The sequence below is a fragment of the Sinohyriopsis cumingii genome, chromosome 1 (genome assembly GCF_028554795.1).
Source record: "Sinohyriopsis cumingii isolate HCF-2022 chromosome 1, ASM2855479v2, whole genome shotgun sequence".
Taxonomy (NCBI): Eukaryota; Metazoa; Mollusca; class Bivalvia; order Unionida; family Unionidae; genus Sinohyriopsis; species Sinohyriopsis cumingii.
Window position 1 is genome coordinate 67,604,798 of NC_142961.1, and position 72,089 is coordinate 67,676,886.

Consider the following 72,089-nt stretch of genomic DNA (forward strand, 5'->3'; position numbering starts at 1 on the left):
ATTATCCCGCTGGGTCACCTCACCATTAACGTGACTGCACAGCTTTGAATACTTCCTTATATCTATCCTAGTTCTCATCTTCGATAAATGTGTCGTGTGCCTCATATATTGAGTATGAGAATATACGACTGACCCATTTATTTGTAGAAAACGCTATCAAGATTTCACATACAGAATGTATTCATATTTATATATGTATGAATTTGTAATTACTGCGTGAAGTTGTATATGTATGAAAATTGTGATTGATCTATGTAATTGTTAGTCATGTCCTTGTCATTCTCATGTCTGTACCAATTCTCTACATTTATGTTATTATTCTCCTCAAGAAGGAAATATAGATGGCTGTTTCCTAAATCTACCCAATCTCTCACTTTCAGAATATTCTGACAGAGTTGTACCATATTTTTATTTTCGACGTGATCAGCGGAGTAAATCAGTCAGATGTCGAAATTATACAGTCATTTCAAATTGTGATTTAATCGTCAAGTGTCCTTCTGCCCATTTAACTTTAGTAGCAAATACAATTTTGAAACAACAAAATGTCTCTAAAGCGTTACAACACTTCTTCATCCGATTTTCTAACATTTTAAAAAATTAATGGGATCTCATTCGTGTTAAAACTGTGTTATAAGATACAGGATGACCTAAAACTGTGATATAAGATACAGGATGACCTAAAACTGATATAAGATATAGGATGACCTAAAACTGTGATATAAGATACAGGATGACCTAAAACTGTGTTATAAGATACAGGATGACCTAAAACTGTGATATAAGAAACAGGATGCCCTAAAACTGTGATATAAGATACAGGATGCCCTAAAACTGTGATATAAGATACAGGATGCCCTAAAACTGTGATATAAGATACCGTATGACCTAAAACTGTGATATAAGATACAGGGTGACCTAAAACTGTGATATAAGATACAGGATGACCTAAAAGTAGCGAACTATTTTACCAATCAAAAACAGAATTTTGAAATGTATCGTAAATTGTGGATTTCCCTACCAATCTAAAACATGGTTTTAAAATGTATGGTAAATTATGGATTTCCCCAGGGACTAACTTCTGTACAGTCCACCTAGTGGCAAGCAATGTCTACAAAAAATACTCTGTGACATACGTATTCTTGAAACATAACGACACTTCTCCAGCTTAATATAACAGAGCAAATATCAGCATGGTGACCAAGTGAAGATTTGCAAGTGATAACCGTTTGAAGAATAAAACTTTCAATCATACGCCTTCACTAAATCATAATACTTTCCTTCAGTTACAAATATAACAATTATGACATCTTGATAAAACATGTTTTCGATCTGAGCAATGTGCTGTATATTGAGGACAGATATTTCAGTAATGTACAACATTCATGAGCATAACACGGAGGACAACAATGTGGGTAATGCACAACATTTATCATTATATAAAAGAGGACGTGAATGTTACCAAAGTACAACATTTAGCAACATATAACCGAGGACAGAGATGTAGACAATGTATAGCGTTTATCATTACATAACGAAGACAGATGTGGGCAATATACACATTTGTCAACATATAACTGAGGACAGAAATGTGACAATGTGCAAAACCTTTCAGCATATAAAGAGGACAGGTGTGTGAGCAACATACAACATTTACCAGCATATAGCCGAGGACAGATGTGGGAGCAATGAGCAACATATCTCAGCACATTTATCAGGACAGAAATGTCAACAATGTGCAACATTTATCGGCATACAGCCGACGACAGACGTGTGAGCATTATACACCATTTATCAGCATATTGCCGAGGACTGAAATGTCAGCAATGTGCAACATTTATCAGCATACAGCCGAAGACAGACGTGTGAGCAATATACACCATTTATCAGCATACAGCCGAAGACAGACGTGTGAGCAACATACAACATTTATCAGCATATTGCCGAGGACTGAAATGTCAGCAATGTACAATATTTATCAGCATACAGCCGAGGACAGACGTGTGAGCAATATACACCATTTATTGGCATACAGCCGAAGACAGACGTGTGGGCAACATACAACATTTATCAGCATATTGCCGAGGACTGAAATGTCAGCAATGTGCAATATTTATCAGGACATAGCCAAGGACAGATTTGTGAGCAATATACAACATTTATCAGGATATAGCCGAGGATATGTGCGTGCGCAATATAAAACAGTTATCAGCATATAGCCAAGGACAGATCTGTGAACAATATACAACATTTACCAGCATATAGTAGAGGACAAGAATATCACCAATGTGCAACGTTTTCAGCATATAGCTGAGGACACAAATGTCAGCAATGTGCAACGTTTTCAGCATATAGCTGAGGACACAAATGTCAGCAATGTGCAACGTTTTCAGCATATGGCTGATGACACAAATGTCAGCGATGTGCAACGTTTTCAGCATATAGCTGAGGACACAAATGTCAGCAATGTGCAACATTTATCAGCATATAGTCGAGGACAAGAATGCCACCAATGTGCAACGTTTTCAGCATATAGCTGAGGACACAAATGTCAGCAATGTGCAACGTTTTCAGCATATAGCTAAGGACACAAATGTCAGCAATGTGCAACATTTATCAGCATATAGTCGAGGACAAGAATGCCACCAATGTGCAACGTTTTCAGCATATAGCGGAGGACACAAATGTCAGCAATGTGCAACGTTTTCAGCATATAGCTGAGGACACAAATGTCAGCAATGTGCAATGTTTTCAGCATATAGCTGAGGACACAAATGTCAGCAATGTGCAACGTTTTCAGCATATAGCTGAGGACACAAATGTCAGCGATGTGCAACGTTTTCAGCATATAGCCGAGGACAGATGTGGGAGCAATATACAACATTTATCAGCATATAACTGACGTCAAGTATTCTGTAGAAGCTGTGTATGTTGGAAGAATTGTACTTAAATTTTCAAGACATAGGAGGTAATGCAACGTCTGTGATGAAAAATATCTTTTGTACAATGATCAGTAAATTAACAAGTCTTTCACTTCTGCTGTGTTAATCACATTTTCAAAGAAACTATCGCATCACAGAAGAGCTTTACACCACTTAAAATAAAATATCTCGTCGTAAAGTAAACGTTTGTTTTTAGAGTTTGTATACCATTGATTTATCATCAGACAGGACACACAGTTTGTATACCATTGGTTTATCATCGGACGGGACACAGAGTTTGTATACCACTGGGTTATCATCAGACAGGACACGACTCTTTCGCAGAGTTTGTATACCATTGGTTTATCATCAGACAGGACACACATAGTTTGTATACCATTGGTTTATCATCAGACAGGACACACAGAGTTTGTACACCATTGGTTTATCAGCAGACGGGACACAGAGTTTGTATACCACTGGGTTATCATCAGACAGAATACGACTTTTTCGCAGAGTTTGTATACCATCGGTTTATTAGCAAAAGAAAACTGAAAACTGAAGAAGCGAGAATAAAATGAAATAATATATACTCTATTTTTCATTTTTCAACAATTAGCTTCTGCAGCAATCATGTCTGACAAAGACTTTAAAAAATTAAAATCTTTCAGAAATGTTTGGTTCTTTAGGATTTAATTTCCGTTTGTTTGTACAGTCACAACACAGTTTGTTATGAAGCCCATACACAGTAGACGTTTTGAAAGCACATACAAGTTTAAAAATTGAGCATCCCATTTCATAAGACATTTCTATCAAATAGTGCATTGTCTGTACAAAATGCAGCATGTACTTGAAATTGGTAAAGTTGATTGCTTCAATGTTCATGCCTTTTGTAAATAGGACCGCATTGAAAAACAGTATATATGGCAAGAAAAACAAAACTTAGGTATAGCTGTAGAAGGATAAAAGGATTTACATTGAGTACATCTGTGGATCCCATAAAAGTGGGAAAAAGTCTGGATTAATCGTTTAGAAGTCGCAATAAAGTTTGAATTTAATACAAAATGTACCGTGTAGTAATAACGCGTAATTTTAGCATTATGAAGAAAGCGATTACTATCTATCTATCTATCTATTATCTGTTTGTCTGTCTGTCTATCTATCTATTGAAATAAATTGTTTTACCATTACATCCCCTACAAGTAAGTCCTTCTTGTAATTTAACTACTCAATCAGCTTCAAATTCAATTTAGAAATTTAAGGAATCGAATAATCAGTCATGCCCCTTGTATTGAGCATAGCCTGACAAGCTGGCACTATTGTGCTTTTAGAAATTGTCCCTATTAGTTCACTTTGAATCTTTATTAAGGAGTCATGACACAGGGCAGCTTTGTCATACCCTGGCATCTGTCACTAGGCTAGCAACGTCTGGTGATTTTGAACGTACATTACCCAAAGCAAGTACACGCAATAGCGATTTCGAGCGTATAATTGCCCTAGATAAATAAAGATCTCGGCCTTTTGGATAGATGATACTTACGTCGAAGCAAAAGTGTTCTCAATTTTTCTCCCGGTTGGTTTCGTTTTATTCGCTGAAAGTACTGATGACAGCCGATATGTCCTTTTTAAGGGCAAACTCATAGTCTACTGTACGGCAAGTAATTTGTACTGAAATAAAAGGTCCCGCCGCGGAGTTGACGGTTGGGAAGTGTATCTGTAACGGGAAGTTTTGTTGAGTGTTATTCAAATCAGAAATGTATTTAAATCCTATTAATTTCCACGGCTTATTGAAGAGAGAAACAGTCGGTTTTGTGAAGCATGGAATTCGGATTGTAATATTTAAACAAAACCTGGTTTCAAAAGCAGCAGCACATGTTAAGTGTGCAGTAACTTCTGAATGTCTTATAGACTTTCGAAAATATCCAGTGAATGATAGTTTGTTCCAAATTATTAAAACACTATGTTCCAAATTATTAAAACACTAAAAAACAAAACAAATGCATGTTAAGTTTACTGTGACCGTGTAAAGATATAAAAATCCACCCAACAAGAAATATTAAGTTTACTCCGACTTCCTAAAGATACACAAAACTATAAAAAAAAATAAAAAAATCCAGTGCATGTTAAATTTACTGTGACTGTGACCACCTAAAGACATACAAATCCACCCAAAAAAAGGATGTTGAGTTTACTCTAGCTACTAATATAGGTAGAAAACCACCAAGAGATATTACGTTTACTTTATCTGCGTAAAAAACGTACAAAACAAGACAGGGAATGGTACTCTAACTCCGTCTTTCTAAAGACACACAAGATCACACATGGGATGTTAATTTTATTGGAGCTGCTTAAATATGAACAAAACCACCACACCACAAATGTTAAGTTCACTCAAACTTTCTAAGACACACACAACCAGTCTTGATGATCTCACATCTATCATGATGTCTTATGAGATAAACAGAAATAAAAAATAAAAGATGAGAGGTAGAAAAGGATTTTCCGATACGGAAGTAAAAGATGTTCCCCATGTTGTATTCAATAACAGTGTGTGATACTAACAAACATATAATATTCTATAATCAGAATCAGTTATTATTCCAGCAGACGAGGAATTAAAATGTCCATAGAAAGAAAGTTCAAACAACTGATGTAAGTATTCATGTTCTTCTGTACTATCACCTGTATAACACACACACACACACACACACACACACACACACACACACACACACGAAGGTGATGTAAAACTGCATTTTTAAAATTTATATTTTAGACTTTCTTCCCATACACGATATTGTCTTTACATTGGACGTGTTTTCTACGTTTATTTAATAATTGACGTGTCTTCAATTAATGCATCACTGTCAACCAGTTGGTAGACGCTGGTCCGTATTGAAGTTCAAAATCTCGCTTAAAGTTCACAGTGTGTGTGTGTGTGTGTGTGTGTGTGTGAAACGCTTTTTAGAGAAAGTATGGGAAGAGAGCTGAATACCTGAGATAATTTGCTATTACGGCACTTTGAAATGAACTTTCTCTTTTGAAACAATGGCGTTTGTTCGCTTGTTCGTCTCTTATATTTTATAAGTGGTCAGAACTTTTGATGGAAGACTTTATTATAATGAAACAAATTCCAACACGTTTTATAACTGTTCAGCCATACAATTTCGTACTTGTATGTAATTTTTCATTTATTTCAGTTTCTCTTGGTATGCTGATTCACTCTTTCACGATCTTGATACGTACATAGTATTCTAAATTTTTTAATTATTAATCGATGTAATATACACACTCATTAGTATTAATTAATTAATTAATTAATTAAGTAAGTAAGTAATTAGTATTAATTAATACACACTCATTAGTATTTTGATTGAAATAAAACATAAACTAACCAAGTTATATTAATACCAAATGACAAAGACATGATGCGGTTTTAAATTCATCTGTGGCAGTAATGAAGATTATAGAAATTGCTCACTGACAGATTTGTCTGCATTTATCTGCAACTCTAACAACTTAGCTGATGCGTATTAATGCAAAATATAGTGATTAAAAACATCACCACCCAATTTACAATGTTACACATTATAATTGCAAGCATTGTGATTGTTGATGGAGAAATATTTCAAAAATATAAATGAAGGAATAATCAAACATTTTTAATTTATATGTTTTCAAAACAGGTACACATGGAAAAACAAACATGCTCCTTTTGCTTACTGGACAGAAAAAAAGAGAAATTCATTTGGAAGCGCCCGCTTACGTTTTGCTGACAGCACTATGCAATTATAACGAGAACCCAGGGTAAAACGCACTTTTCATCAACTTGCTTGAAATTTTTTAAAAGCATTTTTCACAAAGCATACAGTTCTGTTAAACTAAGAATTATTAAATCGTGTTTGATTATTTTAGTATGGCATGTATTCAGTAATATTCGGTCGTGTGACTCAGCTCCATATTTGTAACTTTATCGTCCAAGATTCTTATTTCATATCATTCACCTATAGACGTTCCTTTAAAAAATCATTTCATTAAAGCGTGTTTTAAGATGCGAGTCTTGTTAATTCACCTTGCATTTATTGTTAGACTTTTCCATCTATGAATTCATTGCTCACTATCTCCGACTTGTCTGTCTCCGAAACGTCCCCTGTCCAAATTATCCATTCTCCGAAATGCCCGTCTCCGAATTGTCCCTTTTCCGAAATGCCAGTCTCCGAATTGTCTTTTTTTCCGAAATGCACGTCTCCGAATTGACCCTTTTCCGAAGTGTCATTCTCCGAATTGACCCTTTTCCGAAATGCCCGTCTCCAAATTGTCCCTTTTCCGAAATGTCAGTCTTCGAATTGTCCTTTTCCGAAATGACAGTATCCGAATTGTCTTTTTTCCGAAATGCCCGTCTTCGAATTGTTCCTTTTCCGAAGTGTCAGTCTCCGAATTGTCCCTTTTCCGAAATGCCCGTCTCCGAATTGTCCCTTTTCCGAAATGTCAGTCTCCGAATTGTCCCTTTTCCGAAATGTCAGTCTCCGAATCGTCATAGATCATTTATGGAGTATACACCCAAGCATTACTTTAGATGTGCACATCTGAAAGGGCCGCTTTCTCTGCTTATTCTTCACTTCTGGATATCATAGGCAGATTGGGTAAAAATGACGTAATAGCTAAAATTTGTTAGGTATATTTTATAATTCATTGCACGTTTAGAAGACGTATTATATCATCTGGCAAAGTTCTTATATTAATAACTGCTAAATTTAGTGTATTTTGGACTTGTTCAGACTCATTTTTCGAGTACGAGGAAGCAGCCATTTTATGATCTGTCTGATTCAGATACTGCATAGTTTCCATAACTACCACATGCAAAGATATTTCAGTCACAGTACGTGAAAGTAGCATAGATGTATGCCGGATTCTCTCCACTGTACATGTTTCCAACGCAAACTACTTCACAGTCTACCAGTCCCTCTCTCGCAAGTACGTAATAGCTGTAAAGCGCAACCATAAATAAATAAATAAATAAATAAATAATAATAATAATAATAATTATTATTATTATTATTATTATTATTATTATTATTATTATTATTATTATTATCAGATTTAATTTTGGTTGTATAATTGAGACATTTAAGTTGCCAGCTTCTAAACAGTCTTTTTGAATGATTATCGTGTATTTCTTCTACAAAATAGTGTTAAGTCAAAAACAATTATAGCCCCTGCCTCTTTGATGAAAAATGAGCTAAACATGCATGTTTAATTTTCTCAGCACAGAAACCAGTGCTATGTTAACAGACAGGAACATGAGAATTGCTATAATAATTTCTGAGATATCATTAATAAATGTTATAGTTTGAACAGGGATGTAACATATCACGTTCACAGAAGTCAAAGGTAAGAGGATAAAAAGTTTGCTAAATTCTTCTAGCACTAGTAAATAGAAAGCTATTCTGCTTTGTCATCATATTTTCTTTAATTTTATGATAAGTGAATGAAAAGAAACAGTTTTGGTATATGTTTATTTCAATTAATGCAACAGTTTTAACTTAAACTTGATATCATTTCTGTGTTCCAATATTTTTAATTTTCCCAGAATTAAAGCACTTTCACACGCAATACTGCTTCAAGGCAATTTGTATAAGTCAGATCAAAATAAGCATAATTAGCTTATTTCATACATAACATCAATGTTAGCGTACCATGTTATTGAGAAAATTATGCATCATTGTACACCGCTCCGGTGGCCTAGTGGTTAGAGCGTCCGCGTCCGATGCGGGAGATCGTAGGTTCGATCCACGGCCGAGTCATAACAAAGACTTTTAAAAATGGTACTAAAAGCTGCCTCGCTTGGCGCTCAGCATTAAAAGGTTAGTGTTAGGACTGGTCGGCCTGGTGTCAGGATAATGTGACCGGGTTTGACATCATGCTACATGTCTGCGGCATGATGCCCCAGTGCTAGACATCACTATAAACTGCCACACTGCAGACATCGTAGCGATATGACTGAAAAACTGTTACGGCTACGTTAAAAATCCAAATCACACACACGCACACACACACATCATTGCTCAAAAAGAGAAAAGATACTGCACAAATGTTCATATTTTGCAAAGGGTTAGATCTTTGTAGGAAAAGAATTTCACATTTTTCCTAACTGGATTTCCTGGTTATTTAAACATACTCCTTTTATATCTTAGGTATTACTAAAATAACTTTAATTTTTTTTTTTGGGTGTATGATTTATGGTTGTTGGTGGTTGTTATTTGGGTTATAGGGTATACAGCTTGGCCTTATCTCAGATGTACACCTCTAAAAAAAAATTCTGCTAATTCCGCTTGGTCATTTTCACTTCCTGTTTTTCAGATGTAAATTGGAACAAAATTAATTGGTAATATATTTCATTTATCTTGTCTTTGACCTTTGTCCGTAATTGTAGGTAAGAGTTTGGGCCTTACGGACTAATGTCGTTATTTTTAAATATGTTTATTTGGATTTGGAATTGGATTTAAATATGATTATTTGTCTGCCTCAACCCTTTTGGACCGGTTTTGTATTTTCTCGAATTTACTTGCATGCTTGTGATCTTATTGTGTTTTAGGTTTGTGCATAAGGTTATTCATTTCTATTTTAATATCAGTCAGTGGGAATCACTTTTACCTGTGTCCAGATATAATTTGATAAGAATCATTACTTAAATCATTCATTGGAAGTGCTTACATGCTAACTGACTGTATTAATACTATTTTGGGATTATTGTGAATCCATTCTAAGACATTCTGCATAATTGTGATTCATCAAGTTCGTATTTTCCTGGGTTTCAGTAAAATGTGGATTTAAAGTTTATTTACGTATACGTGCAGCTACCCCTGGAACCATGAAACTTTTTAAAGGGTTACATTGTGATGGAACTACATCCTCACCACAAAGCAGGTAATTGTGACCCGACCTTTGTTTAAATTTAGTGTTCTGACTGTCCATCCTGGTGTCCTTAATCTAGACGATTGTATATATTTCTATCAACACCATACCCGTATGAAAACAGTCACTGTAACCTAGATTGCACGTTTTACTGGATTTGCTCTTAACGCATGAACACATAGGTTTTTGCATTCTTTTCACATATTGGTCAATACAGAATCAGGAAACGTAATCAGTGAAATAAGTCTAGATAAGCTCTTCCCCATTATTGCAGATGTAGGACAGTGAAGTTTAGGCAACTGATCGTGGACCACGTGATCTTCAATCTGGGATTAGGTTCATCAGAATATACGTGCTGGTTTGATGTTCTTCACAGCTTCCGAAACATATGTGGATATTTTAATTTGATCATCTTGGATTTTCTTTCATAAGACTATATTAGTACAAACGCACAAGTTGGCTTTGCTTGTATCATCTTTTCTTGAATACATGGGTGGTCCTTGAACAAAGTCTTTGAAACTGATACAACAAGGTGTAAAACTTCATATATTTCCTCCCATCAAAAAATACAACCGATTCGCTCTTACCCTCATACGAGTCCAATAGCCATTGTTGCCATTGTTGTTGCTGTTGTTGTAGCCGGTTGATTTGATCTTTGAGATGCGAGCCTAATTTTCTTTGCTTTAGAAGAAGACAATTCGTACAAGCCTATCATATCTGTGAGTTCAAACAGTATTTGTAACAAGGCTTCAGAGACCAGTTTTTTACATTTCTCTCGTGTTGACCACTGATAGGGATGGTGCACATTTCTCGTGTTTTTTTCTCTTGTTATTGTAGCTGTAAAAAAAATCTTTTCCACCACAACAATTCCCAGAATGGTGAACAAGAAAGAACTGTTTTGTTGTGAAAAGATATTAATTATCAAATGTTGGTTTACGGTTCTGAATTCTCAAGAAAATACAAAAGACATATACTTATAATATGAGTTTTGATGATGCAAATTCGGGAATATCATAATTATACATGACTGACGTTTTTATTTATACTGGGTCTTATAATAGATAAATGATATTATATATCTTAACAGCTGGTGTTTGATGAAGATGATGAGCAAAGGTTTAATCTGAGTATGATTCTTCTTCTTCTTCTTCTTCTCCTCCTCCTCCTCTTCTTTTTTCTTATCCTTCTTCTTCTTATTATTATTATTATCTGTCCAGGTAGGTGGATTTAAATTTAAAAAAATTAATATTATCTATCAAGTTTAAGTTTCCGGATAAATCTTTGTCCAGAAATAGTCTTCGATAAAAGGTGTGGTTGCACTTTGGCGGGGAACGGGATGGATTTGCGTGTGTGTGTGTGTGCGAATCAAAGCATTGCTTATCAAAATTACTCTTTTAATATAGTTTTTATTTTTGATTTGAAAGATGTTTGTACTGCAAATATGTATGATTTTAACCCCATGTTCTTACAATGCACTATCTTTTACGTATGCTGTATCCTCACAATCAACTCTGGAAGTTTTGCCAATGGAAGTAAATAAATATTTGCCTTGTCTGTCAGAAGAGTGCTGTTTATCATGTAATACCCTTCTCCATGACATTGGACATTTGGCACCAGTTCGGATGTAGGAGCTGCCGGAAGGAAGTCGTAGTTAGCACCCAGCCGCCTTAGGGGCTCCACTCTGGATTTTCTGTCTGGGTTTACTCCCGAAGCCTTTCCTTCTCCCGAAGATATCCACAAGGCAGCGAAGCCATCATCCAATGGCTGGGACCTGTTGGGTTTGGCATCAGAGTTTCCTTCTCCTGTATGAACTGCCTGACAGGGCTAACGAGCTCCATCTGCCCGGGTTTGGAGTCAGAGTTTTCCTTCTCTTAGACTGGTTTCCTGCCGAGACTAACGAGCCCTGTCATGCTCAGCATTTTTTTGAACCCCACCAGCAAGGACGAGAGGGGGATCGTGACGTCTGGGCAGCCCAGGATCTCCATACTCCACGACCAGGTTTGAGTCCTATAGAGGCCACTCCAGCCTTGCTTCTGAGTGAGGAAACAACACGGAAGCTGGCAGTCTACGGTGAGAGGGATTATCGCGTGCCACTAACCGACTATCGTCCGCCTCAAGCCGGGCAGCCCCAATCAGCAAGGTGTTGGCCCGCCAACGTCTGTCTGCTCTAGTGAGTGGCTGTTGCTCAATGTGCTCCTCAGCAAGACAAGCAGACGAAAATTCTGCACCAGACAAAAAAAAAATTCAGCCATTCGATTTGCAAGTTGGAAAGTACGCACCATGTGCACAGGCATTTCTGACTACCTCTGAGAGGTGGACGACACCAGGAAGACGGCCATCATTGACAGAGAGCTCACTAGACTAAATATTAGCATAGCTGCCCTCCAGGAAACCAGGCTCGCCTCCAGCGGCTCCCTCAGAGAGGAAAACTACACCTTCTTGTGGTAGGGTCGAGAACCTGAAGAGCCCCGCCAGCACGAATTGGTCTTTGCCATCAGAAACACCCTCCTGGCCTCAGTTGAGCCTCCCTCATGGGGCACTGAGCGTCTCTTCTGCATTCGCCTTGCCACTGCTGCAGGTCCTGTCAACATCCTCAGTGTCTACGCCCCCACCCTCACGCCTTCAGAAGACAAAGGATCAGTTCTATGGGTGGCTGGACGAACATATTAAAGGATGCCCTAAAGATGAGCCACTATTCCTCTTTGGCGACTTTAATGCCAGTGTAGGCGTGAACCACGAGTCGTGGCCTACCTGCCTCAGACATCATGGCAATGAAAACGGTCAGATACTGCTGAAGCTGGGCACCCACATGACATGTGCGTTACAAACACCTTCAAGTGTAAGCCACAACACAAAGTGTCATGGAAACACACCAGGTCTCATCGCTGACACCATCTCGTCTTGGTCATAACCAGGCGCTCTGCCCTGAACAGCGTCCTCTCCACCAGAAGTTACCAAAGTGCAGACTGCGACTCCGGCCACGCCCTTGTGATCAGCAGAGTGCGCCAACAGCCACACACACTACACCGCTCAAAACCAAAAGGTCTCCCTCGCGTCAGCACTGCGCAGATATCGGTCCCCTCCAAGGTGGATGAGTATGTATCAGCCATGGAACAGGCTCTCCAAGAGCTGCCAGAGCACGATGCCACAGCCAAGTGGAATGCCATGAAGGGTGCCATGTACAGCACAGCCACGTCCACGTTTGGCAAGAAGGAACGGCCCAGTCAGGACTGGTTCAACGCACACCTTTCAAGGATGGAACCAATAATCGAGGACAAACTAAAAGCCTTCACAGATTACAAAAAAATGACTCAATGAACAAAACTTGCTGCCCTCAGAAGTGCTTGAAGCATCACCGAACAAATCGCTAGACAGTGCGCGAACGAGTATTGTCAGCAAACTGTGTAAAGGAATCCAGCACAGTGCCGCGTCTGGAAACATCCAAGGTATGTAGAGTGGTATCAAGAAGGCTCTATGCCCTACGGTGAAAGGGGTTGCCCCCTGAAATCTCTGACGGGAGAGAAGATTACAGACCGTGAACAACAGTTGGCCAAATGGGTAGAGCACTATTCAGAGCTATACTTCCGAGAATCATCAGTCACCGTTACGGCCCTTAGCAGCATACAGAAACTGCCCACCATGGTGGAGCTCGACAAAGTGGCCACCTTAAAGGAGCTCAGCAAAGCCATCGACTCCTTCCCAAGCGACAAAGCACAAGGTAGCGACAACATCCTGCCTGGAGCTATTAAACGTGGAAAACCGACATTGCTTCAGCCGCTCAGTGAGCTACTCTGCGTCTGCTGGGAGGAATTAGCAGTCCTCCAAGACATGCGCGACGCCACCATTGTGACCCTTTAAACAATCAGGGGCGACCGCAGTGACTGTAACAATTACAGAGGAATCTCGCTCCTGAGCATCGTTGGCTAAGTGTACGCCCTCATCATCCTCAACAGGCTTCAGCTGCTGGCGGACCGTGTGTACCCGGAATCTCAGTGCGGCTTCAGAGCAGGTGGGTCGACAACAGACATGATCTTCTCCCTCCAGCAACTCCAAGAAAAGAGCAGAGAGCAAGGTCAGCCACTCTACATGATGTTCATCGACCTCACCAAGGCCTTAGACCTGGTCAACAGGAAGGGCCTATTCGAACTTCTCAGTAAGATCGGCTGCACCCCCCCCCCCCACCCCGCAGCATGATAATCTCTTTCCGTGCCGATATGAAGGGAACAGTCCTTTACGATAGATCATCCTCAGACTCCTTTCCCATCAACAGCGGTGTGAAGCAGGGCTGCGTGCTGGTGCCATCCCTTTTCGGGATCTTCTACTACCCGCTCCTTTCCTACGCGTTCGACTCGTCCACTGATGGCGTATATCTGCACAGCCGGTCCGACGGGCAGCTGTTCAACCTAGCACGACTGCGGTCGAAGACCAAAGTGAGGTCGGTGCTTATCAGGGAAGATGCTCATTGCGAATGACGCGGCTCTTGTGATCCACACCGAGGATGTCCTCCAGAAACTGGGAGACCGTTTCGCTGATGCCTGCAAAGCAGTTCGGGGTCACCATCAGTCTGAACAAGACAAACGTCAGAGTGCAAGATGCGATCACTTCCCCGTCCATCAAAATCGACGGTGTCACCCTGGAAGCAGTCAACAACTTTACTTACCTGAGATCAACCATCAACAACACTCTCTCGCTCGATGTGGAGCTGGGCAGAAGGCTTGAAAAGGCAAACACCGTCATGGCACGACTAACAAAGAGGGTGTGGGAAAACAACGCGCTAACAGAGCACACAAAGATCTAAGTCTACCAAGCCTGCGTTCTCACCACCCTTCTATATGGAAGTACATACATCCAAATCTGCAAAATGTTGGGTACTGATGTAACTCTCAACCTGATTCTGTGTTTTTGTTTTAATTTAGTTGTAAGGACAGTTTATGTCAATTATGAGAACTGATAGCTGATCACAAAGTTGTGTGTGACAACCAAATCATGTGATGAGTCAAAAAAAGGAGGAACACGTAGTAAAAACTGAATACCTTTTGAATTCAACGCATTAAGGGATGAGTACAGAAGCATGTTTATGTTAGTTACCTGAATAAGGTCTTGATAGCCCCGCAGTTGTGGGATGGACCCAATGATTGGAGCGATTTATGGTTGAATGGTTACGCATGTAGATTTTATCAGGGATTCCCCACATATAACAATTATCTGTTCTTGAGAATACATTATTTAGGTAAAAATACCCTACTGTACAATAGATGTAAAATGCATTTACAAAATTTAATTTGGTTTGATATCCTGAGGCATTTGGTAAACACCAAGAGAAGAATGGAGATTTTTATAAGAGAAATTTACTTTATATAAGACATTTATCTGCGAGTAAGGTCAGGCCTAAACGTATATATAGTAGGTCTTACGAATCACGCGTATAAAATGTATTGGTATCTAGGAGACAATGAGCAATGCATAACGACATAGTAAATATTGTTTTTAATTACCGACAGACAGCATGGTGAAACAACAATTACTTTTATTCTGGAATTCCGATAAACCAAAGCAACATTCTTTAAATAAAATACACTCTCTAGGCCTTGACTATAGTAAACAACTTCAATTTCAGAAATCAATAGAGTTATTTATACAAATGTTCAATTGTTTATATCTACCCAAATGTTAAAAGTCACCAATACTAAATAAATAAGTGTTTTGTACATGCTGCAAATTTGTTCTTGTTACTATTTTTACATTTTCTTCTCGAGAGTCTTGTAAATCTAGTCATTCCTTGAAACTTAGGACATAATCATTCACATACGCCATTATACATTTTATTTGATCTCGCCTTCTCCGTTCAAATTAACTTATAAAATATCCAATATTACTACAATTTCATAAATTGTTACGGCAAAATATGTAACATATTATACCGTATAAATGCAAAAATTTTCCAAAGTGGTTTTTAATTAATTTGACAGTTTTATGCAAAACTGTTAATTCATTTTATTCAGTGACATAAATGGTTCTAAGCGAAGAAAAATTATCATAAAGGAATACAAACCACTCAGAAAGTGATGACTCGACTCAAAATTTAAAAAAAAACTGCCAAAGTTCTGTATGTGAGTGTGATTCAAACTAATATTGTAACAAATATTTGGACCTAAAACTAATACGGAAGGCGATACAAGACACAAATGATGCATCAAAATGATAAATTGATGGGAAAAAGTAAAAAGACATTTAGTCAAAAATACGCATTTCGAACATTAATATAAACTTCTAGTCAAAAATACGCATTTCGAACATTAATATAAACTTAACATGTGATATGTTTGCTGGCGTCTTATTGTAAAGGCCGACAGACCGTTTTAAGGAACACAGGGGCCAACGTCGATGGTCTGAGTGGCGATGATCTGAGTTTTCCGAAAGTGTCAGATTTGGTCGTCGATACATCGGATGATAATATTATGTGCACTTTTGATGTGGTTCATATACATCTATCAGCCTATACATCTATCCAAAGACAGACATTACATCTATTCAAAGTTCTGAAGAAATGACATGGTTGTCAAATAAACAGGTCAAAAAAACCCTTGATCATAACCTCCAAGTTTTGTAAAAGAAAGTCCAGCAAAATTATGATTTCATTTTCAAGGATGAGCAGTCAGTCACAGGGATGTGCCTGCCAGTGTATTACTCAGGATCTTTGCAATACTTTTATCTCAGTTGCATTAAGTACATTTCTTCAGTAAAGGAATTTACGCCCCACTGCTCCCGCTGAACTTTTCCAAAAGCGTCTCTAGTGTCGATAAGCTGGAATTTACATCGATGACCTGTACATAAACGAAAGAAAAAGAAAAAAAGAAGTAAAATATATTGCTTGTACTAAGCCAAATTAGGATACCGTTTTTAATAGTGGGTGCCCTGCTATCAGCATCTTTGGTACATCATTTTTACATTGCATTACTTTACACAAAATAACAATGTACATGTACAAACTAATTTCCTAAAAAGTATACGATATAACGAAAGAAAGAAAGTTGGATCAGTGCAAATAATTTTCTTCGTGTACACAAAAGTCAAGTAGTCATAGCCATCCCGTGGATAATGGTCTACACAATTTTGAACATCTTATTCAACGTGTAGCGATGAAGTTATCTTTTATATGACATTTAGGAAACAAGAGATCCTAGAAATGCGATTCCTCGTCTGAATCCTGATACAGATCTTAAACGACCTTGACATTCCTGATGGTCTGAAGAAGGATCGGTTGCATCAGAATTTAAAAAGACAATTTTTTTTTATTATACAGGCCAAGTATAACAGTTATTTCTTCCATGCTTTAAGAGCTATTACCATTCAGAAATATGAAGAAGAAAAAAACTTCAAAATTTTACAAAGAATTTCAAATGACCTTAACTGGGTCAGAGAAGGATAACGGTGAATGGATATGAAGGACAATGCTTACTGATTCGTCATACAGTCCAAACTGAATAGCTATATATAACAGTATATCCTTGGGAATGGCTCTTGGTTTATATTTCCTCCGCATGATATATCAAATTAGGTGTTGCACATGCAGTTAAAACCAGCCAACCTACGAGGATTTGAGATTTAATTACCAAGCAGAAAAACTTTCGAAATGTCCCTGACTTTGTATGATGGCCAAAGGAACGGGGGTGTAGAGGAAGCAAGTTCTAAACAGGGAACATACAAGACAAAAGATAGACCTTTTATCCACAATAGAACTTTATATGGCGTTGATGATGGCTCCGATTCATCTATCAGTTGCATAGTACTTACACTAGTATAAACTATAGTGTATACAGTCTGTACTACGGGGTATCCATTATTGTGCAACATAGTATTTACAATGGGATACAAAGTAAGAAGCATCGATTCTACATACGTGATGTGGGCTATGGGATACCTAATCATAGTGGGTCATATGGTATGTGATACTGATGCATGGCTATCTAGTACGATGTTATAAGGTATGTGGTGTGGGATGTGGGATTAGGATTTTTAACGTAGCTTTAACAACTTTTCAGTCATATCGCTACGATGTCTGCAGTGTGGCAGTTTATAGTGATGTCTAGCACTGAGGCATCATGACGCAGACACGTAGCATGATGTCCCACTCAGTCACATTATCCTTACACCAGGCTGACCAGTCCTAACACAAACCTCTTAATGCTGAGCACCATTTTTATAAGCCTTTGGTATGACTCTGCGGGGTTCGAACGCACGACCTAGGCGGACGCTCTAACCACTAGGCCACCAGAGGGTGGTATGTGGTATGGACTGTATGGCTTGCATTAACAGTTATAGGGTATATTACGTGGACTTTGAGGTATGCCGAAGGGATTATATCGTATGCAGAGAGTTGTTTCGGTAGCATCAGTTGTAGAACTGCTTGATTTCAGCAAGCGCCGTAATGTTATCTTTACTCACCAAAACTCTTGACAATGTCAGACTCTGGGCAATCGAAAGGCGGCCCTGCAAAAAAACTTCATTACATTACAACACTTGGATACTTTATTATATTACAACACTTGGAAACCTTTCTGCATTATAACACGTGGATACTTTATTACATTACAGCATTGGATACTTTATCACATTATAACACTTGGATACTTTATTACATTGCAGCACTTGGATACTTTTTTACATTGCAACACTTGGATACGTTCTTATGTTACAACACTTGCATAATTGATATTATAGAAAAAAGAGCGCCTATTTTTGGATGTATTCATCATATCACGTCATTCTTGCTATCTTAACATCACATCAAACAAGACTATACAATGTTTACATCCTCTAAATATCTAAAATGCATGATATCGTGTACGTATAATGTGCAAGTATTTATAAAAAAAAAAAAAACACGTAAACCTGTAAGTATTTAAAAACATGATATCATGTAAGTTTTTAAACTACTTGATGTCGTATATATAAGTATTTAAAATATACGTTAGCGTTTAAGTATTTAAAACGCATGACATCGCGTAAGTATTTCAAATACATAGTATCGTGTATTTGAAATACATGTCATAGTGTAAGTATTTCAAATACATAATATCGTGTATTTAAAAGACATTATATCGTGTTAGCATTTTAAATGCATGATGTCGAGTGAGTGATTAGAATGTTTGATATTGTATAAGTATATAAAATACACGATATTGTGTAAGTATTTAAAATGCATGATATCATGTAGGTATGTACAATACATGATACCGAGTAAGTATTTAAAATACATCTTTTCGATAAAATATAACATGATTTTATATCAGTATGCCAATCTATAAATGCACGTGTGTATGTGATTAGAATGTCGTTGTCTGTGTTATGTGTCAACAGTCGATTATACACTTTTTGTTTTCTTAAACTGTAAAGCAGCAACTTTTACTTTATATATATATATATATATATATATATATATATATATATATATATATATATATATATATATATATATATATATATATATATGCATGTATGTATGTGTCAATGTGTGTGTGTGTGTGTGTGTGTGTGAAAGAATGAATAGGTCCATAGGCTGGTTCCTATATAGAATTCAATTTGGGAATTCAACAGTTATCTCCATCCTTTTTTAGTACGGGTGCTTTCGCACCATCCTAAAGGATAGTGTACATGACCAAAAAGAAGATAACTGAAAAAAGGATATTTTTCATCGAGTGTGTTAATAAATTCGATATTTTCACTAGTGTTTCACCCACGCGATGAAATATCTCCGTTATTTGCTCTAAACAGGCAAAATTTCTTTATTCTATGCAAAAAAATTATCGGGCTATCTAAAGTGTAACAAAGATTGAAGTAGCAGATTTCGTACGGTAATGTTTACCGTTCATGTTGTGCGTTTGAGTATAATAGCAGAGAGAAGATGAGTACTGGCACAATTCTCTTTCCTATTCACTGTAAAAAAAATCACATACTTGTAAAAAAGAAGAGAAAAAAAGCCACAATTAAGTTCACAGTGGGATTCAAACGTGGTCCTCCTGCGTGACATGTCGATTTGCTATTAGTGCAACAAGTGATTGACAATACGGTGGGTGAGATTTCTTGGTCATAATGTCATCAATGTCTAATGAATGGAGTTCTTTAAAAAATTTAAAAAAATGATAAATGAATTTTCTAATATATTTTTCTTAGAAGATCTGCAAATTCACGGACTAGTATAAAATAAAGTCACCCATATTCTATACACTGCATGATAATCAGGTTTTCTTTTCCGATCCTGAAAACTTTTCTAGCTGGCTTAAAAATCTGTGTTTCACTTTGCTGCATATTATCTGCACGTACCTCCGTACACGCTGTTATCCACTCTAAATGTGTCAAGTAGATACTGGCATGTTGGCTTCATTACATGACAAATCAACTGCCCATACCTGAAAATATCAAGGTTAAGGTCATTGGTATAACGAATAAAGTTCCTCAAATTTTTTAAAGAACACGAATGAACTGACTCGAGAGCATGTCCTAATAATTTAGTAGCATACTGCCATCCATAATCAGATTACCATGGATAACACAACATAACAAGTTTTCTAATATGATATACAGATAGCTTATCTCCCCTGTTTGTAATAAATATCACTGTGTAAGGTCCTGAAGCTATTATACTCATTTTGAAAGTCAGCTACCTTTGATAATGGCGGCTTACTGACAGTTACAACTATAATAAGTGTGACATCAGATACAATTATGTTAAGTGTGACGTCAGACTGTTACAGCTATGATAATTCTGACGTCAGACGGTAACAGCTATGATAAGTGTGACATCAGACGGATATAACTATGACACGTGTGACATCAGGCAATACAGCAATGAAAAGTGTGACATCAGACAGATAAAGTATGATAATTTTGACACCAGACAGTTAAAACCATGACAAGTGTGACGTCAGATAGTAACAACAAGGGTAAGTGTAACATCAGGCAGTTACAGCAGGTATACATTTGGCTGTTTATTAAAATACTTGTTGATTCTTCTTTTTAATTGATCATTCGTCAAGATGACAGCTTTAGACAGTAGGGGGTTAGACGTGCAAAGTTAGTCTGTGAGGATTATTACACTAATTAAGTTTCTCGTATATTTCTTTTATAATTATGCGAAAAGTCTATCTCACATGTCCTTGGCACTAACTTGGACACAAGGTATAAAAAGACCAACATATGTTATGTTGCATGTTCCCCCCAAAAGTTGCATTTGAATTCAATGACTGAAACTTGTAGTGCAAGGGATCTTTCCGTAACAGATCGAGTGACAACTGTTTGTTTTGTCATACTACGCAGAAGCCAAAAGGCTTGTCTCAATAACATTATATTTTCTGTTCAGACTTTAATGCTGCTTTATATTTAACACGAGTATCTTTCTTCAGTGGTTGGTTGTTGTTGTTGTTGTAGGGTTTAACGCCATTTTTCTGCACACGATAGGCTATACATGGCGGCCAGTATTAATAGTGGAGGAAGAACCCGAGAAAACCCCAGAAAGAACCACCGATCCACGAGAAGCTACTGGCAAGCTTTTCCACATACACACATTGGCTGAATCCGAGACTCGAACCCACGCAGACAGAGGTGAGATGGCAGTGATCCGTAACGGAGAGCGCTTTAGACCACTCGACCTCAGTGGTTGGTAAATCGCGAGGAAAATTCAGAAAACAAATATTAAAGACACTTTTAGGGACTGCAATAAGATGCAATAGAATCCGACTGGACCAAACAGGGTGGCACCGTATATACTCGCTTATAAGACCAGTCAAATTACAAATAACAAAGATCAGGATCTGCTGGAGCATAATGTTCGTCCGGATCAAGTTCTACGCTGTTCGTTCTACTGGTTACTCATAACAAACTGCACAGACCTAGATCTGCCAAAGCATTATGCAACGGCAGATCTAGGTCTCCGCCTGCGCTTTATGCGACGACAGATCTGGGTCTGTGTAGTTTGCAGTTAGAATCGTCTTATAAGCGAGTATACTTAGTACCTTGCATCATACATAATTCTTCAACAAAATGGACATTATTGTCTTAATACTAATTTAATCTACCGTGAATTCGTATATTTTCGTGTTTGTTGTTGTTGTTGTTGCGAAAACTGAAATGTTCTCTGTCACTTAAATTCGTGGATTGGAGATTAGGTCCTATTGTTTCCACAAAAGGATTATATTTCGTTGAGCCTTTTTATGTGTTGTTTGTAACAACGAAATCTACCAAAATATGTACCATATCAACGATAGGGGATTCAGAACCCTAAGCCTATCCCACCAACAATAAGGTATTCATAATATTTCCCTCAGAAAGAGTCACGTAATTTAAGTAAATTAAATTCTGTTACATAAATTATGGAAATTATTTTGAATCCATCTAGAAAATCATGGATCAGCAGCTATGTGTTTGTTGCAACTGCTACTACAACAAATACTACTATTATTTTTTCTTCCCATCAAGTCGGATCACAACAATTTCATCTCAGCTGCGTTTTTCTATCTTCAAAGATGATCAAGATTCATTAGACGAATACTTTGCTTCTACATGACATCAAAATCCATTAGCCAAATATCTGTTTCTATATATGACTTTATTTAAACTATCTTTGAATAAAATAAAGAAACGTATTTCGATCTCATAAAATCTTCTTGCATACTTTACTGTTGATCACCCTCCGCGAACAAAAGATTACTCCTTTTAAAAGAATGTTTCAATCTTGTACTATTTTTTTTTTCTTCTATCTAAACAGTTGTATTGTTTTATCGGCACATCTATCATGTACAGCCATTGCAATGTCTGTTAGAAAATAGGCATACGATCTTCCTTCACCTCCTTCACTCTGTACTTATATGCCATGGAATAATTATTTCATCCCTTGTGTTGAATTCTGTTTATAAACTTTTCAAATGATCTCAGTGTTTCGCTAGAATTTCATTCTCCATTGTGTATTTCATAAGATCCAAATTTGTATATAACAGGAATTTCGTACGCATGCGAGAATCAGCAATTTGTATAAAGATAAGTAACTCTATCTTATCGACTTCATTGTCGTCTTGGAGTTTTGCCCCCTGTTCAACTAATAACGTTATAAGCAGACGTCAATCACAACATCGACAGGCTTTTGAAATGATATCACTGTAGTAAGAAATGTTAGAATACTGGAGAAAGAAAATGAAAAAACAACTATCTTACCTTAACTTTGGAAATGATGTCACACTGATTTTTCTGACATTCGATTCGCAATTATTTGTTCTTGATTACTTCGGAACTATCATACTTAACAGTTGTGCTACCATGATGGACGGACTATTATTATTCGCTAAGCCAAGTATAATTGGTAAACATATATGATATTGCACCCCACCCTCCTAGAAACTACGTTGCCAATATATCTGTATAGGTTCTTCTTTTCATTTTTGTTCTCCAGTATTCTGACATTTCTCACTACATTGATGTAAGTTCAAAGACATGTGCAACATCCCAGGTAGTTTAGCAAGCGCTTTTTATTCAGCCGGTGTAGCAAAAGTGAGAGAACAGGGATATATTTTTCTGACAGCGTTTTCATCAGTTTGGGTACTACTAACCATTGGCAAAATTCAATCGCAGTGACCTAAATTTTTCATGCTCTAGCGATTACGTTAGGTTTTTAAATTTAGTCTAGTTTATCAGACATCATTGTGTATTCAGTCACCAAAGTTGATGGGCGTATTTATCTTAGAGGGTGCTACTCACAACTGGCAAAAGGCAGTCACAGCCAACTTTCTTGGTTTAGTTACCATAGAAATCTTGAGGATTTATGCCACGGCAGAGCAGAAGAAACATAACATTCCGCTACTTCCTTTTAGGGAGAGGTCCTGAGGTGTAATAAATGCATCTATGTATGTCATTCATCACTACTCGGTCATTCTCATGATCTTAGAATACCCTCCCGTGTGTTTGTTGTGTTAATATGTGCGGTTCGTATGTATTTTGTTCGCCGGAAGACCACTTCAGAGTGTCTTTAACTAGGCAGACACAGTCGCCAAAATATATAATTTTTTTGTCAGGTCCACTGAAATAAAGCAAATAATTCATATTTCCAAAGCAGTACTCTAAGATGATTTCCTCGACTTCAGCTTAATTTCCGTCACAGAAATTACTTAGAAATCGTGATTGATATTAATCTATTGGGCAAAGAAAACAGATTTTTTATATAAAAAAATTTCTAACATTTTTCTTCTCAGCCCCAAGGAATCTAAAAATTGCAAAGACTGAAAGATACACTTCGTCTCGTAGATCACATGTTGAAAATAAAAAATAAATTAAACTCTGTGGCATTTGGGTTTAGTGTCACTTAAGTAGCACATTTGGCGGCTAACAAGTCGCCATTAGATCTGCAAAAAAATAAATTAATAAATAAATACAGAAAAATTAATAGTTCAAAAAAAGTCTTTTAAACTTTTATATTTTACGTTTCCTTCACATGACGCTTCAGTCTGGATACAAGTTAAAGTTAACAGCTGTTTGATTTCTTTCTTAACACATTAACCCCTAGAGGTTTTTGTCGTTTTCGTCTGAAATTCGAGTGGGAAACAAATTTTGAAAGCTATTTCTGAATACATCTTGAAACACCAACTTCCAGATGATCTTCCAATAACATACTGCCTAGTTGTGTTAGAAACATCGCTTTTCATTGGCTATTTGGCTCGCGCATGAGCAGAAAGGTAAAAGTTGGAGGTGGTTTTTTTTGTTGTTGTTGTTTTTTTGCTTAACGGACCTGTTATTTTCGTATCGAGACCACTCTTTATTCGAAATGCCCATCTTATCCTATACTTTTTGCAAAGGTTCATCTGTCTGTTTGCAGTTAATACCGGTCTGCCTTAGATCTGAGACCAAAAAGTCTAAAATCCGGACACAAAATCAGATTCCGACCACGGGCGAATTTTGGGTAGAAAAAAAAATCGGGTCCAAAAAATGAGGTTTTTCCCTCTGTATTTTGTAGTGCAACAAGAAACTCCAGAATATTTGGTATCGTTGTAGAGCTACATGTCTACCTTTCTGTAATACCACCCACTTTAGTGTATCATACATGACCTTGACATTACAGAGCTCGGCAGTAGGCTACTACCTCCTGCCACGTAAACTCGTCACCAGGGGTTAATGTGTTAATACTTTAAGATAGCCAATTTATATATCATTAGGTGTTATTATTTATCCAGCCACGGATTGTCATAATGGGCGTCACCCAGTATACATCAGGGCGCTTGTTCACGGGTACAAAATAATGGCGGTCTGTATGGAAAATAACGCCGGTCCATCGTTATTATGTTATTATAGGTAAAGCTATCAGACCTTGACCTATATTACTTAAATGCTCACTTTGAGTATATTTCGCAACGGTCTGATTCAATGACGCCAAACCTTCTAAATGTTGAGGAGGCGAATGGTAGAAGTGTCTCTCTCATGTATTAGTAATAAGGTATTAGTAATAGGGTATACCTCATTGATACGAGAGAGAGAGAGAGAGAGAGAGAGAGAGCAAAAAGGACGCAATTGTTTCTATAAATAAAAATCGTCATCCGAAAAAGTAGAAAGAAGTTGGAGATACCTCTGTCTGTCTTTGACTGGTATTGCCACAAATGAACCCCTGTCCCATATGCAGTCAAATTCACCGAGCATTGACCTACAAAAATGAAAATGAGAGTAAAATACCAAAAAGCAAGGACTACAAAATTTTCAGAGTATGCACAGACTGGTCCCCCTGTCGCACTTTTGGATAAAGTTAACCGGTAACTATGTAAGGGGCTGCATCAACAAATTTGAAAGTGAAAAGCTTGCACAAAAATGCTCGGAATCTACCACGTTACTGAAGTCACGGATCAGTAAATTCTACAGATCAACGCGTCCATGTTAATTTTGCCAGTGGGGAGTTGTCAACAGCAGATGACACGATAATGGGCGTCATTAAAACGGCTGAATATTCCAGAAAAATAACATAGGTAAATTTATTTTCTTATAACCTTTTGTCATGAAAACGTCTGTATTTTGCCCCCCTCATTATTATTCAACAAGTAAGATGAGTTCTGTTGTTTTCTTCATTCTTTTCATTGTACGTGAACGTCCTTTAAACTGCTGAATCATTATTCGTAAAATAATGAACTAGTACAAGTCACCTGATATGAAAATGTGCACACAACCATGACTCTATATTCAAGCATAAACGTCATTCTACACTCTAATGTCCGCCCCACAAATTAATTCGCTAGATTCAGGAAGAGAAAAAGAGGCATGCAGAAGCTTGCAATTTAATGGGAAGGATTGGGTGGACAGTATTTTAAGAAGTTATGAATCGGTATTATATAAGCTATACTTTGTGCAAGGGTGAGTCGTTCACGCAAAGGAAAAAAAACAAAAACAACGGGGTAATTTAAATGATAAATTGTGTAAATATGCCGACATCTAGTATCCATGTAGTGTAATTCATATATACCGATATCTAGTATCCATGTAATTCATATATACCACTATCTAGTATCCATGTATTGTAATTCATATATACCGATAGCTAGTATGCATGTAGTGTAATTCATATATACCGTTATCTAGTATTCATGTAATTCATATATAACGATATCTAGTATCCATGTAGTGTAATTTATATATATTGATATCTAGTATGCATGTAGTGTAATTCATATATACCGTTATCTAGTATTCATGTAATTCATATATACCGATATATAGTATCATTGTAGTGTAATTCATATATACTGATATCTAGTATGCCTGTAATTTAATTCATATATACCGATATCTAGTATGCCTGTAATGTAATTCATATATACCTATATTTAGTATCCATGTAGTGTAATTCATATATACTGATATCTAGTATCCATGTAATGTAATACATATATAATGATATCTAGTATCAATGTAGTGTAATTCATATATAACGTTATACAGTATGCATAACGTTGCACCTTTGGCGAGAATGACGCTCTCTAGTAAAAAAAGGAAAAGAAAGGCACACTTGACTAAAAGTATGTCTATTTACTACAGAATCTAAATACTGTTCAATTGTATTCCTTACTTGTTTAATTGGAAAAAGTCGCATCTAAAAATTTCTATCCTTGATCCATCTGTGGCCTAAAATTGAAAATACAACATGGTACGATTCAACTGAATTAATGAATGAAATTAAATAACGTTTTCCTACCTTAATTAGTGAAAGTATTCTCGAGGATTTCATTATATCCAAAGAATTTATGAAAGAAACATCCCTGTTGTGTGCGTGCGTGTGTGCCTGTGTTTGTGTGTGCGTGTGTGTGTGTGTGTGTGTGTACTTAAACGTTGTCAGTAAAGAATCTGCACCCAGGTATAGTTATTGTATAAGGACTATTGTTGTAGGTTTTAATTTTATCCAGTTAGAATGTATCTTTACTTATCTCTACACAGAATGTATCTTTACCTATTTCTAAGTCTTATTTGTTAAATTGTCCTATGCATATCCGATACTCATCGATCCAGTAATACCGTATAACTTCTAATGTTACAAAGACATACCCACACACCCGGGTAGAAACACTGTAAGATCGTACCCATTAGTGTTCAGTGGACAGCACACTTGGCTAAATTTAAGAACGTGTCAATAAAATATAGCATGAGATACGATGATCCAGACACAAGAAGTTTTCTAGCAAATTGCACAGTTTGTTTGGTAAAGATCGAATTGTTCTTTAATCTCATTCCACTTAATGTAAATATCAAGATATCAATGACAGACTGGGGCAAAATAAAATTGTTACATGCTTCTGGGGGAGGGGTTGTTGGTACACACCACTTTGCCTTGCATGCTGGTATCCATGGTTACGAATTTATGTCATATTGATCTACGTTGCATTTACAAATTTATAAAAGTTTGAGCAGACTTTTGTGTGAGATTAATTTCACGGTGTCGTCTGCATCGATGAAATTTTGGCAATGTCTGAATCCATGAGTTTATTAGTCATGTCAATTTACTTCAGTTGGATATATATGTCTGTTCCACAGACGTGAAAGGGACTTGGAGGACACTTGTGATAGCAATAACCTGCCTAATTTGCGATGCAAACGTTAACCTGTCTAACCTGGATCAGGAAATGAGTCTGATGACTAGGACATGAAAGTATGTAGCTTTCACTTTACCCGACAGTAATAATTATTCTTACGAAAATAAAATATCACACCTGCTTAAAAATTACTAAAACATTTCTACCATAAATAGCTTACCTGATTTATTTCTACTGCTCTCACACCTTTTAAATTTTTTGTTGATATCTTTCTCAAACAATAAATTTAAATATGCCGGAGCCTTCAAGTTTGATGTAAATCTAATGCTTGTTAATATCAGCTCACTCTACTAACTTTTTACCAGCCTAGATAGAACTTTTATATCATTAGGCATTTTCCATTGACATGGTCCAAATACTGTAAAAGCAATGTTCCAATTGATGCGGAACCGCTCCGGTGGCCTAGTGTGGTTAGAGCGTCCGCCTCGGATGCGGGAGATCGTGGGATCGATCCCCGGCGAGTCATACCAAAGATTTATAAAAATGGTACTTACAGATGCCTCGCTAGACGCTCAGCATTAAGAGGTTAGTGTTAGGACTGGTCGGCCTGGTGTCAGGATACTGTGACTGGGTGGGACATGATGCTACATGTCTGAGGCATGATGCCCAAGTGCTAGACATCACTATAACTGCCACACTACATACATAATAGCGATATGACTAAAAATTGTTAAAGCTACCTTAAAAATCCAAATCACACACACACGCACGCACGCAATTGATGCGGTGAATACCCATGCAAAAATGTATGACTATCAGAATGCTAATTTTAGAGGTGGTGTAGAGGTGATCTCGAGACAAGGTAAATTGCGCGACGTGTCCGATATTTACAACAAGAGCGATTATCTTAGCAAAATAATCGGAAGATAAAGTTTTGTCTCGTACCTTGTACTTGACACCGTCCTCTATAGGAAGAGGCTCCGTGGTGTAAGGAATCCCCTGCTCCTCAAAGAACTGCCTGCATGCAAGATCGGAGCACTCGTTTCCAATAACCGTGTGACCCTTGTCTAATAACCTACAAATGTAACACGTGTACATGGCAATGACTTGTATGCATCTGGCTGTCTATTGCCTCTAACGCCATATCCGGTCATTATTGAACAGTTAGAAAAGATAAATTTTATTAACGAAGAGAAACTACAGTTCTAATTAAAAGTCAGCCCGTATTTACTTTAGTATCGTTTAAAAATTGTGAACACGACAATGCACAGTTTATGTCAGGGTTCAACATGTCGCTCCGAAACACATAAAGCATTATCCATGAATTTGGGTTAGTTTTACCAAAATCAGTATAACTGCCATGTAAATTTTGCGTCAAATAGTCATGGTTTTCTAAGCTGGACAGTTCAGGAAAAGTAATTTCCTGTAGGCAATTAACATTAAATATCTGAATCATCCAACTGTGAATTATACCATATTTTTCAAAATATATGCCTCACCAACATTATCATCCCATCCCCCTAGCACCGCCAGCGGGTGTGGCTTGTACCTCTTAGACAGTTGTACACATACATATATAACAAATAATGACACACTGCTAGTCGTTGCTGTTAAAATTTAAATATCTGCTTTAGTAGTTTTGTGACTCTAGTTCATTAAAATTTTATCACTGGTGCATTATCGTACAGAAAATAATTAAAAAGTGACATTTATCACTGTGTAAAATGCCATTCTATATTTCTCTATAGGAGACATGCCTACAAGAAACATCAGGCAAATATGATCAACATTATATATATATATATATATATATATATATATATATATATATATATATATATATATATATATATATATATATATATATATATAGAGAGAGAGAGAGAGAGAGAGAGAGAGAGAGAGAGAGAGAGAAAGAAAGAACATTATAAATATATAAATGTACATCAGACAGAACGGAAAATGCTATCCCTGGATTCTATTGGTGGATGCTTAATAATAGTAGGCAGAATTAATATTTAATACAAATAATAATAATAATACTATAATACCTGTATGATAGTATTATTTGTAATATATATATATATATATATATATATATATATATATATATATATATATATATATATATATATATATATATATATATATATATATAAAGAACGATTTAGTCCAAAAATTACCCGCTGCATTACCTCCCTTTTCCAAGACCCTGTTAACAATTGTGCGCGATGTCATGGCAGAAAAAGATGTACATCCATTACAGATGCTGTCTATTGATGGATTGGTCATGCCCGATGGAAACAAAGGTGTGAACGATCAGAAAAAGCCCCAAAAAGTTACTGGCTATCCAGGAAACATCATTAAGTGTTTTTCAAGCTGATCATATTTTTGACGTTGTTTGATGCAGTGGCGGTTCGAGTATTCGAGGGCCAATTATTCTGTAGTGGCGACCCCACCGAGGCGCCCGAGGTCAGTGTTCTTTAGTGGTTCCCATACTTTGACCTATGAGAAAAGTTTTTATAACAGTTGCCAACCTCTAACATCCCATCCGCCTCCATCCTAAAAATAAATCTTGACAAACAATGACCCTGTTACGCTAAGTTGAGGTGAACTACTGATTCTTTCACCTACAAAAAGCTCCCGTCGGAGCCACCCTTTCAAGTATGTTACAAGTAATTCAGTCATAGCAAGTCGTTAGAAGCCCTCCAGGTAATCGCACCACCCTCACCTGGAGACGGTAACCAAGAAGTTAAAATCAGTCATATATATGATGCATCCGTTCTGTTCCTACTGCACATATTAAGTCCGAAAATATTTAAAAAGCCATTGAAAATTTGTTTTTATTTTACATTTGAGTTTTGATCCACCTCCCAGGAACCCCAGGTGATGTAGCTAAGGTGGAAAACCCTTTTTATAAATGTTTAGCACAGGGGCATTATAGGTGCTAAGTTTCGTGAATTTCTGCCCAGCTGTATATGCGCAGATATAATAACGGGCACAAAGATAATATATGCATATAAATGTGTATAGGTTTAACGACATGTCAGCACACACCTCGCTATTTAGTGTCTAGCAAAGGATAGGTAGCAAAAATGGCAAAGGCAATTTTTGTGTGCAATGAATCATCCCAAGAATCAATATGAAACGTTAGACACAAGATTCACTATAAAGATGTGTTAAGATCTTTAAAGTATGGGGTCAAAACTTCGTTATACAAACCGCAATCTTCAAGATAGACCAAGACCTGCTCAGGCGAAATGTCATCACGGGACGCATATCAGGGTTAGATGCGTCATCACGGCAGAAGTGGCATCATGTGCCGCATATCATGGCAAACAGATCAGCTCCATTAATCGCTTTTTATGACATAAGTGAGTACATCAAACCTATTCTGCGCCATAGGGACTGCAGACGGACAGACAGACAGACAGGTGGAGGTTATAAAAATATCCCTGGCTAAAACGTGGTCATGATATTAATAACTAAATAGTTTACCATTTCAAGTCTAAGGATTTGCCACAGAGAGGTATGAAAATCCGCTGCCTTTCCTTTCCCGCCAGAAGTTTTTCACTATGTTTCACCAGCATTCTTGTCGGAGAGAAAACAAAATTTAAAAAAAAGACACTTCTGGTACATTCAAGGTATACGTGCAACTATGGAAGTATTTTTTAAATGAAACATGACAAGGCGATTTGAGTAAGCTACCCGTTTTTATTTAATATAGCATCTAATGTTCCTCAAAGTTATCATAACATCATCATTGAAAGTGGAGAAAAAGAGCAAGGTGTCCACTTCAAAAGGAAAGTGTTCAAACACTGATATTACAACGTAATATTGGAATGCTAGCCCCTTTAAGAAGGAGCATAGCAAATAGTTATGTGCACAAATTACAGCATAGGTAAATGATATAACGAGAACAGACTTGATGGAGCCGTACAATATCAAATTATTGTTGATGGTTCACTGTAATACGCAGTTAATGTAAAACTTGCAAAAACACATTTCCTAGGCCCAGTATAATCTGTGTCCATGTAATCTATTTAAACGCGTCTTATTCCTTTAACTGGATACATATATGTTATGGCTTGTAGAACTATACAGATCACGATTGATTTGTGGTGAGAAAATATTCTCCAAAGTTTGAAAAGAATAAGTGTCACGAAGTCGAGTGTGTCAATGTGTATTCTCGGGAGTTTTTACATGGAAAGATATCTTACAACTTATGAAAACAAATCGGTACGATTTTGTTGAAATTTGAGGGATTATGTCCACTTCTTGCTAAATTCGGAAAAGCTCAAACATGTTAAATGTAATAAAGTCTATTTGTTCTATCTTTCATTTCCTGGAATTAGGATTATAATATTGTAATGTATATAATTTCTCCGTCAAACTTACGGGTTGACACACGGCATGTGGAAAACGCTTGTCTGCTGAAGATTCCACCTTTCATTCCACTCATCTACACTCATGTTGGTCACATCCCTGTAATCCCCAAACTGGTTTATCTTCCTCTTGTAGCCATTGCTTATGTTTAGTTCTACCGGAGTGTGAAAGAGAAAAGACCATTAGGTTCAACTTCATAAATAATCCAAATAAAGAGAACGTTTTACACTGAAATGTGTTGTTGGGTTACTGGTGGAGATTGAAATGTTTTGATTTTGTTTACTATATCACGTTGCACAATGATTCCCTACCCCCCCCCCCCCATATAGCAGCATCATTTGACATAAGCTTAACTCCAGCGATCCAATTGTTATCTATCGGCAATAATGGAAAATTATTTAAAAGTATTTATCCCTGCTTGGCGTTAGAAGTGAAGATGTATTTGTTAAAGTGTTACATTTTTCTGCTTTAGAATTTCTTTTTAAAAAAATAATTACTTTCCAGCATCACGTATTTATGACAGTATAAGAATGTTTTGTTTACCGATAAAACAAGTGGGAAAAGTTTGAGCATGCGTAAATTCAATTTTTTTTTGCGTGTTTCGGCAAATGTTAGAATGCGACAAAATGTGTGTGAAGCCTTATCTTTTATGATCAACAACCAAATGGGTTCATAACCAATTACACGCAAAATAATTCTATACAAATATATAAATCTTCTACCCTGTCTGGATAATGCATGGATGTGAAACGTCTTTAATTATTACAGAAAATTACAGAAAAAACTTACCTCTTCAATATCAAATATTCTGATACAGACGTTATTATAGATATTTGGCTATCTTTTTTTATATGATGTATGAACCACCCTTAATATCTCCCAGAATCTTAACAGCAACTACGGTAAAACTGCACTAACTCATATTCTTTGTGCGATGAATGAAATGACACTCGAAGTTTCTGGATGATGATTCACCTTACCGGCAAACTCGAAAACGAAATAACCTAAAACTTATCAACAATTTTTTGAACCCCTAGCACTCAAAGATTTCGAATTTTCCATGATATACAGATTGTGTTTTTTTTTTTTTGAACCCATAGCACTCAAAGGTTTCGAATTTTCCATGATATACAGATTGTGTTTTTTTTTTTTTGAACCCCTAGCACTCAAAGGTTTCGAATTTTCCATGATATACAGATTGTGTTTTTTTTTTGAACTCCTAGCACTCAAAGGTTTCGAATTTTCCAGGATATACAGATTGTGTTTAAATTTTGTGCTCAGTGACCTTTTACACATTACATTAGCCTTTCGCCCGCTAAAGTGTCGGTATCGATCATACCTGTCAAAAGGCAGATATAGGACTTCAAGAAATGCATATCATATATACCGTATAAAATCCAAGTTAAAGCAGTTTTTATTGACATGTGACTAACATGCATATTATGCCATTTTTCTTCTCTTTATCGTTTTCTTCTCAAGATGTCATAGACAGGGACGTCTTTGGGGGGGGGGGGCGATGCTGTAAAATGTAAAATTGCTGTTGCTTATATACGAAAATTAACAAGCCCGTCAAGTTTTGCACACAGCCCCCCCCCCCCCCCCCCCGTCGGAAAAAGTTGAAATGACGTCCTTGGTCATAGAGTGAAATGAAAGCACAACACCACTATCTTTTGGGTGACGGCGGTATGGCGAAACAGCGGGTGGTTTCCAGAAGACGTGTTCGCAAACTGAGTTTGACCATTTGGCAGCAGTTTTTATTCTGTGATTAATAATGCCAATAAATCATCTTTCTGTGTGGTGTTAATAAAGAATGAAATGCAAATGACTATTCTATATCGAGACTTGGCCATTGTCATTGCACTCAGGGTGTGCTTTGTAAAGGTTAGAAAGTTCTTTAGCGATACATTTCCTCTGTGAAAATTGGCCACAACTCGCCTATTCCCATATGTGATTTTGCGCTGTAGAACTTTTGGTAGTATTGGACATATTCAAGGGTCGCGGGTTTACATACTCGTTCTGGCCATTACAAGGTCTGCGTGTCCCTGGAAAAGGCGCATAGCTTTAATTTCCTTTAGACATTACAGTCAAGAATGAGATAAAAGTACCCATTAAAAATTGTCATTGATACGAGGGAAAATAATTGCATTGCCTGTAAAGGCCCACAACAATGAAAGAAGTGCATTCGTTATGAATTAATCCTATGGGAGATAGGAGATAACAAAACCCAAGTAAATTCAAAAGACCATTTTCTAGCTGACACCCTTGCACTCGGACATCCACTTGCGTTGACGCACAGAGAGAAAGTGTGACATTTTACCAATTAATATTACGAAAAACTTTGCACTAATTCTTTCACCTTGGGATCGGGTACAATATTATTTTAGTGACAATTTAATTTTCAAAACATTTATAATTCAAAACCCACTAGAACGTATTATTCACGGCCCCTGCAATACAGAAGGTAAGACCAGACCCCATAACCACGCGATTCTAATATCAAAGGTAGGTCATGATAGTAAGACCACCCTTAACCATACACCGATAATATCACAGATGGTTTATGATAGAAAGACCACCCCTTAACCGCACAACGATACTATCATAGATGGGTTATTATAGCAAGACAACCCCTTAACCACACACCGATAATATCATAGATGAGTTACAATAGTAAGACCACCCCTTAACCACACACCGATAATATCATACAAGGGTTATGATAATAAGACCATTCCTTAACCACACAACGGCAAATGGGATAAGTAGCTTATGATAGTAATACCACTTCGTAAACACAAAATGTTCAATATCAAATGTAGGTTATGACAGTAGACAAGGTAAAGTTATGTCTCATAGAAGCAGACTAGTGAAAAATTGCAGTGTACACGATAAAGGTCTACTTTGATCAATGATATCAAAAGAGCTTATGCAATGGGTTTTCGTACGTTCGTTTACACAAGTTTGTTATCGCTACTCCTAAACTACATGGAGGAACCTCACCAAATTTGCCAGATTCATTTCATGGTCTAACGGGTCCTAAACAAAAATGGTGGCGCTCAGGCATCCGATATGGCCACCACAACATCCATCTTGAAAGTTTTGTTATCGCTACACCTCTTGAATTGAAAGTCATATCAACGTAGGAGTTTCACTGAAAGATTTATTATTTATTATGATGTCTAGTTGGTCACAGATGAAAATGGCGCCACAACGGCTGTCTTTAAAACATTGTTGTCGCTATTCCCACTGAATGGATGCCAATACTGACTGACATTTTCACCAAAAGACTGCTACTGATGCCTTCTTAGTCCTAAACGAAAATGGTGGGAATCTGATATCCAATACGTGCACCACATCAGTCTTATCTTGAATTTCTGGAAATTCGTTCCGCCTGGTAAAATTTTAATCCCTTCAAGGGACTCTTGTTTTTTTTTAAATCGTTTTGGCAAACAGCTACAACCAGACAACATGTAGAGTGTATAAAGCATTATGTTTTTTGTGCCGTGTTAGGCAAACAACTACAACCAGACAACATGTAGAGTGTATAAAGCATTATGTTTTTTGTACCGTGTTATTGTCTCGTTTGTGTCATCGTCCTATGTAGTGTTGTGTCGTTGAAAAGATAATAGATATATTCCAAAAGAAAGCACTTGGGCTGCTTTCAAAAACAATTTTGTAACATTGTTTGTCAGGTTTATACATAACTGTAAATGAAAAGATTATATTACAGTTCCTTCTGGTTATTTATATTTTTCTAGGCTACTTTCAATGAGGAAAGCAACATAAGTAATAGACGACTTTAGAAGTAACACATTTCCATAAATCTGATAATGTCCTTGAGTAAGAAAATATATATTATTACAAGCAAAGTGACTCCATACGAATCAGACACCTGATTGGACGTGGTTAGAAGTTAATCGTTTTCCCCTATTTGCATTGACCTTAAGACAACGGTCGTTGTCAACTGAATGGTTCTTAAACGCGCAAACACTACTAAAGTCTACACATCACTAAAGTCCAATAATTTCATACTTGCATCTTTTTTATTTTATAATTCCTCAATAAGTCGTTCTAAGCCCAATATTAGTACTTCACGCAATGAAATGCAAAATACGACCCAAAAACTAAATACAAAGAACTATCCTAATTTTTTTTTAAATAACCACGTGTACCCAACCTATCCGGATAGTTTCCTATATTAGGAAAATAGGATGGTCCATTTTACTAAACTAATCCATACTGTCACAAAGTATTATGAATGATGTACATTATAATGTCTGCTCCTATAAACTGGCTAATTACTCCGGCTGAGAAATATCTTCTCTACATCGATACCCATGATCAATAATTAATTATTAAAATCTAACTATGCTATAAACAGAAACATAAATACAAATAATACATACTCTGGGTATGTTACAATACTTTTTGATTCCGCTCCCTTTCTGCGCCTACATGTTATTTGTTCACACACACACATACATACATATATATATATATATATATATATATATATATATATATATATATATATATATATATATATATATATATATATATATATATATATATGTGTGTGTGTGTGTGTGTGTGTGTGTGTGTGTGTATGTGTGTGTGTGTGTGTGCGTGTTTGTGGAGTTTTTTAAAATTATAATGACTTTCTAATTATTGTGTAATTGTATTTCTAACTACCATGCAACTGTATTTTTTATTACTGTGTAACTGTCTTTTTAACAACTATATAATCGCATTTCTAACTGATGCAACTGTATTTTCAATTGCCATGCAGCCGTATTTCTAATTAACATGAAACACTATTTCTAATTACCATGTAACAATATTTCTAATTACCATGTAACAATATTTCTAATTACCATGTAACATTATTTCTAATTACCACATAACAGTACTTCATACGTGATAACAGCGCTTACTTTCAAGACTGTTTTTTCCCAATGATTATTCCCGGCGTTAGATGCAAGTTTTATCGAAAAATAATAAGAAAAAGATCTTAAAAAATAATTCTCTGGATTTCGATAACGTATGAATAAATGGCTTTTCTCCTACCCTTGCATTTTATAATTGAAGTCCCTCTTCTATATTCAATAAATAACAGGAGTATAGTTCTTGTGTCTCGTAACAACCAGCTTAACAATAACTATGAATGAAATGATTTGCACATGTAATAATTGAAAATCTTTGCAAGTAATCCCTGTTTACGAGCTGCGTCATTGATTAGACCCCGAGTTTTCAAAAGAGACGGCCAGATAGGATAAATGTGTGTATTGCCCCCCTGGGACGAGTCACGTTCGCTGTCCCACTGGGAAGTGACAATCGTGATTCAGCAGTCCTGACGATGACTCGGCAAAATGTTCCGCTACAGGCACAACTAATTACCGGGATACACAGATTGTATTACGCGACGATTATTTAAACAGTGATACGCCTTGGGGGGAAGAAAGTGGACTATGCATTTGAAATAACATCGATATCTTTCAACATTTATTTTTTTGCTGAATGATGTAAGCAGCACAGAAACGACCTCTGTATAATTAGGCAGATGACAGATTTCCAGAGTAAACCTGTACTGGTACATTATTATTATCAGAAATATATCGCTGAGTCATGTTGCCACCCAGAAACAGCACCTCACTAAATTCGGATAGCGAATGAGCATTTTCAAAATTGTGTGCTGTATATCTGGTTAAGATAATTAAAAACTGCCACATTACTCCTCACACATAAATAGTCTAGACGATATAACAGCAACAACAACAACTACTACTACTAATAATAATAATAATAATGATAGTAATAATAACAGCAATACGAAGAACAATAAGAACTAGAAAAAATGGATATAGCATAGGCAGAACAGAAAATGATAGTATTCCAAAATCAATGTCACAGCTGATTTTTTTCAAACCTGAACGACAGGATTATTTTCGGGGGGGGGGGGAGGGGGAGGCAGGCGCAACATGTAGTAGTCAGGTATTCAGTTTTACGAATGTAGGCCAAAACACTATGTGCGGGCACCCATGCTGAATGACCACAGTACTTTATATTTCCTGCCCACGATGATACAACACAATGACCCGTCATTTGGACATTGGATTAATTTCTGAGCCTCTATCAGGTGTGGTGACGGACATTCTGTTCGGCTTAATGACATTCGACTAGCACTGTGAATACTGCAGCGTACTCTCACTTCGTGGTGGAAAAGCGTGGAAAACCCCAAATAAGAAATAAGCTGTTTGTTGAGTGCACGCAGTGGTGTATCTCAGAAATCACTGCCTTTAAGGTACAGTCGCAGAGTTTCCATATTACTGAATACTCTGTAACTGCTAATAGATTGTAACACAACATCAGCGATAGAAGTCCAATTCCTGTCTTTCTTTAGCCTTTTTTGCAAGCTCAACTTTAATCTAAACTTACAAATAAAATGTTTAATTTTTTTTAAAATTGTATCACTCCTCGGTTAACTTAAGTATTCGTCTATTTGTACTTATATTTCTGGTCCTTAACAACCGTTATTTCGACGTCTCAGTACGCAAGGCGGTGTGTGTGTTTCTCTCTCTCTCTCTCTCCCTCCCTCTCTCTCTCTCTCTCTCTCTCTCTCTCTCTCTCTCTATATATATATATATATATATATATATATATATATATATATATATATGTGTACGTCTTCGTCCCGATTTATTTATGTTTGATGATTGCCAATAGATACATACGACATCCAGACACTCACATGATGTATGTATCTCCTTCTGCGTGAATTGTCCTATGCCCTTCTCTCTAGAGCTAGTCTTTTTTAGTTCGTATGATTTTTTCTCTCCACAAAACGAACATTTTGTGTTTAATGTTGGTCTCCTGTACACTAGCATCCATTAGCGTATATTAATTATAAATTTTATTGCATATCTTGTATTACCAAAGACTTATGAAAATGGTATTAACATCTGCCTCGCTTGGCACTCAGCATTAAGAGGTTAGTGTTATGACTGGTCGGCCTGGTGTCAGGATACTGTGACTGGGTGGGACATCATGCTACATGTCTGCGGCATGATGCCCCAGTGCTAGACATCACTATAAACTGCCACACTGCAGACATCGTAGCGATATGACTGAAAAATTGTTAAAGCTACCTTAAAAATCCAAATCAAACACACACACACACACATCGTATATTAAGTATGATCATTATTGCAAATGGTATATTAATTATAACTACTATTGCATATGGTATATTAATTATCATTATTATTGCATTGGGCATATTAATTACAAATAGCATTAATGGGGGTCATACTTCGAAACAAACAACTCCGTTTGTTAAGGAAGTTGTTAGTAAGAACACTCGAACCGCAAACAAATAGCATATTTAGATGTAAACAGTCTTATAAGAGAGAGAGAGAGAGAGAGAGAGACTATGTTTCAGATACAGTTTTCTCTTATAATGTCTTAGGCTGTCCTGTTTAGTTTTTAAGCTAGTTATCTAGGACTAATGAGAAATAAATAACCGAATAATGTGTAAGTATGTCACGAAACAAAAATTAAAATAATAGGTATTAGTGAGTATTAAGTTGTCTGGATATATATCAGTTTACTTTGTCTGTTGCTATACTCTCTGCCACAATCTCCAACAATATACAAACGTAATTTCGCTGTTTTATTATTGTACGTTTCCTTAGGAAACAAGGCTGATGTTACTGAACTTGAACAGGTTTGTATTACTTAGACGCTTTGACACACAAAGTTGCATCACAGCAACCTACTACACGAACGTGCATGATCGTACGGCCAACAAAATAACCTAAAGGCAAAGCATTCGCAACCCCGTAGAAAGGGACCGACATACATATGGGTGGTAATTGGTACGTCTTTTAAGTATTCTCTATGGATAATAAAGGAAAGTTCTATTGATGTATATGGAAGAAAAAGAAAAAAAAAATAATTACGAGTTGACCCCCACCCCTAATAAAGATAAAAAGTAAAAGAATATAAAATATAGAAAACGCAACATGTGCATGAATTTGTCTTGGAAACAATGTGAAATACTTCAAGCCTCATATCAAGCAGAGTCCATTTGAGCCAAAAGAGAGAATTAGACGAAAATAGTTGTTAACTGATTTGTGAAAATTATTTTTTTTTCTGTTCAGATTCCAAGATGATGAGATTAAATTCAATTCTAATGTAAAACTGATTTGGTTTGGTAATGAAATAAATAGTAATAAGGAAAGCATGGAACAGTGAATCACTACCATTCAAGCACACTTCGTTTTTGAATGGTAATTTTGCATTACGTTTTTAGTCGAGAGCTTCGGACAAAACTATACCACTAATTATTTTTAGAAATTTTGTCACCAGAAAAATATCCATGTAAACACTCATATTGAAATAATTAAATGACTACTACATCAAAACAAATAAATGATAGATTTTAATTAAACACCGATAATGGATCTTCATTAAATACCGCAAATATGCATAAACGTTGTTGATAACGGTATTTAAAATTACAAATCTATGTCAAAGGAGGCTGCTTACTTAAAGACTACAACTTTATAACTAACACATTATCATTCATAATGACAGTAGATATAGAAATGACAGTTTATAATGTATGAATGAGAAGTTATCAAAGAAATATTGCATGACATTAGTTAGTCAAAATAAGACGTTATATCGTATCATTGAACTGTATTGCCAGTTTCGTTACTACTAAAATAAACAAGTCGCCCATCTACTAAAATCAACGCACACAAATCAAACAAATGACAGAATTGTTTATTCATGCTGAGAGAGTCTTTTGATTGACGTAGTAGTCTGTTAACATTATTTACAATATGCAGATACCGTATCAGTGATTTATAGCAAGTACTTACTTGATATATTCTCTGACATGGTCGTGGTTTTATCGTGTACACAGAAGAAGCTCTCTCTCTCTCTCTGGTACCTCTGCACTCCTACTGTGAGGAATAGCATGGCAATCAACGCTGCTAACGCCCCCCATTTATAGCGAGTGTCCGGGACGAGAGTTGCGCATGTCAAGGTCTGGAAAGATTAAAATATACTAATCATCCAAGAGAGAAGGCTATAAACTGTAAAATGCACGGAGTGAGTGACGTCTTTCGTCTGTATTCAATCAAACCAGTATCAACAAGCACGAGGAGGATATTTCTCAGGTTACGCTCGAATTCCTCACAGGTTTCCCTAATTTAAAGACATCTTTAGACTGCACTAACAACATGCCTTAGTGTACCGAGATGTAAATTAGGCTTCTTTCAGAAAAGTTATTCATGTGTTTATATCTTTTTTTATTATTTAACTTTAAATAACTGCAACGCGAAGAATTCAATTTGTGATATTCTAAGTCAGCACGAAAGTGCAAGAGTAAACAGCTGAAACAGGCTTCCCTCTGCCCCCCCCCCCCATTAAAAAAAATATCAAAAACAAAACAAGCAATAGGCCTATTGTCCGTTTGAAAGTCTTTTATCATTGGTTATAGAGTATCATGGCGGAGTTTTAAAATCGAAGTTTATCGGCAACAGTGCATGCCACCTTTCAGAAAAAATAAAAAAGAATTATTTACTCTGGCTACAAGAGAAGTTTGGCAATAGGCAAATTTCCCAGCAAATGACGAAAATAAAAAAAAATTATACAATATACCACCTGCCAATTCCGAAAATTTAAATTTCCACAAAGATATATGCCGATAAATGTAGCTTCCTAAAACGAAACATGTTCTCAAGATAAAAAGAAAGAAAATTTAACCGATAAACGATGTCGCACTTTTGTTGTTTAACCTAGTTAGGCTAGGTTTCTAAAATTCTAAAAGGTCAAAATTGGCCTGCATAGTGAATTAGTTCAGTCTATTGTGTTCTCGTCAACATGGTTTGAAGGGTGGTGCAATCCTCCCTCGGATGTTGTGATTTTATCCTTAAGGATTTGGAAGCTGTGTCTATTTTGATGTTGGGGTGGGGGTGGATGAAGAGGGGGTGTCTATGTGGTCCAAGGCGCTGGTCTTTACATAACACTGACATCTCACTTCTGTCATCGTGAGTTTGAATCTCGCTTGAACCAACGGCGTCCTGTGGGTCAATGGTTCTTCCAGGGGCCTTCTTTAAGTTCTTCCTCCAACAAATATGCTGGCCCTATGTATCACCTGCTGAAAATTAGCGGTCAAACCCCACATAAACAAATCAAACTATTCTGATGTTGGTCATTATTGCATTTTTTTACCGTGTGTCACACAGCGACCTTATCATGTATATTATTATTATTATTATTATTATTATTATTCGATATTTAAACAACTTCGATAGAATGTATCTGCTTTTTTCTCGTTTGTTTTTTCACGAGGCTTGCGAACTTCTCGCGATTAGAAACAAACTGGTGCCTACACAGACTAAATCTGTCACACTCAACGGTATCCCTGCTGCTCAACAAAGAGAACTAGCCAAACTTCCGGCCTATCAAGTGTTGTTCTGCCTACAGGACTCATGGAACTAATTCAGTTGCTATAGTATACCATGATATTAAAAAGTTAATAACTTTACATTTCTTTGTGCTAGTGTTCACACTTATATTTATCAGTATAGACACATCTTTGATGACAACTTCTGTGTTGATTAAACCATATAAGCCTAGGCATCTTCAGAATCTCCATGTGTTTGAAACATGTGCTTCAATACAACATCAGTTAGTCAGGTGCTGATTTCAGTACGGAGTCTTCTAAACTCAAATCTGTATTAGGACTGAAATTCCATCAATAAAACATTATCTCTATTATTTTTTAGTTACAACTAGGATAAGCTCCCAAAAGATTATTTTTTACTACAATATAGCTTTCATTATCAACCAATCACGACCAACCAAACCCATATATACTTTTTTATCCACCCATTTTCTAGATGGGTCCTCATTTTCCCATATCATTAGTACAGTGAATCCTTTATGCAATTGCAGGAAATTGAGCCATAAGACCGCAGTTCGCAAAAAGCACAATAGACATCGTCTCCCGAACTCGGATCGCATCAAGAAAAAAGTCAAAGGTGTAAGATAGAATACAGATCACAATTATTGCTTTCCTGGTCAGTACCCACAAATGTTAGAATATTTTCCTCTCTCTTTTGATGGTGATCTTTGGCTTAGATCTAGGATTCTTGGTATTGATTTAAATGAATTGTTACATTTTTTAGAATGTAGGCATTATGGCGTGATTGTCTGTGTGAATTTAGGTGGCTATGCACAGTGAATAGACACTGATGCTGGCCTACAAACATGTGACCCATGGATAGTTGTTTTATTTACATTTTAGTTTCTCATAAACAGATCGCAATAACATCATCGTGAGTTTGAGGATATTATTCATTAAAATTTAATTCAAGAGGTTTAGGACACGTAGAGAATTTCAATACTGAGAAACAGTTGTCGGGACTATATACCGAATATAATTGTTTCCTGATTCCATAAAGACGCAATTTGACAGCGACTGGACGCAAAGAACACAGTGAAACATTACATGTATCTCTCAAATATTTTACTTTAGTTAAATATGTCATTTGTTTATTTTTTCTTCTATTTTGAGGTATAGTTTTTCTATATAAACATCTGATCTGTACTAAAAGCGTTTTGCCACCCCAACCCCTTTTCTTGGCATGTCATTGCATCATACATGATATATTTTATTTTTCGAAAGAGATACGATTTAAATTAGTACGTAGACCGTTTATGTGAATCCTTTCTTAATATGCATATGGTTAATTTCTACGAAAGTGCCTTAAGAAGGAGAGTGCGTTGAGTCAATACAAAATATTGTCCTCGTTTTCATGAACCAATCATTTCTTCGTTATTTTAAACTAGCTGATGTATATTCTTCCTTTAAGAATGCTATTTAGTAATTAGAATGTATTTAACCTCAGACCCTCTTTGATAATTTTTAATTTTATTTTAAAGAGTTTCACTCAGACTAGAATAATTAATATCCAATTAATGAGGGCTGTTTTTAAAGTCTTATATTTGTATTAGTACAAATAACGAGGCATACACGATAAGCCTCGTGTTTGATCAGAGAGATTATGCGATAACACGCGTTACCTTTCTTTATCGGCGATTGTGAAACTCGTCTATTGCCTGCGCTATCGGTAGGTCTATTACTGTGCAATGACAAAGCAGTTCTGTAGACTTTAATTAAGCAGCCTACTTCGGGTTATGTTAGCATCACCTCTGTCGAACATGTTATATAGTAGTGATAGGTTTTTCTCCAACGGTATTGCATCCATATACCTCCATACATGAGGACAGAAAGTCTATGCTTGTTAAAAAATTTTCAGGCAATCAGAGAGAGAGAGAGAGAGAGAGAGAGAGAGAGAGAGAGAATTTATAACGACAATAGTATTGTCATTCTCATTTATTAGTAATAGTTAATTGATTTTGCTGCCTAGCAATCCCAGGTTCAACGTAAAGCTTGCATTCATTATTTATTATCCTGGCGCTCTGGTGTATGAAGAAAATGCATAAAGGAAATACAAAAACTGAACAAATCAATTTTATTTTCTTATTTCGGACAAAACTTAAGTACATTGAAAATACAGCTGTTAAATTAGCAAAATAAGTGGAAAACGAATAATTTTGTAATGACTTTAATGACTATAAAGGTGTGAACTTTCAGGGGAAAAAACCCCAACTTTGTTTAAGCAACGATTACAGAGCCCAGCCATACTTCCATGAGGCCTAGTCTTCAGTTGCTATTGTAAACATTATCATCGAAGAAAATACGTTTAGACTAAAGTGATCATAGCCCATTTTCCAACTAAAGAATCTTTAATCTTAACATTCAATTTTTTTTAATTATTTCATAATTTCAAGTTTTAACTTTAATTGACACTATATGGCCAGTATTGTGCTGACATTTTTAAACCACCTACATACATGCTTACCTACTCACCTACGTACCTACTTACCTACCCACCTACGTACTTACTTACCTACCCATACATCCACTCACCCATTCCAACTGTTGCAGAGCATATAAGACGTACAATAATAGAAAAGAGCACAATTATATATCATACCAAGGTAGATGGAAAAGTTGACATTAAACACATTAACGTTGTCTTTATATCAATTTATTTAAATCATTGGTCTTAAAATCTGTTTGAAAAGTTATCACTGTCCCCACCCCTTAAACCAGATATGACTGGGTCAAAGTCACAGGTTTTGAGTAATCTTGAAGTGACACACAACTGTACATAGTTCATTTATCAAAGATTTCCTTGATTAACAATTACAGATGAGGCTTCACTTGAAAAGTTGACAGCACGCAGTTCACTGACTGAATTGCCAGACTCATTTTCATGTACAGTAAAAGTTAGCCTGCTTAAGGTAACACATTGCTATGAATAATGCAAGAAGGATGTATCTACGTCTAGCATTGGTGAATCAGTATGATCATAAACAGAAAACTTAAACTCATATTAGCAAAGCATAAAGTATGGGTCATAGTGACATCGTTTTTAGAGCATTGTAGTAACAGCGCTGCAGCCATGTATCAAGTTTCATGATTGGAACGTAAAGAGCATCCATGAAGTTTCAATACAAAACTGTAACCACGCCACTGAGTATAACATATAGATTATAGAGACATCTTTTGGACAAAAGGACGCAGAAAGTATCAATGCATATACAGACCTGGTTTTATTGTTCTTGATGGGATAGTTTGCATATCCGATCCCAATATCTCGCGCGATCATAACGTAAATGAAAGAGAAAGAAAGGTTGCGATATGTTTCTCTTGTTTGAAGAGTTTGGAAGTAACATATGCAAATCATCATCAATTTAACGATTGCAACATGAACAATCCTGAGAAATAAACGTCAGTCACAAAATTTAACCCATGTCAGTGAAGCATAAAGTATAGTCGCTGTTGACGTGCTACTGAATTGAGAAGTAGTGCTCATAAAGATGCATTCCACACATTTCACGATTTTATAATAATAGTATGTACATGGTCATGAGATACATGACAGCTTAACCTATGCAAGTAAAATGTGAAATGTAGGTCACCGTGACCTTTTATTGGCACGGGTGTGCTATTAAAAGAGATTAATAAAATCATGTAGTTTAAACGGTAGTGCATGAACAGTAAAACATGTGAAACTGAACAAAATCAGTGTAATGTTAATTATGAGTTACAATGACCTACTTTTAAGATGAGATTGCAGTACTTATCAAGATGTATCCTCCTGCCATATATCATGATTACAGATATATTAGTATTAAATAGGAGATAAAAGAGCAATAGGAACGTCTGTTCAAAGTAAACACATAAGCCAGTGTCATGTTAAAAGTAGGTCGCAAAGTCCTTCTTTTGATGTAAGGGTATGCTACTAAAAGGGATGTATACAATTACATAATTGAATGATTTTTGCGTTAACATTGTTTGAGACTGAATCCATGATAGTAGAGAATGAAATGTGAGTTACCGTAATTTGCTTTTGTGATGAGGGTATATTGTTCACTGAGATACATATCCTCAATAGATTTCATAACTCAGGGTTTAACAGTATATATCCAGGGTGCTGAAACCTATTTTTCATGAGCTAAATGCAATACTTCACCACGAAAAAACAACAAAAAAACAGTCAGATGTGAAATGAAGGTCACAGTGACATTCTTTGTGGTAACGGTGAGGAACTAATAGAGATGCATACAACGTATACGATCATCCAGTTTCATGATTCCCCGATAAAAAAAAAGTTTCAGAAATAAACTTATGACACTTTTTACCAAAGTCAGTGACTCGGAAAAAGTTCCAAATGACATAACGTTTGAGATGAAATGAGTTGTAGATTCGTGTTGAAGTATATTTAAAAAAAAAATGGATGACTGCAAATCCACGGGACTTGATATGATTGAACCAAGACTACTAAAGTCAACTGTATAGTAGAGAGTAAAACTTTGCAACAAAAGTATAAGGCATAATCAGCTTCCACGATTTGGGAAAATTGCAAAGGCAATTCTATTGTATAAAGCTGGAACACAAGATCATGTAAATAATTGCACACCTAACTCTATCCTTTCTCGTTTTCCAAATTACTTGTAAATCCTCTTCATGAATCTTTCGTTAACTCTTTTAACACTTATAATCTGACTCCTGATGATCAGTTTCGCTTCGGACAGAACCACTCGTGTGAAACTGCACCCATATCTTCCATTAAAAAATGATTGACATCATTAGATAAATGACAGATGGTTTCCACTACCTATTACAGTTGTTTTTTTTTGTAAAAAAAAATTTAAAAAATTGATCTTGTGGAGCATAATATTTCGTCTGAAAAATGAAAATCTATTAATGTAATGAAAGCTCCCTAAACTGGTTTCATTCTTACTTAACAGATAGAGAGCAAAACATATCTTTAGATGGTCATCTTTCTGAAAGTAAAAATATTAACTATGGAGTATCACAGGGCTCTATGTTCAGGCTTCTGTGCTTGATTCTGTGTATTAACGACTTTCCAATTAAGACAGGAAATTAAATTTCCTCCACTCATTTCCATGTATGCAACATCTGAGTGAGGTGAAACCAAAATTGAACTTGAAAATACTTTTCACTATGCTCTTAACATACATGAACTATGTTGCAAGGAAAGCAGTGTGCTTATAAACACAGAAGAAAACAAAAGCCCTGCTAGTTAGAACAGAAAAAAAATATGTAAGGCAAGATATCGATAGACTCCAAGTCCTATTTGACAATGCGAACCTTAATGTGACCTGTCATGATAAAATTCATTGTGTATTTCGAGAAACAATATGTATAGTAGATTCACGTACACATTTTTTGAAGAATGTTGATTCTTATATTTCGTTATTTAGCAAAAACAGAATAGTCATTCCTTTTCAATCTTGAGTCATATTTTTATAAAACTTATATTCAGCCATATTTGGTCTACTTTAATACTGACTTTATTGGGAGTAATGTATCAAACCTTTAACGAAACTTGTAAGAGTCAAAGGAGGGAATGAAATTTAATTCTAGATCGATGATTAGACAAGTTCCAAAACACAACGAATTATGTAAATATTTTACAAACACATGCTCGAATATTCCATATAAAGGTTAATTTGTTTGTATATAGAGCTGTCCTGGCGGGTACTGAACCTGCGACCCTTGATTGCGAGTCAGACACTCTGACACATAAAGTATTATGGCTCTCACATTTAACATGAATGCTAGCTCTGTGTTCGATCTTCTGCATATAGTTTCACAAAATATATTTGAATATCACTATTGTAGTTTGATATTATGAATAATTGGACGGAAATAGCAAAGGTGCTTACTCTGTTGCCTAAGACACGAATTGTTGAATTTTCAACACACACAAATATTTCTTTAACAGCACTCAGTGTTATGTACATTAAGACCACAATAAATGATCGGCCCTATTTAATATCAGTTAATGTTTTCCAGAAATCGATGAGTACCGATTGATTAAAAATGTCTCACACCTTTTCTATGGACCAAGAATTTTGAGGCACTCACTGAACCACTAAATATAAATTTGTTATGCCCATTACGCGTAAAAAACAACAACATTACCATCGTAAATTATTCAAGATTCTCTCTCTCTCTCTGAACGCCTGACATGTGTTAACAAGTACATGCTTTTGTAGAGGTATCTGCTTTCAATGAAACTGTTGAAGAAGAGATATGTAATCTCCTTGACAAGGGAATACTAACAGGATCTGAATCAGCCATCTCATTTTGAGTCGACTGAGGTTCTGGTATTAAAAGGCAAACGTTAAAACGTGTGTGTGTGTGTGTGTGTGATTTGGATTTTTTAACGTCGCTTTAATAAATTTTCAGTCATATCGCTACGCTGTCTGCAGTGTGGCAGTTTATAGTGATGTCTAGCATTGGGGCATCAGACATGTAGCATGATGTCCCACCCAGTCACATTATCCTGACACCAGGCCGGCCAGTCCTAACACGAACGTCTTAATGCTGAGCGCCAAGCGAGGCAGCTGTTAGTACCACATTTGTAAGTCTTTGGTATGACTCATCCGGAGATCAAACCCACGATCTCCCGCATCCGAGGCGGATGCTCTAACCACTAGGCCACCAGAGCGGTCGTTAAAACTTGAAAAAGAGGAATCATGAATGGAGCACGAGCTTAAACTGAAAGAACTGGAGTAAGAAAATGTCAGCTATTAGAAAGATGTGGGTGAAAATAATTACAGCCTCGTTTTAAAAGAGAAACTTTAAACCGACAATTCTCAAGTGAAGGAATATATTTTAACATTTCCTGCTGAATTTGAAGCCGTGGCAGACTAGGCTACGTGGGGTGAAGAAGTTTAAAATCTGCAACGTAGAACTCGGCTAACACTGACTTTGATCAGGAAAGACTTAAATACTAATAATTACAGCCTTTTTAGGAAAGAAAGTCACCTTGTAAACCGCCATTGGACAGCCATTCATGGCCGACCTGGTAATTATAGAATTGGACGCCATTTTTCTGCGGGCCATTTCAGATGAGATTGATACCAGAATTTCCAGCGGATGCTTTATTAGAAGTAGATCATAATAATATTTTTGCAGCGACACGGGTCAGCAACGTCCTGAGCATTCAAGGGAAACTCAAGAAAAAGCTATGCAAGCATGTCGTGTGAAACCACGAAGTTTAAGAGAAAATGGCACCGAGGATCCCAAATAGGAAATTAAACTTAGTGATATTTCCTCGGTTAACGCTGAAAAACTCTGCGTTACAAAGACAGGACCCAACTTTGGAGAATATTTGGTCGAAATCACTCATTGTAGAAAAGAAAATATAGGGTGGTGATGTATTGTACAGGGAAAATGGAGTTTTTCAACGTAGATGGACCTCGCATGATGGAAGCAGGTTAGGTTTACAGGTAGTAATCCCACTATGAGAACAGCGGTGATCAATTTAGTTCATGACTGACCCTTAGCGGGCCATTTTGGGATGGAAACAGACAAGGAAAGGGTCTTCAAAATAAGGGAAGGGTCTTTGGTGTAGTTTATTGGCCTGTTATATTCTGGAAATGATGTTCTTATTTTGTTGTCTTTAAAAGCATAAACAATGAAAGCACAATGAAAGGGCCCATATCGTGTCACCAAGGAAGAATGACGCAAACTATGACGTGCAGAACTGTGGACGCAGACGGGTAGTTATTTACCACATCAACCTTCTACGGGGATGCAATTGTGAAGTTAAGTTTACAGTCATATATGGCGAAGATGTGAGAGAAATGTATAAAAGATTTATCCTGTACTTGCTGAAGAAAGTAAAACTTAACCCACATTTGACTGCACAACAGTGTCACCAGATAAGACAAACGTGCGAAGAGTTCAGTATTGTACTTACATCCACGCCAGGAAAAACTGACCAGTCGGTACATTCTGTACGCACAACAAGCGAGAAACCCTTTAGACAAAAAACATACAGTTTACCATTCACTCAACGCATGGAGGCGAAATTTGCCATTATTGAAATATTACAACAAGGGCTGATAACTCCATCATCACGGCCTTATGCTTCTTTGACAGTAACGTGAGAAAAAAGATGGAACACTGAGAATGCCTGTCGACTACCACAAAATTACTATGATTACTGTATTTGGTGCATATCCAACTCTACACAATGATAACTATTGGAAATACTGGTAGATGCCAACTATTTGAGCACGATTAACCTTTCGAAAGGCCCCATGTGGCTTGTCTGAATTTACAGTTACCATAATCAGTATGAAAACAGCTCCTGCTACGTTTTCCTTTTGATGGAAAAGGTGAGGGAATGTCGCGTCATATTCAGATGACCTCGTTGTGTGTCGTACGTCATGGGAGGAACATCTGGCCCTAGCAGATGAATCTATCAGTGAGGCCAACCAAGTGTGAGCTGGGAGCAAATCAGATGTACAGTTTGGGTAATGTAGTTGGAAATGGCACCACCAAACTCGACACTAGAAATGTAGTCACAACATAAATGGTGAGAAAGATTCAGCTGCATATTTAAACAGGAAGTTACTTCAACGAGAGTAGTAAACAGGAAGTTACTTCAACGAGAGTAGTATTATGCGACTGTAGAAAAAGAACGTATTTCCTGGCTTTCCATCAGAAGGTAGAGACGCATTTCCTTCGTCTGGATTATTGAATCCCTAACTTACCAGCAGAAGGTAGTGACGTATTTCCATCTTCTGGGCTATCAACTTTATGGCCAACCACCGAAAGGGAGAGGTATCTTTCCATCGTCTGAGCTACTGAATCCATGACCTACTACCAGAAGAGAGTGTCTTCTTTCCATCGTCTGCGCAATCGAATCACTGGCTTACCACCAGAAGTGAGTGACGTATTTCCATTATCTGAGCTATCGAATTCCTGGCCTAACACCAGAAGGGAGGGAAATCTTTCCAACGTCTGGACTTGAATCCCTGACCTGCCACCAGAATGGAGTGACGTCTTTCCTGCGTCTGGGATATCGAATCACTGGCCCACCAACACAATGGAGTGACGTGTTTCCAGCGTCTGAGGTATCGAATCCCTGACCTACCACCAGAAGGAAGTGCCTTCTTTGCAGCATCTGGACTATGGAATACCTGGCCTTCAACCTAAACGGAGTGACATCCACAATAAAACCAGAAATAATTCACTCACCTGGCTACATCAAGTCAAGGACTAGAACCAGCGGCTGGTATTGTTCCCTCCAGTCATACAACTTTAAGATTTATTAACAGAAGGGGAAAGACAAACTTCAATGCCGACTGACCGCGAAGAATATGTCAATAAGTTCGCTTGGTACAATAGAATCTGATCTAGAGTGTTTGGTACTGAGTTGTGAAAATTTGTATACTCGTGTATTTAGTTCTTAGATCAACTCGTGATATACAGTAGTATTAATTTATATCAGTCAAAAAGATCATTTTTAATGAAATTCTGATTCTGTGCGTTTATAAGCAAAATTTAATACAATGTAGAAAGAGTAAATTAAAATTTGGATTTTATAAGGAACTAAGATAGATCCTTGTTTCTGTGGGACATGCATTCCTAATATTAGGTCGAAAACTACTTGTTAACAGTTTTCTGTGAACGGCGTGGGTGCGAGTGTTAAGATGCAGTTATAAAAGGGTTATAAAGACATATTTTCTAGCGTAAATGTTGGACACGTGTGATTCAGTGTCACCCTAGTTGCAGCCTGGTCAGAGCTTTGTTGGGTGATTGTTTATTTTAATGTCAAACACCCAACCGTCTCTGGGAACTGTTTATTTTAATGCCAAACACCCAACCGTCTCTGGGAACTGTTTATTTTAATGTCAAACACCCAACCGTCTCTGGGAACTGTTTATTTTAATGTCAAACACCCAACCGTCTCTGGGAACTTTTAAGCTCATATCTGTCAAGTGATTACTATCCTATGGATGACAACAATATCCGAATATTTACCTATACGTTATATAGTAATTAGCAAGAAGTAAAGCTTATAGGTAACAAACGTATTTGACTTACAATGTATTTTGAACTACTGCGATCATCCTTCGGATGGAATTCATCGTTTTTCGTTTGAAAGTTTAATATCATTCTTACTTTTACTTTAAAATGCAAACGGCAGGTATCTTACTTGCTGGTGTCCAAATTTCGCATATTAGATGCAAGACGATCATCGTAACAGTTTATTTATGAAATAAACGGTTGAAAACTATCATCTACGTTTTTGTTGAACTAATTGCGCATATTAAAATGATTAACAAGAAATACTAGAAGAGAGAAAAAACTCTTTCAAGTGAATAATGTAACAACCTGTTTAAAAGCTAATTATATGTCCCCTTTCTGTGCTATCTGGGTGTAGTACATTGTCTGTGTACTGGCATTTCAAAATCTGATTTACGGCCCCGCCTTAATGTCCTCATCGTATATTTGAAAGTTTGACAACTTACTCGATGACTTGCAAATTATCTTAATACTCATGTCATTGCGAATAGTACTATTAAAAAAGAAAGAAAAACAAAACACTTTCTATGCGAGTCCCATTTGTGTATGTAAACAGCAGTGGGGGACCAAGTAGTTAGCGCCATATGAATACAGGGCTCAACGTGGGGGGGTTGCCGACGCGAGGATGCAGATACAGTCGAGTCTATTCATTGCTAGACAAATAGGAGGTGTGAGAGATCTATGATTTCCTCTTTCTTCAAATACCACCAGCTTACAGTGCAATATTTAGTAGTTATGCAAAGAACCAGGTTATGGTACAGGGAAAATAGATTTCTCTGTCTCAAGTCCGACTGGAACTGTATGGTGCACGTTTTAATGACCCTGGTAGTGTTCTCCAGTCAAGGACTCAATCGTAAATCCGTCATGTACTTTTACCACCGTGAACGATGACTTTGCAGTTTTCAATACTAATATACCGGGTATTTTTAGTTACCTAAATCGTGCCGTGCGTTGGGATATAAGCTTATCTAGGCTGCATTTAGTGTGGAGTCACGAATTCCTCACCTTCTCCGATATACAAACACTTTGTAAGTAGTTATAGGGACACTTTAGTTGTGTCTGTGTATCAAATGGTATGTGTGACCTCTTTCGTCAGGGCTCGATCGTTTGCAATCGCTCACCTGTTATTGACAGGAAAAGGCGTGGAAAAGCGTCTTATGATAAAGCTGCTCTCTTTTTAATCACTACTCCTGACCCAATTTACCGCACTACGAAGGTATTCATTTTTAACCATTTTTGGTGGATCGTCATATTCTAATCTGGATGTAGTGGTTTTATTCCATTCCATCCATCCGTAGGCTTATCCTTTTTGCGTCATATATATATATATATATATATATATATATATATATATATATATATATATATATATATATATATATATATATATATATATATATGTATGTATGTATGTATGTGTATGTGAATATATATATATATATATATATATATATATATATATATATATATATATATATATATATATATATATATTCGAGACGCTAAACAGTGAGTGCTCGAAAATCATCTGCAATGCAGATGACAAAACACTTACCAGTCTTCTAAGGTTTATCATAGAGAGTGAAAAAATTCACATTATGATAGTGGTCAGCTTCTTTCGGCCTGTTAAGGTAACACTGAGGTCAGTCAGATCAAAATTGGTTAAATGTATCGCTCTCAAAAAGACTCAGTGAGACTGAATATAGTAGCAAATTGATCCACCAATATACAATTCATTTAAGACACGATTGATTTTTAATAATAATAATAATAATAATAATAATAAAAGAATATTGTGAAGCTTATTCAGGGTCGGCCAGGTGCGCACGTTCCTTGAAATAAATAATTATATTAATGTTCATATTAAATGTTTGCTCATTGAAATATCTCGGTAATGAACCAACATTATGAATTGGGATCAATCCAATTTACCCTTCACATAAATATGCACATGTTGTCTTATAAACATAAGTGGCCATGGAGGATAGTCTGGGATCCGTGTGCATTTTGGAATATAAATTTCATCTCCAACCAACTTTGATTAGGTAGATCTGGGTGAAAAGGAGAATATGATGTTAATAGTCTATATGTTTAACATTGGGCGTAGGTCTGGTGGGGGGGGGGGGTCATTGGGAATTTAAGATTGTGTATCGGAATGGAGGTCTCTGGGAATGCAAATTATGGCTATTTATGTGGATCTAATAAATTTAACAATATGGGTCGCTAGAAATATGACACTTAATAACAAGCTAGCAGAAGACACATCAAGGGGCCATCCATTTAGTACGTAGGCAAAAATCTGGCAAAGCTTGACCCCTCCCCATTCCCTGTACGCATGCGTATTTCTTTACCCCCCCCCCCCCCCGCCTGCGTACGTACGCTTGACGCACCCCCATCCAATTCTATAGAACGACCTATATTTAATCCACGCACAAACCATAAAGGATTAATAATATTAACGTGTTTAATAAAACAGATAGTCCACCGACGTCGAATGTCTGGCATCAAAGAAATAAGCTGCGTAACATTAAACAGTTTGTCTAGTGTCCGCTAAAATTCAAATACCGACTAAACCCAGTCGAACAGGTTACGTATTAGACAAATTATTATCGAGGTTTCACCCACCCACCCCCTTTTTTCCAATGCGTACGTACATTATCAGTAGACCCCATACGCAAGCGTAAGCATTTGGGTTACCCCCCCCCAACTCCCCCCTCCATGCGTGCGTACTAAATGGATGGCCCCTAACTATGATGATATAAGACCCCGCCAGCGTCCAGCGTATCAAGGGGATACCACGCGACCCTGATGAATTAAAAATGTTACAACTATGTAGTTATTTTTATAGCTCAGCATGGGGGGGGGGGGGGTCAGCAGCGACATCCCATCACAGCTAATTAAGATATCGCATCATGCCTAGTGTGCATACGCACATATAATTTTAAAAACTATACATATGTTCACTTTCTACATTCATACTCAGAAATTATTTTGAAAAATCCAAAATTATTGCAAGAAAATTGATATTAACAAATTATTGGAACAAAAATATTTTTTAAATAAAACATTTTAGACAAAGTTGTACATATATACATAGAAACATACATAGATACATACATACATACATACATACATACATACATACATACATATAGCGAAGTTAGCAATGTTGTGAAGTATCTCTACTTCGAGATCTATCTGGATCCATGAAAAGGGCTAATATGTTGGTCCTGGAAAGAGCTTTTTATTTTGAAGAGGTTTAGTGTCCTCATCTCCCAGGCCAGATCCACATCAGAAACGGAGAAGCTAAAATTAGGCTGATGGAATAGATGAACTCTGTTTTTTTTTGTTTTTGAGCTAACGAAAATAGATAACCACAATCATCACGAAACCAGGTGTCTAAGTTTTCATTGATTCAAGGGATCCGTAATGAGTCAGCAAATATTCTAAAGAGAATGCATGACTTCGTTGATAAAGAAAATGTTCAAAATATTGTCCATACATGGTAGAATCTGACCCATGTAATCCATATTAATGATTTGGTTAGAAAGAATATAATATTGCTTTCGATGAGTGATTATTCGTACCAATCACAATACTCTTACATGTTTTCGCTGGAACAGTAGACATCCACCCGCTGGAAAACATTAGCAAACTAAAAGAATAAAAGCAAATATGCAAATTAAAAAATATCAATATCAAAATAAAAATAAAATATTGAATAATTTAAGAAAGTTAGGAGACTAATAAAATTAATCAATTTTCAGCAAATTACAAAAATAAACCTTAAAACGTTTACAAATTTGCAAAGAAATTGTAAAGAAAATTTGAAAAAATAAATAAAGTTTAAAAACTATAACAAAATAATAAAAGTTGTTAAGAAATAGTAAAATATATTAAAAATGTAACAAAATATTTAAACTTTGTATCAAAAGAATAAAAAAATAATTCTTAAAATGTTTTAGCAACTATTTAAAAATGACAATAGATTAAAATAGTTGTAAAAGAATTTAAAAAATGTTAAAAAACGAAGCTCTTACAATACAATAGAAATAACAACACAAAAATGTAATAGTTAACATATTTGCAAAGTTGTAAATGATGGTTAGTAATACTATGTTTCAATTGTTCCGTGACGGGTTCTTCCTGTCATCGATTTAGCCCACATTATGATTACATGTTCGATCATTGTTTGGGGTACTTGGCTGGGCTTCTAGTCTGAGCTTAACTGATAATCTCGTTTGATAATTTCGAGAAGGCTTCTATATTTGACGCGTACAGCCTGGCTCTTCCATGTTGGTTTTGAAAACGTTGGCTTTAACTTTCAAAATGGAAACAGCGCTACTTCATTTCAGTTCAACAAATTCTTGTCTTTTAACTACATACCCAAGTACAAAGGATCAATCATTTCTGAACTGCAGTCTTATTTGAATTACTTTATTAGTAGGTAAATCTATAACTGTGTTCATGTCATCATTCTTAATCAATTTTATTCCGATTCCCACTATCGAGACATCTAAATAGATGTTCTACTCTTGTTTTCAGTTTAGTGAGTATGTACTCTAGATAGGCCCAGTAAACGTAACTGTCCTTGCTGCTGCTGACTAATTTGTTGTTCGAGTACAAATCATTTCACTAAACAAAGAAGGCGTGAACTTGTTGACAGGATCCACTTTAGCATCTACTGTGACTTTGTATTGTCATTTGCTATGACTTTCGCTTTAAAATACAATAACTGTTATTCAGATCAATGTAGTTTTTTGTTTGAGCATTGATTCAAACTGGATGGATACTGTCTTGGTAAAAGACGACGCTACATAGTTTTCTACTCGCTAGGATTCGTGCCTCGTTTTCATGGTGGGTGGCATAGCTTAGAGATCAAGTTCCGTCTTGGAATATTGACAAGACTCTTCGTGCGTCATATTTGAGATTTTAATTTAGTAAACAAGAAATGTTGAAGGCTATCTGTTCTGCGTCTATTGTCTTTCTGCGTAATAATGCTTTCTCTTCGTGTCATAATACTTTCTGCGCCCCTTTCTGCCTTCTGCTTCCTGCAGAGAAGATGTCGGTGCAACTACTTTGACAAATGTGTGACGTGGTTTCATAAACGGTTCAAAGAGCTAATTCTTTTATCCTTGTCAACATATTTATCTCAGCATTTAGCCACACGTGTTTCAATTTCTTTTTGTTGATCATAACGTTTTGAATAAGTTGCTTTCTTGGTGACAGGGCATGATTTAAAAATGTAGTCATTGTTGAGCAAACCGTTGCAAGATCGGTGTGACAGTACAATACATCGATTTAAATATATCACCACGCCATGTCCTCGTTGTTTGAAAGAGAAACATTCTCATCAGCGGAGCGGAAATGTTTCCCAACATATTGTATTCTGCCACATCGGAGCACACAAACATCAACCTGAGGCCTTTATTTTATTCAATTCAGCGAGATATCAAAAGTAATGTTCTGTTGATAATATTTTCTTTATAGTAAGGAACTAGGTCCATATTTCCACACAAAATGGTAAACAAACACTGAGAACATTGGGTGGAAACTTTTGCCAATAATCACACATTTCCTGGTTTTATTGAGTGCGTCGCGAAACAGATCGATGATAGATTTGAAATCTTTCCTCGAGATGTTGAACATATCAGGAATATACCTTAAGAATTTTAATCCCATTCACTTTCAGCTGGTAACTGGCTGTTGTTTGCATTTTGTTGTTGTTGGTCATAATACCCCTTCACTCTTGTTTCTCCCGTCCTTGTACTTCCTCGTCTAGTATTTCTAAAACGATTTCCGAGGATATTTAAGAGTAGGAAAAGTGGTTTCTATCAAAGTGACTTCCCAATCGGCTTCCTGTCTTATAAATTCGTCATGAAACAACGCAAATTGCTAGTGGGAAACACGTCCATAGAACTGTAACTGGTTAAATTGAGATCAAATGGATCATTCATATTTCGATAGTTCTCGTATTAGAAGAGTCGCCGAATTTCGAAAGAAATTTGGCTTTAACTATATGTTCAAGAAGTTACTGCGACTGTAGTTACTGCTGCTGTGAGAGCTTTGAAAGCAAAGCTTGAACTTCTGCATGGCTTGCAGCATGTGCGAGCTATTACAAAAGCTAACCAAAAGTATGTATATGATGCTTAGTAAAGTCAACCAACTTCCGATGCTTGTTTGTTCTTCTAGAAATCTTGGTTGCAATGCATTGTGTGCACGACAAGCAATAAAAAAAATCGGAAAATGAAAGCGACAAGAAGAAAAGAGTAACATTTTAAATTATGAACGGCAGAAAAAAAGAGTGTAAAAAACGAAACAGCTAATTGGTTACATGACATTTTGAAAGAGTTAATGTATGTGCGAGAAATGCATTAGGCTTTAGAGAAAGAGACCTTCACGAACCAAGTCCTCTAAACACTGACTGAGTACATCTACTCTCTCCGCCACTGAGACGCCATCAGCGTCAACAGCCACAGTAATTGCTACTACCAAAGCAGCAAACGCTGATGAACGTTTTTTTTCCTGGCCGTGGAGAGGAACTAAGTTAAAGCTGATGATGGCAACTTCATACGACTTGTTTATTATTCATTGCATGAGAAAACGGTCCTTTTTAGGGCCACTTATATCTTTTCAGCAAAAAGAGATAATAGTCAATGATTCCCAAATAAAGCTTGGATTGGTACTTAACGGCGCATGAACACAAGAAGGTTATTTAATGCTGATTCAACTGGAGTAAAACGTCTTTACCAAGGACGCACAAAGGTAGCTAATCCATGCAGGTTCGATGGCAAGATTTGAACCCGTACCATTTCGGTCCAGCACGCTAGCCACAAGTAAAACTTAAATCCCTTCCCATAATTCAAGATGTTCGTGTGTGAGTGTGATTAATTATCTTAGCCATACTAAAACAAAATATAAAAAGCCATGACGAAGAGACACTTAAGTTTCTCCTTGAATAAGAATCACAATAAATGGCATAACACATCATAAAGGTTCGTATTCTTCATACAAGTTTTAACTGTCTCTTTGTTGAGATTCTTTACTGGCACGGGTTCTTACTCTTCACTTTCTTCTGGCATTCTTGAAATGCAGAAGAATCAAAACGTTTTGGCACTTCATTATACTTTGAAAGTATACCCTTAAGTCCATCGTGGAGCTTTATTGTTTTGATGACCAGGTTCTCCAGAAGTAAAATATATTCACGTGTATCATGACGGAAAACATTTCGATGCCATTACCAGTAGCACAGGATTTCATGGGTACACTTATTATTGTGAGAAATGTGAACACAAGAGAGTTTCAGTCCAGACCATCCTATTCACTGTGAATAAAGATGTTGTGGATGTTTAGATTCAAGATCTTGCATTCCTGAGAGAAAATAACTAATTAAATCATCTTCTTGCATGCAAACCGTTGCCATTCCCACTCGCTATAAACAATATCGCATAAACAAGTTCAAAAACAAAATAGTGCTTGCGAATCATTGAGTATCTTTCATTTTGGAAACCTGAACCAGTACTCCAAAGGCACACATATTTTTGTCCAGGAAAGAAATGATTCCGTTTTTGTGACTATGAGCATGGGCGTTACATTAATACAAATGAACTTGATTAAGAATAAAAGGAATGCCAGAACAAGAACAGATAGAAACATGTGGATTTTATCTTTTTGACTTTGAATGTACACAAGAGACTGGTTTCCACATCCATAATGTTTGCGTAGTTTATTGTGCTTGCGATAAGTATACAAAACAACCTAGATATTTTTTTGTATTCCTAATTTTAACTAGATTCCAGGAAGTTGAGAAAAAATCCTTTGGTGTTTTCGTACTCGTGCGGATTTTGCCGAATGGATTGTAAACTAGATTCCAGGAAGTTGAGAAAAAATCCTTTGGTGTTTTCGTACTCGTGCAGATTGTGCCGAATGGATTGTAAACCGAATCGACGACCCTTGGAGCAAAGAGGACATTTAGCATTACGAAGACGGTCATCAATAAACTATAGTGATGGCTCACAATTTAGCAGGATACGACGGATAATTTCTTCTGAATTATTATCCAGAACAAGCGACTGATTAACCAACAGTCATCACAAATGCAGCTAACGCATCTACACGAAGGTGTGACAAGTTGAGTTTAAAGATACTATGAGTTATTTCTCCATGCCTAAAACGTTTGGGATGACAGAAATGGTCAAATATTATTTTCCACACTTTTTCAAAGCAGAAGCTAATGAACACATTACTACGACCCCGAAGGAATACACACAGAACAACTAGAAGTAATCTAAGCTTGGTACTAAACACACTCTCCAAAAACGTTTGATTTTCAAGAAGAAATTATTAAATATTGCCGATGTGATGTAGGGGTGGTGGGAAATTTCGACAACTATTTTTGGATCAAGAAGGTATCGATCAATTGAAGGACGTTTCTACCTTCGCTACACCTTGTGGATTAGTCTATTGAAAGAAGTTTATACATGAGAATAAACTAGCTTTCATACCACCACAAGCCTATCTCTTTGTCAGCCGATATTTCTAGGAAAGTTTTGCGCTGACCCCATTACTTGTGTGAAAGTGAAGACAGATAGAACATGTTATAAACAGTGGAGAACAGAAAATGGAAACCTTTGAAGTGGATGGTTGTTATTTAGAAGAAGAAAAAACCCCAGATCATCTACGAATTCCAGGGATGCTGGCTTGATTTCTTCAACGTGTTATCTATATTTGATTTAATTTATATTTGATTTAATTTAACTGTGAGTTTGAAAGTTTTAATTTTTAAAATTCCATTACATGCTGTTGTAATGTAATTTTGTTTACTGGAATTTGACATTTTCCTGAAATTAGTTTGACCCGACCGTTTTTATTCTTCTCGTAAACATCATATAACAGAACTTTGTATCTAAAAGCTGACATAGTTCCTGACCTTGATTGAAGATCAAGTAAACCACTTCTCTTTTTATCCATTCGTAATATGGGATTGATAAGAGTGAAATCGAGGCTGAATAGGAGTACGTGATGTTAAGCATTTGAAGCTTCAATCTGCTTCAAACTAGATAAACCTTTTGGGTTGCCGAGACATTTATTTAAATTCGCTTCACACTTCTGGCCAACACATTATTTCTTCCTCTACGCCACTGCAACGACGAGGTAGAACGAGATGTCAAAACGCCTTTCAGATCACTTAACAGGTTGAGAAAAAGAAAAGCAGGTCAGAGAATTTGGACGGTTCTGATTAATAACTGGAAAAAGTAAAACGATGCCCTAATATCATAGTACATGCATTAGGTGAGAACTCGATCTCTTTGCCGTGCCACCAACGATGACGACAATGCAACAATCCCACTGGGTAGAATTTCAACCTGTGCCGTCACTGACCAACTCAGATCGGATTCAGCTTGAAATCGGAGGACAAACCCAAGATTACAGCGATCTGAATAACAGTCACTTGCGCATAAAAGTCAAAGTTCTCAAAATGGACATCAAATCAGAGGAAGATGCCAGAGTACCTTCCGTCATCAAATTCATTCATTCGATGTTCAGCGAAGAGTGATTCATACTAAAATAACTAACTGGTCATCATCAGCATGGGTACTTACTTTATTGTGCTTACCTGGAAATATCGTGACGTGTGGAATACAAGCCAAAACACATTTAGATGCTTCAATGGCTTGGAAACCTGATAGACTGGATGTCTTCAAGACTCAGCATTAACAGAAGATCACGATCCTAAAAGATTTAATGAATGTCGAAAGAAAATCATGCAAGGATGCAGTTTAGAAATTAGGGATCATTTAGGTTTCGGCCACAACAACGACGAAGTTTGTATCCACCTGATAAGAGCAGGCCGACTGCATGTTGAACGTCAATCTGCAGTAGATCTGGCAAACACAGTGAACGTCATTTTGTATGCAGAATTTGACAAAACTCTTGAATCAGTTGTTTAAGAGAATGGCTCTTAGACTATTACAAATGAACACTGACACAAAGAATACATAGAGATAGGCGACGAAGATTGTTTCGACTCTATGGTCACAAACTTAAGTAACATAAAAGAAGCAAAATCAACCAGCTTTGTAAAACTTAACAAACAATGTAATTATTAAAGTGTTAATGAAAAACGTGAGAGGAACTTTTAAGTACAATGAAGTAAATCAAAATTAGCCCTTATAAAGGTCTATAAAAGTCCCAAACGAATGAAACGTCCTTATAGTTTTCAATACCGGAAATGTACTGGTCCTCCAAGAACCGTGACATTGTCAAGATGGCGTTGTCCAGAATTCTTTCGAATAATTTATAACAGTGCCAGAATAATGTTATAGTGCAAATAATGAGCACATTCTATCACCACTGAACAGTCCAAACAAATATTTTTCCTTTCGAAAAATATTTAAGTTTAACATAAAACACGTCTGCAGACTGACATTAGGAACACAGAAAGTGTGAAGGACTCCATAAATCGGAATGAAACTGACTACTTAAAGTTCTCCTTATATACACCATATATTGCGACTGTACTTCGCAATATACCCCGTGTGACAACAAACACCTTTGATTCTGATGAACTAAGCGAATTCGCATGACCTCGCGCAACCATTGGGAAGCCACATTATCATTCTCGAAACTTCCATATTTCCAGGTCACGTACAATTTATAACAAAAAATATTCTGTACAGTTTACAACTATGAATAAAAAAATTACGAAAATGAAATCAAAGTAATGTACCAGGAATTAATTTTTTTTAATAGATTTACATAACAAGATGCTTTTTAAAAAAAAAAAATCCCATAACAATAAGATTAAAAGTACAATTAAAGTCGTAACTCTTGCTATATGTGAGTCACCTCAGTAAGGTTTGGATCAGGAGGCAAATGGAGTATCCTCTGATCATTCCAATATTGGAAATCAGTCTAACGTGTGTTAAGGGACCAGTGTTAACTGCTCTACTTCCATAAAAGCAAGTGGTGCAGTTCTGATATATTTTGAACTATCCTTTATATTACACGTAATAGTGAACCCTTTATCAATTCAAATATGGTAACATCTAATTTTGCTGAAGCGGATACATAATTGGACGAAAATCTTCCTCGCTGAACAATGAATGAGGACTGTTTTGATGACTGGAATTTGTTATTTTCACCATTTTGAAATAATTTGACTATCTAGCCCTAATTAACGTTTCAGTGTCTTCATTGTGGTAGTAGTCCATTTCAGCAATTCCAACAACAATATGTATAGTATTGATTATTTCCTATAGAGCCTTTTCAGTGATATATTTCCGCATAGGTGCTTTAGCTTTGGTTTAAGTCGACAAAAAATTATAATATCTAACTAAACAAGGGATTGAGGGATTTACTCTTTTAAACCATTTGTTTTCAGGAGTCTTTGGACGTCGATGTCATGAGACCCTTAGGGGTGACATATGGTCATGTTGACTGACGTAACCCTTGTTCAAATATCCTTTTCTTTACAGAGATTCTGACGGGGTCTTGGGTGACTGATTGGTCTAATGTGTTCGCCTTTACAGATCACGGTCATCTCACCAATTTCATCGTGAGTTTGAGTCTCTGCCTGGCCAAAGCGAGTAAGTGAAAAAAGGTTGGATCATTGAGTCTTCCCAAGGTTTGTTCTCCACCAAAATTTACTGGCCTCTGTGTATAAGCCACCATGTGCTGAAAATGGCTTTAAACACATAAAATCTCAAAGCAAAAACCATATACAGGGACACTTGCATTCACTTTTGGTTGGGACGTCGTACGAGCTTTACTTCGGGCATAGTACGATAAAACAGACTAACTCGAGTGAGTCCTTGTTTTGTCAAATCGATTCAACTTGTAGCAACCGTTCTGTTTCGTGCATTTTTCTTGAACTGCGCTACGTTCCTCGCAGCAGCAGCCACATTAGAAGAAGAAAACGAAGGAGGAGGAGAAGGAGATTTAGAAAGGGGCTTCCTTTTTGGGGGGTATTCAACATATTGGTGAACATTTTTCTTAAATCACTTTTCACGGAATCATTATCAACTATAGGGATAGATAATGCGTTGTGGCAGCAGTGCATCTCCTTCTTTGCGGTTGTCGTTTTCGATATGGCCATTGTCTTCTTATTTATCTTTGTCTACTTTGTTTTCCATGGCGTTTGTTGATTTCTTCCTTTGATACGTTTATTTGTTTGATCTCGTCATCGCTGATACTTCCTCTTTGATTTTTCTCTTTTGTAATATGATCTTAACTGCTGCATTGGAATCCCATTTTAGAGCAAGCGAACAATGACTCCATTGGAATCCCATCGTAGAAGCAAGCGAAAATGACTCCTCAATTCACTACCATCTAGTTTCATGATAAAAGTTTGCTTTTATCAACTCATGGTCCTACAAAGTGTGAAATGCCACTTCATGCTTTCCTAAAACTCGTTGTGTTTGTTTTGGAATGAGATTAATTCCTTGTAGTAACTGACGTGCTGACAAAGTCATCTGAACACTCCTTTGAGACTCCTTTGCTTCACATGCAAGCGCGCTTGTGCATTTTTCGCAGCTGATGAATTACAGTGCAGGAATCAATGTGACAATGAGTGAGGCTTTTGTGTTGTTTAGACTGACGATAAAGAAGAGCACTCTGTGTAAATCACTTGACCACCTAATCGCGAAACATGTCAGTACGAAATCTAAAATAATCAGTGGTATTGAGTTTTTAGTCGCTCTGTAAATATGTGTGGCAAAAGTGCGGCATCATCATGGGCAGAATTGAGCCTTGGCGATCCTAATCGTTTTGCCAAAACTTTGTCATAGAGTTTGACTTTTAAACAACACCACATAATGTGAACTGAGACTTATGGTTGGTTGTACGTGTGTTAATTTGTTGGAATAAATAATTTGCAATGTATATGATACTGACGTTGAGATGGTTTTCTTTTTTGTAAAATCCAAAGCTAGATTTCTTTTTTTTTCAGAGATGACGAGCTATACGATTCGCAGATCAATATGTTCTCCTTGACTTTCTTTGAATAAAATGTAGGCCGATTGTCACCTTTTATAATTCCACAACTATGCAATGTGGATGACTATCGAACAAGAGTTGTTTGTGTTCGATGAACGTTTGACAAATTCAGTCTTGTATGAAGCTCTAGGACCTGAATAATGAAGATACAAAACTTCGCGATTTTGACTATCTGACCTTTTTCAATGAAGAATGTAGAAATATTTGAGAGTAAACCAATCACACAAAACGTTTTATACATTATCCGGATAGTCTTAGATTGTTGTGTAAAATAAAGACAACGAGCGCAATGTTACAGCGACAACAACGATTTGAAAACAGTTAATTTTGTTTTTCTTTCTTTTTTCACAGTACGATATGTCCGCATTGTACTATGCTGTGACTGTAGCAATGCAAACATTCGCACAAGACTTCGCCATGGTAACGTTTTGTCTCCAAGCTTCGAATGCTCATATTTTCTATTGTTTGGATGATTCCAGTGTATAGTATGTTTGGCTATGATCGCTAGCGACACAAATGTTTAGTGTGTGTGTGTGTGTGTGTGTGTGTGTGTGTGTGTGATTTGGATGTTTAACGTAGCTTGAACAATTTTCCAGTCATATCGTTACGATATCTGCAGTGTGGCAGTTTATAGTGACATCTAGCACTGGGGCATCATGCCGCGGACATGTAGCATGCTGTCCCACCCAATCACATTATCCTGACACCAGGCCGACCAGTCATAACACTAACCTCTTAATGCTGAGCGCCAAGCAAGGTACCTGTTAGTACCATTTTTATGTCTTTGGTATGACTCGGCCGGTGATCGAACCCACAACCTTCCGCCAAAATGTTTGGTAAGTGTCATGTGCGGACAAGGGCGATGAATATCGTCCTCCAACGGTTTGATTGTTATTCGTCGCCAAACGCGACACTTTTAAAAAATACCACATTTTTTCAAATAGAAACTTTTTTGATATTTGTTGATTTTATCATTTTCATCATGCTCTTTTATGGAATGGCGATACATTTGCCACAGTGAATCCGCAGGTGGACGAAATCTAAGAAATATAGTCAACTCATACACGACACGTCATCTCTAATTCAAACGAGTGTCGCCGTGTGGGATTTCTACAAACACTTTGCAATCCTTATGTCTTTATTCCATTAATACTTTAAGTGTTTATTCCATTGATTGACATTTTCCCACATAATTCGGTGCAATACCGCATTTTGGAGTCATGGCATGGAAAGTGTTAGAAAGCTCTGAGATTGGATTCCTCCATATATTTTTGGTTATTTGCCTTTAAACGTGGTCAGCTAACCTAGTAAAATCACATTTATCATGCAAAATCACGCGAAACGGGTATTCTGCTTACGTCAGTGAATCTTCCTTATTAGGCAGGAGTGGTTCTGGAACGATCGGTACATTTTAACTTGTGGTATGATGCGTGGCTTGTAGCATAGATTATGATGATGTTGTTGTTGTTGTTGTTGATGATGATGATGAAGATGATGATATCCAGAGTTTGGCACAGTTTCTGCATCACTTGATACGGTGGTGCGAAAGGATGCAATGATAATGTCATAGACCAAGTCATCTTTCTTAAACGTTTGGTAGGACACATCATATTTATCATTTTATGTTCAGAAAACGTATTTGAGGGAAAGGGGTTATTCTTTCTCCTTTGACGTTTCTGGTGAAAACGATCTTCTTCCTTGGAGTCTCTCACTTTTGTACTCGTTGCTAGGCGTATAGTATGGTGTTGTGATTAGAAAGTCGCACTTGTTTCGAAGGAGAGATTTTTTAACATACACTTTCTCCAATGGTTTACTGACCACTTTCTGATATTGTACATGTGTAATTTTGTAAGGATTACCAGTTTCGAAGAGAATATTTTTTACTTTACTCGATTTAAAGATTTATTTCATTATGTCAGTATTCAAAACATGACTGGAACGATGATTGGGTGTGTGCCATTTCACTCAGCATTTTGTGAGAATTTGTCATTTCTTATTTCAGGACTGGTAACCGTATTCTTTGTATCCGTTACTAGGAAAACTGAGAACTGTATCTCTTTAGCGTTCGTCGATCGTCGTATTCTAAAATGGGTACTGTAGATGGCATCTTTTAATTCTTGCGATGATGAATAAAATCATATCACCTGGAACTGATGAAGTCACCAAAAAAAAAAGCAGTAAAATTAGTAGTTGCACCAGCAGCGAGAGAAAAAGCGGCACTGCCATGATTGATATAAGAAAGAATTGCAGGCCCATCCATACACATCATATTAGTCTTCATCTCAGAAACGGTACTCTACCCAACGCACGACTACTGTGGTCTATTGTGGTCTGTCAACGTAGAAATGATATTTTACACATGATTGACGCCACACGCTATTCTGCGCTCTGATTGGAAGATGTAGGATGGGATCTAGTTGTTGGAGAAAGACACGCTCTGATTGGTAGAACTAGAACTAGACGTGATACTATTAGCAACGAAAACTCATTTTAATCCGCTGACTGGGTAGGTATCGTCCGTTCTCAAAGAATGAAGTTGTGCACTAACTAGCATATAGTCGTCGACAATTATCTCCAGTATATTGTTTGATCATGATAATCCAGTCTATGGGGAGCCACAGTGGACTATAACATGTCTTACATTCATCATCATTACCCAGTCTATGGGACTCAGATTGGGATATAAAATGTCCTATATTCATCCTGATTACCTAGTCTGTGGGGATTCACATAGGGATATAACATGTCGTACATGCATAGTGGTAGTGGAATTTCTCAAATAATCTTCATGAAAAGACAGGAGCGGGGTGTCAAACAAGTCTTTCAATATGGTCCCGTGGTGAGACGAGGTTTGAGAGGAGACAAGTGACGAAATGCTTTCTTTGTTCACATCCAGCGGCCTCTATCAGAACCGCCATCCTATTCTAGAAAGGGATAATAATCACTGATTACCAGGTTCTTTCTTATTGTGTTTGCGTTTCTTTATGTGTACAAGCGATTGTACCTACCTACCTACCTACCTACCTACATACATACATACTTGCAACCGACATTTATTTCATGACCTGGCGGAAATGTCCGAGCGATGTTCCGATCGCGGCTGTCCCTCATCCAAACTTCAGGTATCGCTGGTATGAAAAACCGTATTGTCTACTTCTTCATTGTCGCAATATCCCACTCACTCCCAATTAAATTCGTAGGCGTTTGTATCATACCCCTCTCGCTTCTAATGAAATTCATAGGCGTCTGTTCAATATCCTTCTTACACGTAATGAAATTTACAGGTGTCCGTACAATGTCCCTCTCACACCTAATGAAATTCATAGGCGTCTGTACAATACCCCTCTCACTATTAGTAAAATTCATGGGTGTCTGTCCAATATCCCTCTCACTCTTAATGAAATTCATGGGTGTCTGTATGTCAGTATATTACATCTCTCACTCCTAATGAAATTTATGGGTGTATTTAGCATATCCTCTCACTCCTAATTAAATGCATACGCGTCTGTAAAAAATTCATCTGTTTTAATACAATTCATAGGTGTCTGTACAAATTCCCCTCAGTTTTCCTACAATTCATAGCTTTATGTGTCTGCAAATGGAATACACTCCATCCCAGTTCATCTATGTTGTGGTGTTCCACAGGGGTCTGTTCTTGGACCTGTTCTCTTCATTCTAATACAGTCAGCCGCTCTCAAGTGTCATAGATCATCATTCAGTGTCTCACCAGTTGTACGCTGATGACACAAAAATATACAAATCTAGCCACCCAACTGAAGTTGATGCTACCATCCAAGATGTAGAGAGGTGCATTTCTGATGTGAAATCATGGATGACATGTAACAAGCTGAAGACGAATGATGATAAAACTGAGGCCATTCTGATCACAACACAAAGACTTTCTCATTCACATCCTTTACCTCAAACAATAAATGTCAGCAACACCATCATTAAATTCACACAGTCAGTACGAAACCTAGGTGTTACTCTGGACAGTACTCTCACATTGCATCAACATGTCATGAACATATGTAAGACTGCATGTCTTGAGCTGAGACGCATCAGCTCCATTCGCAAATATCTTTCAGTTGATACCACTTGTGTGTTCATTAGTACTTTCAAGACTAGACTATTGTAACTCAATTCTGTCTGGTTTCATCTCAATATCTACTCAACAAACTTCAAAAAATTCAAATCACAGCTGCTCGGATCATATTTAGAGTGCCACGATCAGAGCACACCTCCCCCTGCTCTGTACCCTACACTGGCTATCCATTTGATCCAGAATCAAACACAAAATTTGTTCTCTGTGCTACGTTTCACTGACGGGCTCTAGTCCAACATACCTATCCGACCTCACCCATGTGTGCACACCAGCAAGATACTTGCGCTCCTCTTCTGACAATCGTATACTCATTATTCCCATTATGAAAACAAAGTCATATGGACAACGTTCTTTTGCATACCAGGGCCCAGCAACGTGAAATGAATTGCCCACTGAACTTAGAGACAAATACACAGTGATCCCATTCAAGAGTGCTCTTAAAACTCACTTATTTCGACTGCAAGAACAAACTTAAAGACCTATTAATGTGTCCTACCGTAAATATTTCAGCATGTTTTTTATGTTTTCTAATGTCATGGTGTTTGTTTTTTTGTAATCATATCATTATATATGTTTTTTATGTTATAGGAGTTGTCTAATGTTATAAAGTGCTTAGAGCTTCTAAAGATAAGGCGCTATACAAAGTCCTCATTATTATTATTGTTATTATTATTATTATTATTATTATTATGTACAGCATCCCATGTACTCTTTATGAAAGTCATGTGTTTCTGTACAACATCCAAATCAATATTAACGAAGTTCATTGTTGTCTGTAAAATATCACAGTCACTTAGCAAATGTTCAAAGGTTTGATTACCCATTCAAAGCTGTATAACATGATTTCTAAATCGACTGATATGGCAGAAACCCAACAACCATGCTGTCTTTATTAATGAGCCCTTCACAACTGATTGAAAGAATCTATTAAATTTGTTGTTATCCACGACTCATCAATACGAACAAAGAATATTTTTTTTAATCACAGATTTAATTCAGTCTACGCAAGTAGTGAAGTGGGATGCTATACGTACAATGGGAATTAGCATTAAAAACACCTCTGGGTCAATATACGTACAATGGAAATTTAACATGGCGAAAAATCGTGGGTAAATATACGTACAAGGGGATTTAACATGGCGAAAAATCGTGGGTCAATATACGTACAAGGGGAATTAACATGGCGAAAAATCGTGGGTCAATATACGTACAAGGGGAATTAACATGGCGAAAAATCGTGGGTCAATATACGTACAAGGGGAATTAACATGGCGAAAAATCGTGGGTCAATATACGTACAAGGGGATTTAACATGGCGAAAAATCGTGGGTCAATATACGTACAAGGGGAATTTAACATGGGGAATAGAGTTTGGGCTTGTTTAGGGACAAGGGGATTTTTTTTTTAAAAAGGGGTAGGCAATTGAAAAGTCATTCTCTTTTCGAGAAATATGACTGGCCCTGAAAAGGGCCTTTGGTTTTCTTCTAATTTCTTTTATTTCTCCACCAGCTTCTTATTTTCTGTCCTACACTTTTTCTCTTCTTTTCTTTCTTTCTTTTCTCCTCCTCTTCTTTCTTCTCCTCCTCTTCTTTCTTCCTCTTCTCATTTTCTTCTTCTTTTTCAATTTTTTCGTTCCATGCTCTCATCCTTATCCTTTCCTCTTCATCCTCCTTCTCCTCCTTTATTTCCTTCAACAGATCACTGATGATTACCTTCATTTTTCGTAAGTTGTTTATCTCCATCTTTACTCGATGGGGACTATAAGAATAGTGATCCTCGTTTAGGTTAACCAACAGTTGCTCCATCATTCCTAAATTGTCCAGGACGTTTTGCAATTTTTCCATTTTGTCAAGGTGGTTCGAAGCCATCTTCTTTTTTATTCTTTGCAGAATGGTTTGAACGACGAATACTGTGGGTTCTTATACGAAAAGCGCGGACGTGATGGAAAACATCCCCCTATGACATAAAATTGTTAGTTAGTTAGTTATTTGGATTATAGTGGTTTTCGTTCTTTTGAACATGTACCACTTTTTTATTCACGCACTGCGTGATTTTTAATTACTCCTGGGGGAAGGAAAAGGAGCCTCATCCCCCAGGCTTTTATATACTCAAAGAGTACTTTTTAATTTAGCCACTCAGGTGTAGGACTAACTAGTCCTTAACAACCTGACTGAAAGGCTAATAGACATGAGTGGGAATAGTCACACCACACACTCGTGTTT

General features: G+C 36.7%; 1 protein-coding gene across 1 annotated transcript; it reads right to left on the minus strand.

Annotated features, from left to right (window-relative positions):
- Positions 1-15,305: 15,305 nt before the first annotated feature.
- Positions 15,306-41,356, minus strand: LOC149807058 (putative thiopurine S-methyltransferase). Its single transcript, XM_089961316.1, has 9 exons — positions 41,149-41,356; positions 32,276-32,417; positions 31,376-31,468; positions 28,823-28,952; positions 26,920-26,975; positions 25,435-25,509; positions 20,157-20,242; positions 18,279-18,323; positions 15,306-16,657 (listed from the first exon to the last, which is right to left on the minus strand). The coding sequence occupies exons 1-9, from the start codon at positions 41,246-41,248 to the stop codon at positions 16,542-16,544; spliced, it is 843 nt and encodes a 280-aa protein (XP_089817442.1). The 5' UTR covers positions 41,249-41,356; the 3' UTR covers positions 15,306-16,541.
- Between the last annotated feature and the right edge of the window lie 30,733 nt (positions 41,357-72,089).

Coding starts and splice junctions, on each gene's coding strand:
- LOC149807058 (XM_089961316.1), bottom strand. CDS start 41,248: ATGCTATTCCTCACAGTAGGAGTGCAGAGGTACCAGAGAGAGAGAGAG. Junction 32,418..41,148: donor CATGTCAGAGAATATATCAA/GTAAGTACTTGC, acceptor ACACTCCGGTAG/AACTAAACATAAGCAATGGC. Junction 25,510..26,919: donor GACTTTTTCCAATTAAACAA/GTAAGGAATACA, acceptor TCATTTTTGTAG/GTCAATGCTCGGTGAATTTG.